The following is a 64911-nucleotide window of genomic DNA, read 5'->3' as shown; positions in this document are numbered from 1 at the left end:
ACTTATGTCAAAGTAATCCATTGAATTTCTTGCTAACTGGGAACTTACTTTTAAGAAATATTGTATAATACATGGCTTACTACTTACATGTGAGACGCAACAGGGAAAAGCCTGTTTTGCCACGTTCTTAAAAGCCTCTGAAAATAGAGTTCTGTAACTAGTTGCCTTTCTTAATTAGAGGAGAAATTGCTACTATTGTAACATTGCCTGTACTGGACCTCAGCAAGTTATGCCCTTTTCCCCAGACCCCTTGCTCCTTGTATGTTAGCTACATCAAAGAAAACAGGACAACAGTTTATAGTCCCATCTAAATCAGAAGTCAGTGGGAATGGAGAACAACTTACTAGGCAACACCTAATTCTCTCTGTGGAACAGGCATTATAGCTTTCTTTTGCTTTGCCCAAATACTTCTTTTGTTAAATATCATCATCCCATAATGTGAAGATTTGGTAATCCCCCCTTCCAAAAAAAAAAAAAAAAACCCAACACCAAAAAACAAACCCCAAACACCCCAGTATTTTTCTTGAACTTTGTCTCAGGGGAAGATAGAGAGTCTAAAACACACAGAGTGTTGTAGTTTGCCATTCAGGGGGAATTTGCTAACAGTTGTTAGTTTTGGACCTTTTCAGGCTTTGATGTTTCAACTCAAACCGGAAACTAGCAGTTATTTCCACTGAAGCAGCAGTGATAATACAGCACACTCTCAGGGCCCTGAGGATACTAACAGGCCTTACTGTCCCTGCCTGGCCTGACCCAGGGCCTCCCCCGACCTTGCCCATGGGCCAGGAGACCTACTTTTGCCGGTCCCAGGGCCATCAATCTGTGCCCTGGCGATGCCATAGGAGCGCTGGTCTCCAGCTCCACCACAGCCCTGCCTGGCCACTGGCCCAGCCTCACCCCCAGGGCCCTGCCTGGCCCCCCTGGCTCTGTGCCTGACTCTGCGTCCCCTCCCCAGGCCTGACCCTGACCCCCACGCCTGGGCTGCTGCCCCCCTGCCCGGCCTTGTCCCGGCCCCATCACCACAGGCCTGCCTGGCAACCAGGGGACTGACCCTGACCTGTGGGCTGACCTCCAGGCTTGACCTGCCTCATCACCACCAGCCTGCCTGATTATCCAGGCCTCTTGGCTGAACCTGGCCGTAATCTCTGTGCCTGCCCTGCTCACCTCACGGCGGTACCGTGGGACTGACAGACAAGCCCCTGCCCACAGCCCTGCTACCCCCCCGGGCTGCCAGCTCCTGGCCCCTTGGGGAGCAGCAGGCTCTCACCGCTCCCCGACACATTAAGAAAAAGGACGCCTACGTGCCAAAGGACGGACATCTCAAAGGAGATCAGCCCAGCTGCAGGAATAACATGCCACTCTCAGACTCAAAATACGTATTTCTTTTCTGCAGAAATCTCCACACAATACATTTCAACAAAAGTGTTTGTTTTCAGAAGTAATCTGAGAAGTCTAATTGCGCCCCTTTGCCAACTTGGTTAGGCAGAAATCCTAAGTGAAGGATGCAAAAAGATACACAGGTGGCAGGAAGCTGATGTTATTCAATATTTCAACTATCATAAGTGCTAATTACCACCCTATCTTTCAGCAGGGACATTTTAAAATATGGTCAGACTTCTGGCTTAGATTTGAGCAAGATGTCTACATCTTTCCATGTATCAATACTTCATGACAAGGTTTCTAAAGCAAGTAACAAACCAACCTCAAGAGGAGGTTCTTGATCACTTACAAGAAGAGGAAAGAGGCAGGACAGGAGATTCACCGCATTAAGGTTAGACCACGGGAGCGTACTCCAGTTATTTGTGTTGGTTTTGCTTTGCAGAAGTAGTGCAAATTCTTGCGAGGAAGAGTTACAACACTGGTAAGAATTTTGCCAAGATAAAAAGGCTCTCATTCAGGAAGCATCAGAATTGGAAATATTTAGGTCACATGAAACCTCTGATGTCATTTAGTCCAACCCCACCTGCACCTGCTGAAAGCAAGGACAACTTAATCAGGTTGCTCAGCACCTTGCCCAGTCAAATTTTGAATATTTCCAAGGGTTTCACACGATTTGTCAGTCCTACTGAGAAAGCAGGCCTCTTTTCTAAGAGGCCCAGAAAAGAAATCCTAGCTTGAGAATATTCACGGTGTCGAGCTTTGTTTTAGGCTCCTAAGTAGCCAAACAGCCCAGCTACTTTGCAGAGCTCAGCATACTAGATTTAAAAACTCTGCTTAATCTGCTGAGCACTCGTAAAAAAAACTGCCTGCAGCTGGCAGCACCTGGGATTTTGTGCAAGACCCACACACACGCAGAGTTTATCATTAATCCTACCAGACAGTGCAGAAACAGGGTAATTATCCTGTTACCAAAACTGGGAACTGGCCAGATAAGAAAGGCTTGCATTCAGTAGGTTGCATATGGGATCCATGCTTGTCCCCTAATAGCCAACAACTGCCACCAAGTTTTGCCTTTCTACAGAGCAATTTAAACAAGTGCCTGCTTAGGACTATTCCCCTAAACAGATACACTGTGGTCTGACAGACAGCTATGTTGGCAGTAACAACCTCTCGTGTTCAGAGCTATTTCCTCATCACTTAACACACGCTAACATTTCTGGATCAAGACTCCCATTAAAATTGTACTCCTATTAGTAACTATTCCAATTTCAATGCAAGCTTTCTGTTACCCCATTAAACACACCTGAAATATTGCTTTCCTAAACCCTTAGTCACCTTCTTAACAAGAGCCTGAAGCAAAATTCACAACTCAAGTATCACCTGCACAGAGAACCTCAGAGATGCGCTCTTCTTCTGACTCCAAACTTCAGGGCTTAACAATGAAGCATTGCATTACTGAGTAAAGGAATAATCATGTCAACCACACAATTCACTTGGAAGCTCTCCCGGTTCGGTGCCCACGCCACATACTTACTGCACGGTTCACACAGTAAAGCTCACATAAAGCCCTTTCAAGCACTAATTATACGCGTGTTTGATGCTTTTCATCAGCTTGCTCTGGCCTTAATGAAGAGGACCTAGATCAAGCAGAAGCACGGCAAAAGAACACTTTTAGATTTTGTCCTACAAAAAATAAGGCAGAGTGCTGTTCATGAAGACACATTTTAAAGGACAAGCCCCTAGCGACCGTGCAATATCGCGCGGGAGAGGAGCGGAGCAGCAGGCTGCCCGGGAGGGCTGGGCAGAGCCGCGCAGGCCCGGAGGGCAGCACCTCCCGCACGCCAGGCCCCTCAAGCGAGACAGGGCTGCCCTGGGGAGCCTTGTCGGGAGCGGGGGGGGAGCACAAATTAAAAACAACCTCCGGAGTCAGGCGGCACTCACCGAGCCGGCGAGCGCGGCAAACGCTCCCTCCCAGCCCGCTTCGCGCCTCGCCGAGGCCCAGCGCGGCGCCCACCGCGGCGCCCACCCCGGCGCCCAGCCCACGCCCCAGCCCCCCGCGCACGGGCGGCCGCTGCCCGCTGCCCAGAGGCGGCGCAGGGGCAACCTACCCGGGGCAACCTACCCGGGGCAACCCGGCGGTGCTGGAGCTCGCTGCCGCCCTTCGCGCTCCTCCCACGGAGAGACGATCCCGCACCGCTACCCCGGCCCGCAGCGGCAGCCGCGCCGCTCTCCTCAGGGCGGCCCCGCCCCCTTCCCGCCGCCCCGACCAATCCCCGCCGCGCTCCGCTCCGCTCCGCGCCGCCGCATTGGTGGAGCGCGCTCAAGCCATGGGCTGAGGAGACGGGGCGGGCGCGGCGGCGGCGGCGGGGGGCGCGCGAAGCGCGAAGCCCCCCCAGCCTCCCCGGCGGGAGCGGGAGCCCCTCGTCCCGTCGCGCCTCCGCGGGTCGGCTTGAGCCCGTGAAGTAACCCGAGGGGTGTATTGCACAGGGGGATTTTAGCTGCGATGCGGAGTACGGGGGTCGCGGCCGTTCCCGTGAGAGCCCCCAGTGAAGCGGTGGGGCAGCGGTGGGCTCGGAAGGCTCGGTTCAGCCACCGCGCAGGAGCCATCGCTAAAAAGAGCGAAGGTCAAAGAAAGGGAACTGGCGTCCAAGGAGGCGGTTTAGTACAGAATAAACCCAGAGTCCCATCTGTAAGGGGGTCGCGGCAGCCAAATACGCGCGGGTGCCCGGGGCAGGGGACGGGGCTCGGAAGAGCCCCGCTGCTTCGGGGCTCGCACCCTGGGAGCTGCTCTGCCGGCGCTGAAACGTCCGTAGCGCGCAACGCGGGACCGCTCCCGTTAGCGAAGGGCTAAGGCGGCATTCCCGCTATTCCGGGCCCTGGGGGCGCCCAGCCGCAGCCGGCGGGGAAGGGGTGCAGCAGCAAGGCCCCACCGGCGGAGCCGCACCGGGGGCTCGGCAGCGGCTCTCAGCGGGCGGGAGGCAGCGAGCCGCGGCGGGCGGAGCGAGGCCCTCGGCGCCGGGCGGAACGGGCCGCCGCGCCCCGGAAGCGGCGGGGCCGCCATGGGCAGGGCGGTGAGCGTGGCCACCTGCGCCCTCAACCAGTGGGCTCTGGATTTTGAGGGCAACCTGGAGAGGATTCTCAGAAGTGAGTGGGGCGGCGGGGCCTCCCGCGCCCTTCTCCGCACTCGGCCCGGGCGGCGGGGCCGCGGGCGGCGGCGGGGGAGCCCCGCGGCCGGGGGCGCCTGGGCCGGGCCCGGGCGGGCAGCTGGCCTTTAACCCGGCCCTCTTCCAGGTATCGGCGTCGCAAAGAGCCGGGGAGCCCGGTACCGCCTTGGCCCAGAGCTGGAAATCTGGTAAGGGCTGCGCTGGTTGTGGGTTCGCTGCGTTCCCGGCTGGTGACTGCAGAAGCGGCCCTGAGGAGATGCGGCCCTGAGGAGATGCGGCCCTGAGGAGATGCGGCCCTGAGGAGATGCGGCCCTGAGGAGATGCGGCCCTGAGGAGATGCGGCCCGCGGCGCTCGGTGCCGAGGGGAGCGCCGTGCTCGCAGGCACAACCCCGGTTCTCTTCTCTTGGAAACGGGGCCGGCGCCGACAGTTTTGACCTGTTTCAGAGAGTCTTCCTGCGCGGAAACCGCGGCGCTTTGCGTCCCGCCGAGGCCCAGGCCGCGGCTCCGGGCAGGAATATCCCCCCGCGCCGCGGAGGGGGAGCGCTGGCGGGGGCGGCGGGGGCCGCGCTGGTTCCGCGTGCTCTGCGCAGGGCGCCTGTGTGCATGAGCCGCGCCTTCCCTGCAGCACTTCTGGTGCTGATTTGGCTGAATAATTCTATTTCTGCTGTCTTCATATGCAGTGGTTACGGCTGCTCGGATCACTATTATGAGTCTGACACACTCCTGCATTCGTTTCAAGTTCTGGCAAAGCTTCTGGAGTCTCCAGCTGCTCAAGATATTATCTGCGATGTGGGAATGTAAGTTTTTTTGTGTGCCTGTGATTAAGGGGTAGGTCTTTAGGAATGCTGCCTCTGCTGTGTTCCCGGGTGGTGAGCGCTCTGCACCCAACTTTCAAACACATCTTAGGAATGCTCTGTCTTCCCTTTTAATGACCATGACTACGACTGCAACATGCGAAACGCTTTCTGAAAGATAATCCTTTCAAAGATTTCTGGTGGTTGAGCCCTTCAGGAGAGAAATAGGATAATTACAGTTATTTATTGGGAACCGTAATGGCTGGGCCCTATTGCCACGGGTAACCTTTTGCGTAAGACTTTGTATGATAAGTAACACAAAGGGCTTTATAAATTGATTCTTTCGGGGATGTCAGGGCTAATGTAACTTGCTTTGATGGGTGGACATCCTTATAAGCAACATACGTGTATGTCAAAATCACTGACACCGTTGTAGGTCACGTGCTGACAGTGATAAATTGTAACTGTAAAATGACCATGTATACTCCTGCTTGTTTTGGTACTGATATAAATGTGTAAAGCTAGCTTTATTTTGAACTAGCCTGGTAGTATCTTAGGGAGTCAGGTTTGATTAAATGAGTTAGCCCAGCCAGGAGGATTCTTCTGGCCTGCTTGTGTTTCTCAGGCATGCCAGTGATCCGGCAGTAGTTGATAACGTCTGAGACTGACAGACTGGTCAGTAACTCTGATTTTTGCAAACAATGATTTGAATTGAAAAATCAGAAGCTAAAACTTGATATATTGTTTTGTTTCATTCCCTTTAGGGATGCAGTGTAGAAGTGTTGTCTTAAAAAGAGTTTTTGTGTACTGACGTAGATTCTGTAGCTTTTTTTATTTCATCTAATGAGCTCAGCCACTGGTAACTCTACATCTTATTTTCACAGGCCTGTTCTGCACAGAAATGTTCGCTACAATTGTCGAGTGATCTTTTTAAATAAGTGAGTAGTTCTTCATGCGTTTTGTCAGACAGTGCATTAGTGTGTCCTTTCAGAGACCTGTTTGGCCTTCAAGAAAGATTCTTCTGTGCTATGTAGAGCGGTGGAGTTGTCTTCCTATCTACTAAACTTTAGAGAGACAACCAGTGTTCTCCATTGTCCCTCTTTCCTTTCTGAATTTGTAGAAACTAAATTTCCGCTGCTTTCTGAAAGACTCCAGAAAAAAACCCTTAAGTCTGCAAACAGAAACTTTAACAATTATTGTATGTAGTAGTTGTTTAATGTACATCGTAATAGAAAAAAAGAGTTGGTATTAATCAGTGTTCTTATTTAGTCTTGTTTGGCTGTATATCAGGTCTTAACTTGCCTGTTCTGGTTTTTTTTATGTTTTAAGGAAAATTCTTCTGATCAGACCAAAAATATCATTGGCAAATGCAGGAAACTACAGAGAACTTAGATGGTTTACCCCGTGGAACAAACCAAGGTAGGCTGGCTACTGTTAAAATTGTGTTTAAAAACACAGCTTGCCGTTTGCAGCCACGTCAGAAGGGTTGAAATCTCTACAGCAATCCATCAATCCTGCTACCGGGTGAGCAGCAAGACAGAGTCAGCTAAGCTATGTAATTGAAGCTTGGTTAGAAACCTTACTAAGTACAATCAGACTCTGAATTGCTGAGCTGGAAGGAAAAGTGTGGCTGAACGATCCTGCAAGCAGTGCAGTAGTGCTGTTTGCCTTGTGTCTGCTTTCTAACTATATGCAGTTCAGGATTGGAAGAGCCTGTGTTTATCTGCTCTTTTGCTGCATCCTGTTCAATGTTAAACTGGAAAACAATGTGAAATGGATGAGCTCTGTCAGAATTTTAGTGACTGCAGAGGATGAAAGCTACATACCGTATGATGCTGCAAAATGCGCTTGATGCTCACCTCTGATGCCGTGCACTCATCCTGTAGTCAGAGGATGGTTCCAACTCGATGGTCTCAGTAAAGTACTTCTGAGAGAGCTCCTGAGCATCTGTCCTCTTAACCCCAGTCAATTCCAGATGAGTTCTCAGTTACTTATGTAGTAACACTGCAAAAAGAGAAACTTTTGTTTGATATTTGAGTTGCATGGTGTGCTCTTTGTGAGGTCTAGTTTATAGCTAGGATGGAGCATTGTTTACCATGTGTTTCTGAAGCGAAGTGGGATGCTGCTAGCTTATAATCTTAACGTTTCTGATTAATTTCACAGAAAGTATGAAGGTCCTTTTTTTTTTGAACATACACAGCCCTGTACAACTGAAGTGCAATTTCTTTAATCAATGTTAGAAGGTGACAGAATGGGGAATTCAGAATCAGTTTTTATGCTGTGATTTACATAACGATGTATTCACAACCTATAAACCTGCTTTAGGCATGTGGAGGAGTATTTTCTACCCAGGATAATTCAGGAAGTGACTGGACAGGTAAGTCTGTAAAGGAATTTTGTCTTTTCTTTTTACCTTTAGCATCTTCCAGACTCAGCAATTTAAATGAATAGAATTTGTGGCATAAAGCTGTATTACACCAAATTCTGCTGTCAGTCATGTTGCAAATTCATAGGTTTCAGTGATAGTTCTCAGTTACATTAAATGAGGGCATAATTTAACCTTGTTTATGTTAGTATTTGGCAGCAAAACAAGTAAATTTTAAATTTGCCTCAGTTGTTATACAGGACTTTGAGATTGTCTTATTTTGCACAGTTCTGGTACTGAGTTTATCTGTGCTTGAGACTAGAAATGAGTAAAAATGAGGTAAAAAAATAAAATTTAACCTTCTTGATTAAGAAGGGTCTACAACTTAGGTTGTTTCCCACTAAAGCATGGACGTGATTCCTAGCAAAAGACAGTCTCTGTTTCGTAGATTGTTTAATTCAAAAGCAGTTGTCCTGTCCTGGAGCAAAGCACTGGATCTGAATACTACTGAAATTTCAACACAAAATTTCAGTACAATCCAGAGATTTGTACAATCCAGAGATTTGCAGTTTAGACTTTTTTTTTTTTTACTTAAACTTTGTATAAAATGAAGGAAGGTGTAATGTGATTGATACTGTGTCATTCATTTCACAGAAATGAGTATTCAATTTTATATTTTTCTTAGATTTGTAGTTAACTTTTTGAATGGGATAGATTCTTCTGTTACACGTGTTTAAGGATGTTCTTGTTTCTTCTCAGGAAACTGTTCCTTTTGGGGATGCAGTGCTAGCAACCAAAGATACCTGCCTAGGGGCAGAAATCTGCGAAGAACTCTGGGCACCAAACAGGTAAAGGAGAAGAAGAAATGAAAAGTAAACTAAAATATACCCTGGACCTGCCTGAAATAAATGTTTGAAAAAAATCTGCTTATTATTCTTCCAGGTAGTATATCTTTCAGAAAGTGCCAGTAAGCTAGAATATAATTAGGAGCAATAAATACATCACGGGAAAGATTTCACTAGGCTACATGCAGGATGGCAAAAGAAGCTTTAGGTACTTAAGCTAAATTCATTTGAAATAGAAGGTAGGAGAGAAATACAGAAAAGAAGCAGAATGAAAAAGGTGACCTGAGGAAATGAACGACAGGTAACGATAGTGCTCCCATTCCAGATGTTGTTCAGCTTTTAGTTAACCTGAGATTGAAATGGGCTCTCTGGATCCATCTCTGTAACTTGATCCAGAGTCAAAGTGACAGTTATTTTTTTTATCAATTTGTAGTAACAGTTTTGCCTAGCAATTATAATCCCGTATTATTCCCACTTACTGTGCCTAGCCTCAAAAATCTGAGAGTTCTAGTAGGTCTCTATTCTTTTTATCTTCGGCTTTGACCAACTCCTCCAAAGCATTCCACTTAACAGACAGACTGAGCTCCCTTATGTTTGACAAGCTAGAGCATAGGCTTCTAGGCAACATCACTCTGAGATGTATCACTTATTTTTTTTCTATTTAGCTGTTAGCTTAATCCTTCTGCTTTATTTTTTAACCAGCATCACACAATGCATAAAGACAATGCAGAAGGAAACAACAGGTCACTAAGGGAAAGCAAAGCCTAATTCCCTTAAGTAATATTTCCTGTTGTTATTATTTTAGTTCCTGACACAATTGAAAGCTCTTCCCAACCACAAAGAAGATCCCATACACAAAGGCCTGATGCGAGGTGGGGGTGGAGATATGATTGCATGAAAGCTGTTGTAGTTAACACAAAATAAAATGTACCCAATGTTTTTCCAAATCTCCCACTTACAGACATTCATTTTCTTGTCACTGCAGAAGGTGTGGTATGTTACAGGCAAAGATGTGATTTTTTTAGTATTTATTTCTTTTGACATTGGAAAAAGAAAAAAGCAGTAAAAGTTGTCTCCTTCTCGTGGTTCTGTTTGCTTATGCTTTTGGATTTACCAAGAGAGAAGGAAAATGGGACCGCTGACATTGCAAGAGTATCTCAATGTTGCCCTTTCGGACCAAGATTGCCTTATTCTCTCTTTCTTTGAGACCCAGGCCTCTATAGAGTAAAGTAGAGGGCATTTCATTTAGAACCGAATGAGCAAAAGCCCTTCTGCCCTCTGCAACCACTACTGGTCTTTGACAGAAGAGTCAGGCAATGCAAGAAAAACAGATGGTTTTGAGAGTCCTATCCTTGTTGAAGCTAAGACGTGCAGAAAACTGGCAATGACATAGATGTTTATTTGTCAGTGGTTTTAAATGATACCTGCAGTATTCCCAGCATAGTATTGCCAGCTGATCTTCCCTGCCCCGCCCACCCACCTTTTGCTTTTGACAGCCCTCATATTGAAATGGGACTTGATGGTGTGGAAATTTTCACTAACTCTTCAGGGAGTCACCATGTGCTGCGGAAGGCTCACACCCGCGTGGATTTGGTGAATTCTGCCACGGCAAAGGTATATGCCTTAAAAAAAAGAAAAATTAATTTTTTGGTTATGCACCTCATTTTTTTTTCAGAACAGTCTCCTCTCCTGTGACAGGCCATAGCATTTTCTTCCTATATAAGCATGGGGGCCTTGACAGTCCTTGTGGTTAGTTTCTTGTTTTCTTACCTGTAATTATCTTCCCTGGTTGAATCAGCTATAGGGGAAGAGCTCTCTGGCTGGGGGACTCTAGTTCTTTGGGGTGCCCTGCTCTCTATCATGCTCTAATGTGAAGCCCCGTAGCTTGTTTCCAGCTCTGTGACCCCAAATGCCAGAGGCTGTTTGATTGCAGGTCAGCTCTGTCTGGTCTGTGGAGCAGCGGATGGGGAGAGAGGCCATTTGTACTTGCATGGGAATCGGGGAGATACAAACCTACATCTGTGTGCACGGGGGGAACTCTCAGAAGAAACTTTGGTGGGAGCACATAGTTCTGCACTGGCATGCCAACTGTATAACCTATGTTTCACGCACATCTGTGGAGAAGAGTCAGAATACCTTAAAACAGTTTGGTAACTCCCAGCTCTGAAGACTTACGCTCCAAAAATGTATTTGATGGCCTTGATCTTAATTCCATTAAACACTGAAGAATAAAAATACTGCACTCGTATAATGGATAGGAAATAGTTATTCAGAGTAACTGACTTCTAGTAATTCGAAGTATGAAATGTTGAATCCACTGCATACAGAGAATAACCAGCTTGAAAGGGTGTTTTTGGATGCATATTCTGCATAAAGGGCAAACAGCCAGTGGCTGTGGTTGCTTCCCTTAGCTGTCTGTGCCTGAACAGCCTCCCTCCATATGCATTATGTACTGAATTGACAGCTCATTGCCAGCTTGTAATTCAGTCAACAGAGGGGGTTATTTTCCTGGCGTGTATAAAACCATCCAAAAGCCTCTTTCATTTCCTTAAAATGACAGTTTCTTTCTCAATTTTCATTCACATAGCAACATTGAATTGGAGAAATATCTGTAATGATATCAGGAAGGGGAGATAGAAATCAGTGTTTAAAGTCAGACTATTATTTTCCCCTGTTGTCGTCTTACTTAAGGTATATTTTTCTACTTGGAAAGCTCTGCTTATTTTAAAGAAGAGAAGACATTTAGTTATTAGACTGTAATCCTGTCTAACAGTGGTGAGGACAAATAGAAAGTAACGAACGTACATTACGCGGTGAAAAATGTTCCATTTGTACAGCTGCTTTGTCATTGTAATTTAACATGCTTTGGTTATGTTTAACAGTATATGCTCTGTCCTCAGATATCTAAACATGGCTTCCGTCGTCATCTTCCTGCTTTTCTCAATCTCTATTTGAACTTAGAATTTCAATCTAGAGGAGCAGCCCTCTCTATTTGGGCTAAGGGAATGACTCTTGCTAATAACGGAAGACTCCCGTCTTCCAACATTGTGAAAGGGATAGAGCTCATTTACTACACTTACTTATGTAATTACTTGTTTCTACTGTGTGTATCACATGCAAAGTACTTTTTCAAATGACGAGAGAGTCCCAGCTGCAAACTATTCACAATGTAAAGAGAAAGGGAGATTATAAGAAGGACAGGAACAGAGAAATAACATTTTGTCTTTTAACATTCTGTCAGGTGCTATATTCTGAAAAGCATTTTTTGTCTGTGTGTTTGTTTTCCTCCCAGAATGGTGGAATATATATTTTAGCTAACCAGAAGGGCTGTGACGGTGATCGTCTATATTATGATGGCTGTGCCATGATTTCGATGAATGGAGAAACAGTTGCACAAGGATCCCAGTTTTCACTCGATGATGTGGTAATATATTCAATCTATAGCTGCTAGTTACAGCTGAAATTAGTACGGCTTCATTTATGCTGAGCACTTTCTAGACGTTCCAGATACTAGGCCCATGTCTCTAGACTAAAAAGATACATTTTTACTATGCTGTTCAACTAGATCCAAGGTTTTTCCTAGTTAAATTGCACAGACCTGATCTACAGTAGCTCTCCTGCTTTTGCGAGCGAGGAAGAGCTGTCACAGTGGAGGAACTTCATGAAAATGTTAGCATATGCAATCACCATGTTTAGGACAGACCCTGTTAATTTGTATTCCCTTATCTAAGGAAAAAAGGACAAAGATTGCAGTGTTCTAATTACGACCCTGTTTGGTAGACAAAAGGTTTGATAGGTTGAGCTTTATTTCAAAAAGCCCTTTCTCAGTAGTTTTGTCATCAAAGCTGTAGGTTTCCTCACATTATGTGCCAAATTCATCTCTTTCCCCAGTATGCTCCTTGCCTTTTCCTCCTGTCCTTTGCCACAACTGATGGTGAACCTATTGTTCAGCCATCTGACAAGCGCTATAAATTTGTTGTGGTTTATGAGTGTCCTGGTGTACTCAGTGAAGCGAGTCAGTTGTGTTCGCTTTGTAATGTAAGTAATTCTACTGAGTCAGAAATGACTTGTGAAGTGAGCATAAAAATCTGTCTTGAAAAAAGTTGCATGCATTCTTCTTCCTTGACATTTTTTGTAGTTCAGGCCTGTCAAACAGTTTTTATCTGTTCGTGTAGAATCAATCTAATGTTGAAAGCCTTTCCACAGGAGGTGCTGGTTGCCACTCTGGACTTGGAAGATGTTCGAAGTTACAGAGCAGAGATTTCATCTCGTAACTTAGCGGTAAGAATAATTTACAGAAGTTATGTTTGTAAACTCTGCCAAGTTTGAGTAGCTATTGAAGTTAAAAAGTATTTGCATGTCTTGATTTTCACAGTATTCTGGAGATCTGATGTTTTCTAGGTATATGCTATATTAAAATTGATGTCTTCCCAATTGTTCTGTCCTATTGCTTAGGCAAGTAAAGTGAATCCTTATCCCAGGGTAAAAGTGAATTTTGCTCTGTCATGTTCTGACGATGTAGCCGTACCTACATGTATGCCAATCCAGTGGAGACATCATAGTCCTGAAGAGGAGATCAGGTAAGGACATACTGAATCTGTTGCTTGAATTTTTTTTTTTTTTTTTCATCAAAATAAGAGATAAACATAAGATCTTATTTATATTTAAGTAAAGAAAGTATCTCATTGGAAGAGCATGGTAAATATGTTGACTTGCTTATGTCTTATTCCATTAGCCTGTTAGAATGACCGTATTCTGTAATTTCAGCCTTGGTCCTGCATGTTGGCTTTGGGACTATTTAAGGCGCAGCAAACAGGTAAGAACAACTGCTTTTGTTCTTTGCCTTGGTATACACGTCGTCTTCTTTGCCATAGGGACAGTACGGATTGCCATCCTGTGCTGCTGTAAATGTAAAGTGATGTTAGTCCAAGGTGCAAGGTTTGAGTTTTTCACTGGTAGCTCATTCAGACTTAAAACCCATATGCAAAGTGTGACTTCAGTGTGCTGTTCAGACTTTTTCCTTAGTAGTCATGCTTTCTTTGAAAGCAACAGTCAAGCTTACCTAAAAAAGGGGATTTCTTTTTCTTTGAAACACTGTTTTTTCAGTAAGGAAAATATTTTAATGGTATGAGGGAGATGTTTAAAATAAGCCAAGTGACATGAGCTAGTAATTCAGTTCAACAGTGAAATACACATGAAAAAAGTAATCCTTTTTATTAGCTCCTCTGTCTTACTTAGAGGGTAAAGACATGCTGGAAGTTTTTCTAGCCAAAGGTTTTACACTGGCTCCTTGTTTGATTATCCAGTCAATAAGAGTGTAAGAGGGTTTACTAGGTCTGGTTTGTTTGTTTGCTTTTCCGCAACAGAATATAAGCAGACTTGAACAATTCACATGCAATTCTTTTACAAGAGTGTGTTTCTGAATGGTACAATACATATTTTTCTAACTTTGCTCTTTGGAATGTCTTCCTTGCTCTATTTTCAAGGCAGGATTTCTCCTACCTCTCAGTGGTGGAATTGACAGCTCTGCCACAGCTTGCATAGTATACTCTATGTGTCACCAGGTTTGCCTGGCAGTCAAGAATGGAAGTAAGTAGATATGCACGTCTGGCTAGCCATGCTTACTAATGGTTACAGACAAGTTAATATTAGCTGGGTGCAATAGATGCAAGAGGTCATTAATGGTAGACTCTTGCCCAGTTGTTCTAATGGAATCCCTTGTATCTCTTCAGAAATTCCAGCAAAAACGTGTGTCCAGATTCCAGGTTCTTTGAATTGGCCTAATAGTTTTCATTTGGGGTTTAAGAATTGGATGTGCAACTCAGACTAGTTTCTGTCTAAACTATTGTTCAGAATGTTGGCTGACGGAGTTTTGTGATTTCAGTTTATCATGAGAATTTTCTCCTATTAAATTCAGCACTACAAAACATGGTTAGGCATGGTTCAAAGTCTTAAACTGGCTTTAAGTAGACATATGCATTTAGCTAAGCCTTTGTGCATATTGGATTATATTTTCTATGAAGTTTCTTTAAGGCGCAGAACAGCAGGATTTAATATTTCCATGTTCAAAATTAGGAACAAAATCAGTAATTCTTTTATTTGATACATGAAAATATGTTTGGGTGATGATAGAGTAATCTTATTTGTGATGAGCAGTGTAAAGCTTAACTGGAATACAAGGAACATAGAAGATACTTCCATATCCTGGGTAGCAGGAGCACAACAATTTTCACTGTTGTTCTGTTTCTTTTGCTTTGTCCTCAGATGCAGATGTGCTGGCTGATGTGCGCAAGATTGTGAATGATGAGACCTATTGCCCTGAGGATCCTCGAGAATTTTGCAAGCGTATCTTTACCACTTGCTACATGGCTAGTGAGAACTCCTCCCAGGATACTTGCAACAGGGCTAAACTTCTGGCTGAGCAAATAGGCAGGTACAAATTGAGAAGTGCTAGGAAAAAAATCGTGTTCTGGCAAAGACTTTCATCTAAAGCTTTCAAACTCTAAAGTAGGAAAAAATGGGAGAGGAATAGTAGGTGTGTTAAGTAGGAGTATTACAGACATTGTTATTTAAGTCTGTAAATGTGAGGCAAACTTAGCAGCATTTGTTGAAGGACATGGAAATTTGGAAACAGACTCTGGAAAGTGTTATTCTTCATACGAGATCTGAGATGGTAGCAGCCTTAAGACATCATTTTATGGGTGGGTTTTTTGCTTTTTTTAATGCTGTTTTATATAGTCAGATTGTGCGAGTTGAGTCACTTCTGCTTGAATTCTTCTCAGCTACCACATCAATCTGAACATAGATGCGGCTGTGAAAGCTATAGTGGGAATTTTCAGCATGGTGACAGGTCGAACTCCCCGTTTTTCTGTCTACGGAGGGAGCAACAGAGAAAACCTGGCACTCCAGAATGTGCAGGTGTGTTTCATGTAGGCTGAATCAGGTCAGACCCTTTTTTTTTTTTTTTTCTCAAAAGAGTACAAAATGGTAAAGTAGCAAGGGGGCCCTTCATTTGCATTGCTGTGAAAACCTGAACTTGTGGTGGTGTGTCCCTGAAGATTTCTGGTCTTCCAATAAATGTTTGTCTGTAGCAGAAATCTACAGTCCCACATAACTCAGGAGAAGACCAAGATAATAACTGCTTGTGACTTTTAAAACCTGGTCAGGAGGAAATAGTACCTGCCTGTATCTCATCAACAGCATTGGTGTTTAGAAAAGCATCCCAACAGAAAATTGCCACGTCAGGAAAATAAGCAACAAAGTATTCTAATAGACAGGTCTGAGTCCAGTAGGATTGTGGCAGGTCAAGACGCAAAAATAGTGCCAATGTATACTAGACTTTCCTGTGGTGAATCTTAGCAGCCCTTAAAAGGCTCTGTGTGAGATGTCAAGCTTACCCATTCCAATTTCTAGATGTCTTCAGTTTTAGAAGGTAGAAGAGGATTTTTTTTTTTTTTGCATCAGAAGGTATTTAATCTTCAATAGGCTTATAAAATGCAGCTCAAATACACATTTCCAGTTATGCATTTCATTATGTCAGAACAGACTGGTACATATTGTATAGAATCACAGAAAACGTAGCTGCCTAGTGACTTCTAGTCCCTGGCTCCAGTTGTACCTTTTGTTGTCTTGATAGCTTTCTTCTTGGCCTATTCCTAAAAGCTTCCAACCTAACAAGCCACTCTGTTTTAATTCTGGCTAAATGTTGATTATCATGTTTGATAGTTTTTGTTAGCAGAGGACTTGATCTTTCTTCCCCTGTTATTACTGGAAAACTCCAGCTGTCTCCTCTGGAAGCAAACATTGAGTCCTTTATCAACTTTTTGGCAATGGGAAAGGCTTTAGTCACAGAGGAGTGTGGTGATTTGCACAACATCACACACAATTGTGACTAGAGCTGGAGGTTGAATCTCAGGTCTGTTTGGTGTTATTACCATCCTTAGAAAAATTAGAGTTAGGAATGGGGACAGAAGCAAAGAGAACTTTTTACAAATTTTATGTAAGTAAATCCCTTTAGTCTAATACTCCATAAAAGGGTGTGTTAGACAGATGGCTTATCTGCATACTTCATTCCTCAGGCATCCTTATTAGTGTTTGTAGGAGGTAGGAAATGGCAATTACTCCCCATTCTGCAATTCAGAGTAGAATAAACTTGCACAGTCATGTAAGTCTGTGGCAGTAGTGGATACCTACATGTGTTTGGCATCTCCTCCAGAAGACCATGCTTCTTGCATTAACATTTTACCCCTCTCCCATTTTGTTCTTTATGGGTTTGTTTAGGGAATCAGTTAATAAAAATGATGGGGGAGAAATTATTCTGCTTTGTAAATTTGCTTTATTTTTCATTTTGCTTTGCAGGCTAGGTTAAGAATGGTCCTTGCCTATCTGTTTGCTCAGCTGACACTTTGGACTCGGGGGAAGCCAGGGGGGCTTCTGGTGCTAGGATCAGCCAATGTGGATGAAAGGTTGGTTGAAACTTAGAAATCTAAAACCAGGTAAATTGGGAACAGGCCACTACTTTTCCTTGCAACTCTACCAAATCCTGGTGTAGATTATTGCTCAGAAGAACTAACAAGCTAAGGATACGCTGATAACAGTGAAATTAATGAAAATAGTTGAATCAGCCTGAATGGAAAATTGTGTATTTTGCAGAAGTTTAGCCAAAGTATTGTCATAGTTTTCCAATAGAATGCTGTTCATTCCTCAGCTGTTTTCAGCTGTTTTGTAGTAGCTGTGCAGTTACCAGGTGAACTTTCCAATCTGTTGTTTGTTGCATTTTCAATTACTGTATTAGGAATTAGGTTGTGGAGTTGAGAAAGAGATTTTAAAAATCTGGAGTACTGTTATCAGAACTGACTATTTGAAGATCAAAGCAATCCCCATAAGATTGTGAGATTGATAACCTCAAAAGCTGGGAGAGTACTGTGTGCTGATTCTATGGGTGTTTTGGGGTTTATTTTTTTTTAGTTGGTCAGGACAGTATTTTAATTGGTTTTCATCAAATATATTACCGTAGCATGGGCAATTTTGCAGTGCTTCGTAAGTGTTTAAAATGCCATCTTCCTCCTGGCAATTTCATGGCTTTGGGATAACCCTTTTGCAGCTGAACACCTGTTTGCCCCTTAGGTATAAATACATTAACAATATGCAGTCTGTTTCTCCCTGTCTTTATATGACATATATATTCCGTATAGTACAAACTATTATATATTATAGTAATGTTACATTATTCTTTACTATTACTATATAAAATTTCCTCTCTTGCTCAGTCTCCGAGGTTACCTGACGAAGTACGATTGCTCAAGTGCTGATATCAATCCCATTGGTGGAATCAGCAAGACCGATTTGAAGAACTTCATACAATATTGCATTGAAAATTTTCAGCTCACGGCCCTCAGAAGGTGAGTGGCGAAGCAGTGATGTTTGGTGACTGTATTTGTATGCAGCGTATTGCGGACTTCACGTTTTTTTTTTCTCTACTAACGGAGCTAAGCTGCAGTAATGTTGCAAATGCTAATAAAGAAAAGTCTTCTGCACATCTCTCTGTTTTTAAATGATTTTGTACGCTTACACAGTGTAACTGGCTGGGTGCTGAAAACGCCGCCAGTCTTAGGAGTTACTGTACGCAAGCATTTGTGTTGATAACTCCACCGAAGGAACTGTTCGAACCAGATGCTTTATGGTTTTTGGTATAAAGTATTGCTTTTGAAACCTGGAACAGCTTGCAAGTACCACTTAACCAGACTGTTAACTAGTAGTCATGAGACTGGATGGAATTCATGGGGTTTTTTTCTTGTCTTTTTCTTACAGTATCATGTCAGCTCCACCCACTGCGGAGTTAGAGCCTCTGGTGGACGGACAAGTGGCTCAAACTGACGAGGTAATGGGCAGGGACTTTAAAATGCTCTGGTGAGCCTTATCCCCCAATTTGGTTTTTGTCCAGTAACTATTGTTTGCTCCTGTATGTATCCATGCTTATTGACAAGCATGTTGTAAACAATCTTAAAGCCACTGACGAGGCATTAGTATCCCACACCAGCCTTATCTCTGTTGACAACAGTTTCCAAAACAGCGAATTAACTTTTTTTTTTGAAGGATTTTATATTTTGGGCACTTAGAAGGATGCGTGTTCTGAAATTCAGTTTGTTTTAAAGTTTCTTAATATCAAAAGAGAGACAGTCAGGGCCTTACTACTGCTAAAATGACTGGTGGCAAAGCCCTTCCTCTTCTCCCCCTGCTCTGCTCTTTGCTATCCACTTGGATAAGAGAGGACTGGCAAAGCTGAACAACTGCCTCTAAGGGCTGTTGGGTATTTAACTGCAGGATATTGTAAAATTCAGGGTTGCTGAATTGGAATTAGTGGTTTTCTTAATTTGGCCTTACCTTACTGATGTATACTACTACATTTAAGCTACCTAGAAGGGAAAATGAATGAATCTTTCTCAGGGAAGAAATGTTTTCACTGGCCGAATCAGATATATTCATGGAAGAATTTCAAATCTCCCATTTCAGAGAGATTCCAGGTTTTTTTTTTCTCTGCTCGTAGTATTACTATCTCTTTGTCTTCTTGATCATTGGCAATTTCATTTTGGTGTTTCCTTGATTAAACTGGGTTATTGTAATTGCTCCATAAAACTATTAATTACAATTTGCATAGTTAAGATTTTCAGTGACTTTCTGTGTGTGTCATTTCAGGCAGATATGGGGATGACATATGCAGAGCTCTCAATCTATGGCAAATTAAGAAAAATTGCAAAGGCTGGACCATACAGTATGTTCTGTAAGCTGATTAATATGTGGAAGGAAATCTGTACTCCAAGAGAGGTAATGTAAAAAAAAAAAAAAAAAAAATCATGTAATGGCTTTGCCAAAATAGAATATGTTTGGAGGAAGGTCAAGTACAGTTCCTTTTAACTGAAAGGGATAGTTTAATTATTCTAGGTGTAGAGATTATTCTACAGCTGTAGCAGAATATACTGGAAAAACTGGTATGCATCTCTTAAATTAACAGAGCTTGTTGTCTGTGTTGCAAATTGTTAGAACAGTAATTGGGTAGTTTGAAAACAATCACTTCAGAACTATACCTTCAGGGGAAAATTAGTCTCTGAAATATACGTGGCTAACTACTCTTGAAGCCTTTGGTTATGTGTTCTGAGAGAAAATGGCTCTTGCTTTGAAAGACTGTCTACGCTGAAGAGGTAGCTGATTTGCTGCTTTGCAGTTCTTCCTTTCTTGTGCATGAAGGAAAAAGTTTCAAGTTGTCACCTGAATTGCAGAGGCTTCTGCTTACTGTTCGATCTCTTACAAGGCACTTCCTTATTGGTAAATGGTAAATAATAGGTGCAGAGACCAAGGTGGTGTCTGAAAATAGTCTTAAGTGCCTCTTTTAGGTAGCGTCATCCACAGTGATTCATACTAGTAGTGGTAGATAATTTATGTAAATGTTAATGGAAGAAAATGGATGTGTAAAGCTAGAAGACATTCTCAGCTAAATTTTTAAATACTAAGAATCTTCACCTGATTAAAAGCTATATTCTTTGTACACCAGGTGGCATCAAAGGTTAAGCATTTCTTCAGGATGTATTCCATTAACAGACATAAAATGACCACCCTTACTCCTTCCTACCACGCTGAAAACTACAGTCCAGATGACAACCGGTTTGACCTGAGGCCCTTCCTTTATAACACCTCATGGTCCTGGCAATTTAGGTGTATAGATAAACAGGTAAATGCCCTCTACTTCTTGTATGGTTTTATATTTAAAGCCCTCACAATGGGACAAGCCCAGTTCCAGTGAATATTCAGCAAAAGATAGCTAGCATTTAGGATAATAGTTTAATACAGAAATAACTCTGATTGCTTTTTTCACATAACTGTGAGGCTAAGAATTCTCTGGTTTCAGTGTAGGCTGGGGTTTTTTTCATCGTTCAGTACAGCTTGTCATATTGCTAGGAAAGCAAGAAGAAGAAGAAAAAAAAAAAAAAAGAGAATGTATGTACTGAGGCCAGAAACTAATAGGTGTGCCCATGCTCGTGAAGTCTTGCGCTAATGCAGAGAACAAGCTTATGTGTTTCGGTTTCAGTTCAGGACCTGTCCGAAGGGATCTGTTTAATTGTGGGATTAAGGCTTGACCTACATCTGCGTGGGAAAAGCCAGTAAGAGGCAGCAATTCGCTGTGAATGCTTCTCCCACCAGCTCCTACAACACCACCTGTTTTGAACCTCAAGTCAGTTGACTCACAAATACGTGTTTGCTCAAATACAGCAACAGGAATGGTTCAGTGCTTAGTTTGAGCACTGTGAGGTGTGGAGGGGCTTGAGCACCTATCGGAACCGTGCTTAACTTTCTGTAGTTTTTAGTCACACCTTCGATGTTATTTTAATGTATTTTTTTATGGCAAAAGTGCTGGGCTGAAGAATTTTAGCACCTTGAAGTTTTTTCTGCCAGAGATTTTACACCTCAGTTGCTTTTAAGAATATGTTTATATATGTAATAAAATATTAATTCCCTCGTCTGTGAAATGCCAGACATGCTGTAATCATGTTTTATTACCTTGAAACCTAGGATAAAAGCTACCACGTGCAGCACATTTTGTAGGTCTGTATGGTGGTTTGGGTTTTTTTTCCATCGTTGTAGACTTTCTCCCACTGAAGTCCAGGACAAAAGTTCTTTTGGCCTCATTGGGAGTTGAGTAAAGTATTTTTGTAGGGTCTGGACCAAAATGTAATTATTTTACGCTTACAGTAAATGTGATCAAGATTTTTTAATGATCCAGGATATTGTTATGCTCTTTAACTAGATTTGTATGTAAAAGCAGTTGTGCTATGCAAGGGTACTGGCCATTGCAACTTATTCCTGAAAACTGGGAGTCAAGTTTGGGGAAGAATCTGTTACGCAGGCAGCAGTAATCTGAACTGGTAAAGTTCAGTGGTAACCTGAACTGATAACTCATTGTTATGGATAGCTTTTTGCAAGACTGGAAAATAATGACTTGCAATAATGTGAGTCAAATCTGCCCTATAGAAGAAAGGGAATACTGTAAGAGTTTCCGCTGATTGTGCATATTCAGCATGATTGTAATTCTGAAGAGAATCACTCTGTAGGACAATGTCTCACTGATAATTGTGCTCCCGGGACTTAATCTGCACTTAAGGTTTTTCTGGCATAATAACAGGACTGTGAAAATATGGCATAAACTCTAAATGACATAGTTTTGCCAAAAAACACCTTTAGTTAGGTAATGCCAGGTTTTCCTGTAGAAGAGTCATGTTACAGCTTGAGCTCATTTGTGAAGGGAAACGGTTTTGAGTGCTAATGATAGAGAAATCTGTTGGATTTGTGGAAAGTACTTTTCTACTTCGGATGTTTGTAGTGTAGTCAAAGCAATTTAGCTATCCACTCTTTTAAGTGCAAAATTCCCTCTGTATTTGCTGCAGAAGGAACAGGGGTAAGCAGAGGTTGAGATCATAGAGTTTGCTGGGAATTGCCAGGTTTGCCCTTGGAGTCTTAATGTCATTCAGCTCTACTTAGCTGAAAGGTTCCACCCGGGTGATGAAATTTCTGGTGGTTTAGAGCAACCCTAGGAACTCCAGTAGCACTGTCTGTAGTTTCTGCCTTTGAGTTAACGGCTGAGGTAAAGGATGAGCATGACTTTAACAATTTCTAGGTGCCAAAGTATCAATTGGGATTTTAATAGCTGGCATAACTTGAAGGAACTGTGACATAGCTCAGAAGAAAGCTGGCACACCTACCCCCAAGGATTAGGAATCTGCCGTTTGTCTTCTGCTTTTTCCAGTGCTTACAGGTAGTAGCTGCGTTTGGTCAAACCAAAAGATTTATCAACCTAAGTATCTTTGTGCATCTCTTTCACGACCAGTAGGAGATGTTGAAGGAAGAACGTAAGAACAGGGAATTTATAGTACAACCCTCTCTATATATCCCCATAGATTTCGGGAACGTAACTGAATTTTCCAGATTTAGACATAACGTGCAGAACATTGTGTTTAGTTTGTGCTCTTGGTCTATCGTCCATGAGTTTGCCAAGTCCTTTTTGAAACTATTTATATTGTTAGTCTTAACAACAGCTTAGCTTAATATAAGGTAATTCCTTTTCTTAAGAGCAGTGAGGGTCAGTTTTATAAAACCATGTGTGTGTGCATGAAACGCATTTCCTGTGTTCGTTTTAATTATTCCAGGCTCTCTGTTAAGGGCAGGGTTCCAGGTTACGGCCTGATCTGATCTGACAGCTGTCACCAAAAGGGGCAGTCTTGCCTCCCTTCCTGTCTCTCCTGGCTTCTGAGATGGCTTTGGTGCTTGTCTCATTCCTTGGTCAGCCCAATGAAGTCACCAAACTGACAAAAAACTAGGAACTGATGGGAGCATGCAGCCGGGGGGAGGTTAAGGGGGTGGGTGGGAAGTTTGACCTTCTCTTTTGACTGCAGCTAACATCCTGTTCAGCTCAGTTGTCCCCTAAAGCGTATCCCGCTGTCAGTTTCTGATAAATCTGGGCTCTACACTGTTTCGTGCTGGAAGTCGGAAAAGACGGGACATTAAATGCAAACTTATTTTTACTATTGAATCAGTTTCCTTTTAACTTGCAGGTATCCGAGCTAGAAAAAAAGGAAGGAGTTTCTCTAGTGGAAGATGTGGACTGATTTGCTGTCTTGTTTAACTGTGGTAATTAATTTGCTAAGCAGAATGTTCAAAACTGGAATATACTGTGATGATGAGCAGAGGTGATGCAAACAATTGCTGAGATGACCGTTGTAAATGGTATTTGTAATCAAGTTCTTTTTTTTTTGATTGACTCCCTGTTTTGTTCCCAATATACTTAAACCGTAGTTTGGCTAAGGAATCATTTATTAAGGATTTTCTTCAACTACTTGAGTTAATTGCCTTTAATTGAAAAGATTTGGATAAGCCCATCAATCATAAACAAATGCAGGGTAGTCTTTTGTGAAAGTGAATACACGTACAAATATTAAGTTTGGTTCTAATAATTTGGATATATTTTTGAGTAACATTCAGCTGCAAGTATAAAATTTTAATAGTTCTGGCATGTGCTGTTGAGGGGAAAAACTCATTTTACTTTGCAATAAACTTGTAATTTTATAATGCTAACTGACTCAGTTCTTATTTTACATGTTTCTTATTTATCTAGCATTGGCTATGTAGACTGGTCCAAGTGTTTTGAATGGCCACATAAGGTCTAATTCAGCAAGGTGCTGGAAGCATGTCCAACGTGAAGCAGATGGGTAATCTCCTCATTAGCGGGATCCGAATTAGAGTTCAGCTTCTTGTTTTGCATCTACTGGCTGTGTAACCTGTGACAATTAACTTTAAAATCTCTGACTTAATTTTCTCAGAGAGGAGTAATACCTACTTCATCAGGATGTTCAGGGATTGTTTAATTAAACAATTGCTTTCCAAGATCCTCAGCTGTATTTTAAGGGTTTTGAATAAAGTTGGCATGGTGTCTTTACCCTCCTGACATTTTTGATGCATGAGGGTAACTTGGTGTACCTGAAATAAGAAATATCTTCTGGTGCATGGTATCTTGAAGGGAGAGGACACAAGTTCGGTGTCCGTGCCACTGTTGTTGTTCCTATGTGCTCCAGTGCTGCCTGTCCAGGAGCTGACCATGCCATCAGTGAGTGGCTGGACTTGCCCACATAATCCTTTTACTGTTGGAATCAAACTCACTGGGTGTAAAACATCTGGAAATGGAGTGAATATTGCAGAATAAAGTATAAAGCCAGCTTCCTTTGAGCTCAATTAGTGTGTTACCCACCTTCCACCTACTGTTTGCAAAAAGTTATTTTAACTTAATGACTTCACTGATACTTTAAATGTGTCCAGTGCTGTGGAACAATAAAAAAGGTACAAGGATAGGCTTGTTCCTTCACTTGAGTCCCTTTTCTGCTCGTTCATGTAATGTTTGGCCATTTCCATTGCTTTTTTTAAATTTGATTTGAAAGGTGCGCTTTTAATAGGGGAAACTGGAATGCATTTTTGAGGTTCTGGGCAAACAATGCTATAACTGTGATGTCAGGGGAGCTTAGACCAAGTGAGACTTTTGTTAAAAAGGTTCTACATTGTGCTAATGGAAAATGTCTGCTAAAGGGCATGTTCTCCACATTTGTTTTCCACAATCCAGAAAGCCAGAGCTGATCCACTTAGAGTTAAAGATGCTGCATTGTTCTTTGTGGGTTTATTGTATGGTATTTGTTTAAATACATAGCTAGCTTACCTTAGCGGATGTTGTTGGTACTAAGGATGTTTACAGGATGTTTACATTTGTCTGTCGGAAAACCCCAGCTGAGATTTGCCTTCCTTCACCATCATTTGGGCACTTCTACTTCCTGTTCTGGCCAGAGGGAGTGGATGAATTTTGAACAGAAGTTCAGGAATCCGTTGTATATTTGAAGGCTTCTTACTTCTTTTTTTTCTTCCTGAAGTGACTGATTCTCTTTCTTGACAATCACAGAAGAGGAAAGAAGGAAACATTTACTTTCGTTCAAGTAAAAAATAATAGCAAAAATAATACAATGTTTACATGCGCTCCCTGTTACTGTGGTTACCCTGGATATTTCAGACACTTAGCAAAAGGACACTCATGTTTCTTAGCAATGGCACTTACTGCATGTGTGCAAATTGCATTTTATTTCTTACCTGCTAGTGCTGAATACAGATTCATAGAATCATAGAATGCTTTGGGTTGGAAGGGACCTTTAGAGCTCACCCAGCCCAACCCCCTGCAGTGAGCAGGGACAGCTTTAACCAGATCAGGGTGCTCAGAGCCCCGTCCAACCTGGCCTGCGATGTTGCCAGGGATGGGGCCTCCACCGCCTCTCTGGGCAACCTGTTCCAGGGTTTCACCACCCTCATTGTAAAAAATTTCTTTCTAATGTCTAGTCTAAATCTATTCTTCTTTAGTTTAAATCCATTATTCCTTGTCCTGTCACAACAGGCCTTGTTAAAAAGATTGTCCCCATCCTTCCTGTAGGCCCCCTTTAAGTACTGGAAGGCCACAATAAGGTCTCCCCGCAGCCTTCTCCTCTCCAGGCTGAACAATCCCAACTCCCTCACAGCCTGGCCTCGTAGGAGAGGTGCTCCAGCCCTCGGATCATTTTGGTGGCCCTCTTCTGGACCTGCTCCAGCAGGTCCATGTCCTTCTTGTGCTGAGGGCCCCAGAGCTGGACGCAGTACTCCAGGTGAGGTCTCACCAGAGCAGAGCAGAGGGGCAGAATCACCTCCCTCGACCTGCTGGCCACGCTGCTTTTGATGCAGCCCAGGATACAGTTGGCTTTCTGGGCTGCAAGCGCACATTGTCAGGTCATGTCCAGCTTTTCATCCACCAGTACCCCCAAGTCCTTCTCTGCAGGGCTGCTCTCAATCTCTTCCTTCCCCAACCTGTATTGATACCAGGGGTTGCCCCGTCCCAGGTGCAGGACCTTGCACTTGGCCTTGTTGAACCTCATGAGGTTCACACAGGCCCACCTCTCCAGCTTGTCCAGGTCCCTCTGGATGACATCTTGTCCTTCTGGTGTGTCAACCGCACCACTCAGCTTGATGTCATCTGCAAACTTGCTGAGGGCGCACTCAATCCCACTGTCTGTGTCATTGATGAAGATGTTAAATATGACCGGTCCCAGTACGGACCCCTTGAGGGACCCCACTTGTCACCAGTCTCCATGTGGACATCGAGCCATTGACCACGACTCTCTGGATGTGACCATCCAGCCAATTCCTTATCCATCGAACAGTCCACCCATCAAACCCATATCTCCCCAATTTAGAGAGAAGGATGTTGTGGGGGACTGTGTCGAACGCTTTACAGAAATCCAAGTAGATGACATCCATTGCTTTTCCCTTGTCCGCTACTTGGATTTCTGTAAAGCATTCGATTGTACAAGCCCACCCCTAGTTTCCTTTTAGGATCCTGAAATTTTCAATGTACCTGCTCCATCTGATGCCTCTAGTTCAACTGTTACCAGCAATAACTCCCATTTTACCAGTGCTTTGCTGTCTATTGAGAATGGGAAGTAACCGTAACGTGTAGCTGCTGACGTTCACTTTTTACGAGTGATGACTATTATGGTAAAGTTAATGTCCTGGAGTTTTCCTTTTTATCTTAGGTTCACCAAAAAGGCTGACTTGTTTAGAAGTCAGTGTGAAACAGTGATTTTTTTGGACCCATCATGCAGCTGAAGGCAAAAACTAGCCCGTTGCTAATTAAACAGTATAAGATGGACCTGCTTTTACGCCTCAGGCTGGAATACCGAAGAGATGGATTGATACGCTTTCCTCTTTATTGTTTATGCTGCCTTGGCTCCCAGTATGTGGCAGAAAATAGCATATAGTTGTCAAATTATCCTGAGATCTACCTATTAGAGCTATTGGAGCTTTATGAAGTTGAACGGTGAGAGCGTGTGTGAAGGGGACTGTGAGGAAAGGGGGAGCGGAGCCGAGTAAAGCAGCTATTAAAGCAGCGTGAGCTAAGTTCGTAGTTGCTTCTGGGACGCCTCGGTGACTACGTACAAATTAAATACCTTCTGCTAGGGCTGTAAGCGATTATTTAGGAACGTGAACGCACGCAGGAAGCGGTAATTTGTAAGCTCGCTGTTATTTTCTCAGTAAATGCTAAGCCCCAGCGCCGCAGGGCCGCAGCCGTTCCGCAGCTCCCCCTGAGGCGGTGCCGGGCTTGGCGGCACGCTCGGCCGAGGATGCCGGGTTCACGGCTTCCGTCAGCTAAAAAAGCTGCAGCCCCTCGGGGGGGATGCTCTGCTAAAAAGCGTGAAGGACGACCGGGATCTGCTCTCGAAGTTCCGGTGAAGAACCAGCACTTTTTACCAGAGACTTTACTGTCACGCCTTTCAGCGACCCCCGGCTGCTCACAAGCGCCGGTTCCTGAGGCGGCGGGGGCGGGGCCCTGTTTGCGCCAGAGGCCGAGCTCTGTCAGGGGGCAGCGCCGCGACCAGAGCCGGCCGGGGGGACGGGACGGGGCGGGCAGCGGCGGGAGGAGCCCCGGTGCCGCCCTCCCCCGGCCGCCGGTCACGTGCAGCGGGCGGGGCCGCCCGGGGCGCCGCAGCCCTCCCGCCCCGGCGCCTGCTCCCGGCCCGTCCCGGCGGCGGCGGCGGCGCGGAGGGAGCGCGGCGGTCGCTGCCGATGGAGGCGGGAGCCGGCGCTGAGGCGGAGCCGCTGTTGCCCCCGCGGAGCTGGCGAGCGAGGCGGGGGTTCTGGCGGGCCGGCGGCCGTGCCCGCGCCGCCGCTGGGGACGGTGAGTGCGGCGGGGCGGGCGGTGGCGGCGGCCGTGCCCGCCGGCCGGCGCTGAGGGAGCCGGCGCCTGGGGCGGTGAGGCGGCCGGCGCCGCCCTCGCCCGTCCCTCAGGGCTTGCCCCGTCCCGGGCGCGGGGAGCGGGGCGGCGGGCCGGGCGCCGCCGGAGCGCAGCCCTCAGGCTGCCGGCGGGCCGGGGCTGGGCGCGGGTCTCGCCCCGCCGGCGCCGCGCCTGGGCCGGCTCTGCGGGACCTGCTGCGGCCGCCCGGGCCGGTGGAGCGCAGCGAGCCGCCGCCGCTGACCTCAGGTGCAGACCGTGCGCGGCTTCAGCCCGAGGCGTGCTTTTTTCCTTTTTTTTTTTGTTCTTAAGGTGCTGACAAGTTTTTTTTCCTCTAACTCAGTCCGTGTTAGAGGTCTGACTTCTGAACTCCCCCTCCTTTGGAGACCTCGGGTTCTCTGTTTTCAGGGTCTCGCATCACTTCGGCGAACCTTCCCTTTTTGTTGCCTGTGTGTTCGGTGTCAGAAGTGCAGCGAGGTCTGAGGTGGGCCCTGCCCCTCCAAAGGGAGCCGGGCTTTACTCATCACTTGTGACTAAGTGTCACTCGCTGTGACTAAGAGTCGCAGAATAAATTGGGTATCCTCGGTAGCTTCCATAGAAAATGTGGGTGGTTTTCTTCTTTTTCTTTAAAAAAAAAAAAGAAAGAAACTGAAATTGGTGAAGTAACCATTTCTTGTTAATTTCCCTGTTTTAGTTTTATACTGAAGGCAGTTGCTTAGGTTCTGCCCTTCTAAAATAGTTGTGATGAACGCTAGGCTTGTGCTGCGTGCTTCAGGAGTCTAAAGCTTTTGCTTTCCTTGCCGTCCTTTTAACTAGTACTGTTCCTTTAATCAATTTTATTTTTATTTCACTGGTGTGTCATGTCTTGAAAAAGATAAGATCTTTATTGTATGAGCCTAGCTTGTCTCCTGTTTATGCTCGGTCTTTCTTGCACCAGGGTTCATATCAGAATCAGTACAAGACTGTGTTGTTTCTGCTGAGATAAGCGGTGAGATTTAAAAGCTGTTTGCAGTCTTTGTAGAATAATTGATGCTACTGAATCATGTGGAACATAAAATCGTCTGGGACTCAGATCGCTGGTGTTTCTGGCATTGCTTGGTGCCTGGAGAACGTTGTGCTAGCACTGGGACTGACTCTTTCTCATCGTATCCCAGGCTGTGATTGCTGTCTCTGGGGAGGAGATGGTATGAAGTGCTCCTTGGGCCTCTTCCCCTCTGTGGGAAGGTTGCACTAGCACGTATTTTTTGTATCTCTAGCCCCCTCGGCTTTCTTCCCCGCCCCCCCCCCCCCCCTTTTTTTTTTTACCTTAACTGTCTTTGTCTCTCTTTTTGGCTTAATTGCCAGGTTAGGTACTGAAAGATCCTAATTCAAGTGAATGCAAGTTCGCCCCTTTCTATGTCTTTAACTCTGATCTGTTTGATATGGATATAATAACACTCAGGACAAATTAAAAAAGGATGTAACTTTGTTCTCATCTGACTGGAGATTTCTGTTGGCTTTGGAGAGAGCAAGATCAATCTAAACCTCAGTACATTTATTAAACAAAAGTAAAAATACCTAGAATGCTAGTCTCTGATTTTTCCAGCTTCACCTCACTGTACGCTTTGTCAAAGAATAATTTGATTGAAGCTCTGTTACGATGCGTGTTACTTAGGACTTGCCTTGTTATAGAAACATTCCTGTCTTGTGATAGCTACTTAACTACTAGTGTAATCTAGCTACGTAAACTAAATGTAAGAGAGAACCTTTACACAAAATACAGAAAGATACATGATGTGTTTGGGATGATTATTTAATCTAGTGCACGGTGCTGCTGACGGAGCAAACATGCCAGGAGCTGGCTTTTTACTTCGTGCGTCTGTACGGTGCCCTTTGTCACAAGAACCATGGTTGTGGAGCTTCTGTTAAGTAGTAGCAAGGTGTAGGCTTTATCCAAAATACAGCAAGTGATTCTTACTTCTTTTTGACTTCATAGGTACTGGAGCTGATAATGACCTTCATGTAAACCAAGCCATAGTATTTATTGAAGATGCAATACAGGTAAATATAACTTGTTTGTTAGCCATTATGCTTCCCATGCTGGCTATTCGTCGCCCATTCTGCTAGCTTTTAAGTTTTTATGTGTTCAGGCAACCTCCGTGTAACATTGTCTTGATTTACAAAACAAAATCAGAATTCCAAATTCCTGTGGTATGCAAGTTTTACTGAACTTCTGCCTAGGAGAAACATGTTTTTCCACACAACAAAATAGTGTCTTCTCTTCAAGGCTATCAAAAGAGATGGTGGTTTTGGGTGTGGGTTTTTTTTTTTTTTTGCTTTTTTTTTTTTTTTTTTGAGAGTGACTGGCCTTACTGCTAAGAGAAAATATCTGAGCAAACCCTGTAATTTGCCTCTAAATCTGACTACTTGCATAGTTTAAGAGCTGGTAGAGTTTAAGGCTAGATTCAAGGGAGAAGCTAGAACTCTTTTGCTTCAGCTGAATTTAGTGCCTTTGGAAGTCTTCATTCTCTCTTTGTCTCTCCTTTGCTGGCTGTTACTGCAGATTCCTAGATCCTGTTATCTCCCAGTTATTAGCTGCAGGCAGCGGGAATGCTGAAGGGCAGTTCTTGAGCTCTCTTGCTGCATTCAGATAGCTTTTGGTTGGGAGATTTCTGGGGATCAGATAGGTTTAAGGTGCGCACACCTTTCTGGAAGTGGATACTTCTCAGCAGAGGTGGAGCAACAGCAGCCCAGGAGCAGCTGCTGAGGAGGGGCTGAGCAGATTTCAGCAAAAGCAGGCCCATTCTGAAGAATCACGGGTACCTCCTTGAACTTAAAGAATGTTTTATTTAAAGACAGATGTCGAGGTCTCTTATATTCAGAATTAAATTGTTTGCATCTTATGGTTCTTTGGAAGAGAAAGACAAAAGAAGATCCATGAATAGAACGAATGCTGGAAAGGTAAACTAAATGGGTGGACCCTTTGGGCGAGTAGATAGAATAGGCACTGAATTATTACAGATGCTGCTATTTGTAATGATGATAATGCTTGCTTCAGATGACTGCCACACAGTTGGGTTATCTGAGCATCTCTGTGGTCTTTAGATTAGGAAAAGTTCGTTACAATCTTTCCCATTGCACACATGTAGGCTGCAGCATAACTTGTACAATAATTTCTTTATCTTGTTATGAAACTGGAACTGTCTCAAGACTTGAGCTTTGTTGATTAGAACTTGGTTTATTTTGGTGACTTAATCTTTGTCTTTAAGACAGACTGAATGTAATGTTTGAATTATCCTTTTTGCTTTCTGCCTTCAGTATCGATCTATAAATCACCGTGTGGACTCCAAATCCCTGTGGCTTTATCGATGGTACTATTCAAGAACTTGCCAGTGGTAAGAACTCGGTATTCTTTTGGCTTTTTCGTTTAGGAGTAAGTCTTTATAAAAATAATTCTTCATCTTTCTTTTTTTTTTTTTTGTTAAATAATTAGATAATTTTGCTTTTATCCTTGTAAGAACTTGCTGTAGGAAGCAAGTGGATTGACTACATGTGAACATGATGGAAGTGGAAAGCAACAAGATATATGAAAGTGTAATTATGTAGGTGGCTCTTTGGAACAGTCATAGGACTGTTGTATGAATGGACTATTGGCATGATTTACAGCACTGCGTGCTAGAGTTTTCCAAGTGTCTATTTCTAAACAAATAGTAGCAAGATTGTTTGCTGATGTTAGTTTCAAAAGAACGCCACCTCAGGTTATTTGGTGGTCAGCAGTTACATTATTCTAATGCAGGCAACAGCAGGCTAATCAAGTGCTGCTTTGTGGTCTAACCCATTTGTGTTAAATATGATATTATAAAGCTTCATTTGCTTCCAACAGAATTGCTTTACTGTAAATATTTTGTTATTCTGTTGATTCATTTTGTGGATTTGGTGTTTTGGGGTGTTTGGTTGTTTGGGGGGGGGGGTTGGTTTGGGGTTTTGTTTGTTTGTTTGTTTAAATTTCATCTCTATCCAAACAGGATTTTGAGCTTAACCATTACTATAATCCTGGCTTTGGTTTTCATTGAAAAGCCTTCTTCGCTTACTATCACGTCAGATGTACGATACCGCCTTCCTGCATGGAATCCTCCGTGTGGCCTAACAGAAAGCATTGAGCTGCTTTGCTTTCTTGTGTTCATACTCGATGTGTCTGTGAAGGTGAGCATCACATTCACCTGGCATTGAATGAAATACTAGGCGTGTTGGCAGCTCAGTAGGTATAGTCAGTGTGGCTTTTCTCCATTTTATATTTTGTGAGAAATGTCTTGGAACCGTTATTCAAATCTTGGATTTGCATAGTGAGGTGGCTTTGCTGTATTAAAGCCTTACTTTCAGGAGAAATCAGAAAGTGCATATTTTCTGAATTAAAAAGTTCTTCCTTAATTTTTTTTTTTTCCAACCTAAGAAGTATACAGTCCTGTTTGTGTGGAATAAGTAAAATAAATTTTGCTACGAATACCATAATTTCAGCTTAGATGCTTGTATTAGGCTATAAAAATTGGGGTATATAATAATCAAATATATGCCAGTTCATTTAAACAAAGCAAAATAGAAATAATCAGAAACTGGAATTTTCTTTGGATATTTGTTTCTGGAAAAATCTCTTTTTATGATTATTAAATGGACATTTTCCTTGCATTCATAGGTTCCTCTCACACTGCCTGTGTGCGCCTCTCACTTCGACTGACCTTCATTTAGTTTTTGTAGAAAAAGTCTCTGATCAGTGTATTTTTGTTTGGATTTCAGGGAGCTCTTTATGAGCACTGATATAAAACTACAATACTTGGAAAACAATTGGTGCTGGCTTGTTAGCGTATTGGAATTTATTATTAAAGTCATAGAATCATATCATAGAATCATTTAGGTTGGAAAAGACCTTTAAGATCATCCAGTCCAACCATTAACCTAACATTACTGAGTCTACCACTAAACCAATTAAGGGTAGAGTAGCAATTTCATGTTTCCTGGCTTGGTGGCTGGGTTATTTATAATGAAAGTAAAAACTAGGAATCATTAAGGTTGGAAAGGACCTCTAAGATCATCAGTCCAATCATCAACCCAACACTGCCATGTCCACTAAACCACGTCCCAGAGTGCCATGTCTACACGTTTTTTGAACACTTCCAGGGATGGTGACTCCACCACCTCTCCGGGCAGCCTATTCCAATGCTTGACTACCCTTTCTGTGAAGAAATTTTTCCTAATACCCAACCTAAACCTTCCCTGGTGCAGCTTGAGTCCATTTCCTCTCATTCTATCACTAACTACTTGGGAGAAGAGACCAACACCCACCTCACTACAACCTCCTTTCAGGTAGTTGTAGAGAGCGATAAGGTTTCCCCTCAGCCTCCTCTTCTCCAGGCTAAACAACCCCAGTTCCCTCAGCCGCTCCTCATAAGGCCTGTGCTCCAGACCCTGCACCAGCTTTGGTGCCCTTCTCTGGACACGCTCCAGCACCTCAATGTCTTTCTTGTAGTGAGGGGCCCAAAACTGGACACAGTATTCCAGGTGCGGCCTCACCAGTGCCGAGTGCAGGGGGACAATCACCTCCCTGCTCCTGCTGGCCACACTATTCCTGATACAAGCCAGGATGCTGTTGGCCTTTTTGGCCACCTGGGCACACTGCTGGCTCATGTTCAGCCGGCTGTCGACCAGCACCCCCATGTCCTTTTCGGCCAGGCAGCTTTGCAGCCACTCTTCCCCAAGCCTGTAGCGTTGCATGGGGTTGTTGTGCCCGAAGTGCAGAACCCAGCACTTGGCCTTGTTAAACCTCATACAGTTGGCCTTGGCCCATCGGTCCAGCCTGTCCAGGTCCCTCTGCAGGGCCATCCTACCCTCCAGCAGATCAACACTCACACCCAATTTGGTGTTGTCTGCAAACTTACTGAGGGTGCACTCAATCCCCTCATCCAAATCGTTAATAAAGATATTAAACAAAGCTGGCCCCAAAACCGAGCCCTGGGTGACACTGCTTGTGACCAGCCACCAACTAGACTTAACTCCATTTACCACTACTCTCTGGGCTCGGCCACCCAACCAGTTCTTTACCCAGCAAAGACTACACCCGTCCAAGCCATGAGCTGCCAGCTTCCCAAGGAGAATATTATGGGAGACTGTGTCAAAAGCTTTGTTAAAGTCCAGGTAAATGACATCCACAGCCTTTCCATCGTCTACCAGGCGGGTCACCAGGTCATAAAAGGAGATCAGGTTGGTCAAGCAGGACCTGCCTTTCATGAACCCATGCTGGCTGGGCCTGATCCCCTGGTTGACCTGCACTTGCCTGTTGAGTTCACTCAATATGAACCTCTCCATAATCTTTCCCGGCACCGAGGTCAGGCTGACAGGCCTGTAGTTCCCCGGGTCCTCCTTCCGGCCCTTCTTGTAGATGGGCGTCACATTGGCAAGCCTCCAGTCATCAGGGACCTCCCCTGTTAACCAGGATTGCTGATAGCTGCTAAAAAAGTTGTTTTGTTTTGTTTTTTCCTCCCCAGAGTTATTTAATTGGATGGGAAGAATTTTGGAAAAATAAATGGCTGATGGCTTATATACTGACATTAATTGTTTCCCTTACTGATTGGATTGTATCACTGAGTCTTTTCTGCACAGAGGTAAGAACTGCTTTCTGCAGAAACAAGCAGCAGCTTAGAGGTGGAGAGTGGCAGAGGAGAAGAACCTGCAAAAGGATAGTCAGCAGGGCCTGTGTGATATATTGGAGAATTAAGGGTGGAGGGTGAGATAGTTCATTTTTGGTCTTGGATAGCTGGATAATACACTGAAACACAGAAGATGTTTGGTGTGATATAACTTCTCAAGGGATTCTGTTTGATTCTTAATATAAAATGTGAGTTCATCAGTAAAATTAAATAAAGCTTTGTTGTTATAGTCTGTCAACATTCAAAGAGTATAGAGGAAACTCTGGTTGCATAGCACTAATTTTGTCATACGGTTGGAGAATTTTATTCTTTGCTTGATTCAGTGGCGAAGTCTCTGTAGTGATGTTTAAGTAAAAGGTAATTGTGTAGTTTAAGTAAAAGGTAACTGTATAGTTTAAACAACTGCCATTACCTGTTGCCTTTAGATAAATTTCAAACGTATTTCATATTATTGTCTGTATTAGTCAGGATTAGGTTGGATGCAGTTGCTACTATTAGTAACCCACTGTTTAGTTGTTCATGCTTCAGTGGTTGTAGTTGACCACTGGTCACCATTGACCAGGATGTTACGTACCATGAAAGAGATGATCTTAAAATGTTGAAAGAACGTGTCACTTAAGCTTATAAGCATCTAACTCTAAGAAGAAATGCATATGTCCTTTTCATGTTCAAGCCAAATAAATATAATGCAGCTGAAAGAAGTTAATTATCTAGGATGAAGATTGTGCTTATAACATGGGGAATGTGCCTTGGAAAGAAGTGATTGTAAAATCTTTAGGTGTGGTAGTGGACAATTAGTTTTTAGTTTGAACAGGAGCCTCCCACACAAAGCAGTGGCAGAAGGAGTACTGTAACTGCTGGGATGTATGAACAAAGGAATAACGAGGAAGAAAGTAGCTGATAAGTCACAGGAATAACTTAAAGGCTGGCAAGTGTCTTGCATTCAAGAATCAAATAGCTTAATTGCTTTAGTATATGTTAAGGAAAATAAAGGCAATCACCTGTTTGAGTCTTGTCAGAGGCAGAAACTGCTGGATAATAAGCAGGCCCTTTAATTATTAAAAAAAAAAAGCTGAAAATTGAAATCAGGTGCTTATTTTCAAAATGTGTATCTGTTTTTATTGAAAGTAGCTTGCTATTAATTCCCTTCTTGAAATGGGCCTTGGCAGAAAATACGAAAATGCTGTCTCTTGGCCTGCTTGTTATGTCTACCCAGCAGTAAAGTTAGATTGCTTATAATTAGTGGCCTGATGAGGCTATTGAAATGTCAATGTGCATTTTCTAAGCAATCTCTCATTCTTTTAACGAGGCACCCATATGTATAAAATATCTTTTGCCTGTTCTGTGACTTCAGTGGGACGCATTTTGCTGCTGAGCACAGCCTTTTTATGTTACATGTGTCAACAAAGTCAACAGTGCATCAATGTTTTTTGACAAACTTGTATTAAAAATATTTGTGGCGCGAGTCTTATGGGAAGTCAGTGTCTGATCTGTTGTTTTTTTGCAGGATGTGAGAATAAGAAGAATTCTTCGTCCTTTCTTTCTTCTTCAGAATTCTTCTATGATGAAGAAAACATTAAAAAGTATCAACAGCACATTGCCTGAAATGGCAAGGTAGGCAATAGCATAGAAAACATCCTTTCACAGCAAGCGTGTAGTTACCCTTAGTATTCTGGAGTGTGACGTCTGAGTAGCTTCCTTCTGGATGGTCTAGCTAAGTGGTTGGTGAGATCAGGTAGTAATGGATGAAGTGTTGTGTTAACTTTTTGGTTCCTTTCGTCTGTAAAATTTCACTAGAACGCGTGTGACATGACTCTGTGTGTGACAGATAAGGTTTTTGATGCTAGTTGAGTGGGGTTTTTTAATTCTGTATATGTTACATACAGCCCCTTTGTAAGGGAAGAACTGAGGCATCGTCTGGGCAAAGGTCTATGCCGTGTTTCTCCGAGGTAGCCTCTCGGAGGTATGGGTAGACACACATGTACTCGTCTTCAGTCATGAGTGCCACACAACAAGATACCTCTTTCTTTACGTCTTCATAGTGCTTTCCTTCAGCTTTTTAATTTCTAAATGATTTTAGCAATACATTTATTAAATTTTACTGTCATTGAAAACTTTCAACTGGAAACCCCACTGGTGAAATCATAACCAGGCAGCATGATGCTTTTTGAAAGAGGACTGCTCTTGTGACATGTGTTGTGCATGTGTACAGCTTATAGAACTCACTGTCCTTGCCTGTTACTTTTTAACTAACAAGTGCCAGGAGAATCAAAAGTGAATGTAAGCCAAGATGTTGTATTTTGATTGGAGGGTATAAATATAGTCCTAACTCTAGAAAAACAAGTGTTAGAATCGCATTGACCTCACAACTGTCTAAGCGCATGCTGAGGAGGAGTCCTGAACGAGTGTGGTTCTTACTCTGAATCAAAACTTAGATCATCTTCTGTTATTTCTGTATAGCTTCTTAAAAATACTCCTGGTTTTCTTTGTGGCATCCTTTTGCATTTTTAGTGAAAGATATTAAGAATAAGATAAAGTTGGTATCAATGTGTATGATCTGTTTTCTTTCCAACAGTGTTGTTCTACTACTAGCTGTTCATCTGTCTCTCTTTACCATGTTTGCCATGCTGCTGTTTGCTCGAACAAAGGTAACCAATTATATTTATGCCTTGGTAGACCTCGGTGGGTTTTTTTGACTTGACTTGCATAGCTGCTGCATGTCTAGTTTTATAATCAAACTGGTGAAACTTGTTTCCCCTGAAAAGGTCGTGTTACCTTGTTAGACTTACTGGGATGAGTTTAAAGTTCATTTAGAGAGATTTAATGTGTGCATAGTATCCATGCAGAGTGCTGTTTATGTAAGTGTGCATTAGAAGGCGCCTCAGAATAGTGTTAGCATCTCTTCATCCTTTAGTGAAGACGTTTTTCCAGACTGCACTTTGTTTCTTAAGTGATAATGCTCCTTCCTACTCCACAACTGAAATCTTTCACTCTTGCTGTAAGCTGTGGCATATTATTTTATTAGTCTAGCTCAGCTGCTCAGAGTGAAGTTAGATGGTTCCGTTCTAAAATGTGGTTGACATCTTTATTTATGGTCCTTTGTATTACTGGTATTGATGCCATTATCACAGGTGAGAAATTTAAAGGCTGTTTATACAAGAGGCTTCCTTATACAGTTCTCCAGTTTGATGCTTCGAGTTACTTTCTCTGCTTTTGTTGAAACCTCCTATGCTGTTCTGTGTCCAAAGCTCTTAATCTTGTCACTTTTTTTGTTTATATTATCACTCACTTCTTTTCTCTTTTCCTTATCTAGCTTTTTGCTAAGTTTAGTTCCTTCTATGTTTTCTTATCTTCCAATACTGGTATCCCTGGTCATGCCTTGGTAGGTTTTTGCCTGGTTTTGCCTGCATTCCTCCAATATCTTGGTTTCTGATCTCTTTGTTTTTTTCCTCTGCTTTTCTCTTCCTGCTTCCGAAAAGCAAATTTGAAATTTTGTGGTTAAAATCACTTTTGTGTTCCAGTGCTCTTGGTATGTTCCCTCCCTCCTAAACTTCCTGTATCTTAATGTATCATGCTTAGATTTTTTTTTTTTTTTTTTTTGGTCCTTACTTTCTAAGGTCTTCCATAAATGTGTTCCTATGGTCAGAAAGATTTGTTGTGTACTTCTCCCAGTAATTTTAGTCCTTTTCTTAATCTCAGTTTTGCACCTTCAATCCTACTGCAATTTGCACTTGAACCTGCCTCTAGTCTTCCTTATGATCGGCAAATTCCTTGAATTCCTATGTTATAGAATTTCTGGAATTAGCAGCAGAGCTCTATTTTTCCCCTTTGTTTAGTTGCATGCTCTATCTTTGTATTATCTCTGTATGTCACATCTACATTCAGTTATGAGCTTTCCCAGCAGATGAGAATATAACTTGTTTACCTGAACCAGTCGATTTTGTATACATTTAGGTGAAAAATAACAGATTAGAGAGCAGTCTTTCTTTCCTTTTTTTATTTGCTAGTCTAATACCCATGCATACTAATTGTATCTAACAATGCAAAATACTGAAAGTGAGTTCTAAAAATACATTTAGTAATGAAACCCACAGCTCTAGATTTTTGCATTGTCTTGTGTATGTCCTCTAGAGGTACATTTTTCCAGTCTTTGCAGCAGATTCAAGGGCTGTTTGTTCTGTACTGCATGATTCATGTTTGTATTGTTCGCACTCTGCATCTTTTTTTAGCTGTCTCTACTTGAACTTGGGGAAAAAATAAATACGTGGAGGATCCGAGATCAGCCTCCAGTGTGTTTTTGCTGAACATTCGGATACCATCAGAGCTTTAGCAGATCATCTGATGTTTCCGCTGAGTCACAAAATAATTTTGATGACCTTAGTAAAATATTTTTCAGGTGCTGTAGCACTGATCTCTTCCCCGCCCTCCCCCCACCCAAGATGTTTAAGCTCTGTGATGTTTTCACTGATACTGTACATAGCATTTTGAATCTTCATCTTTTCAAAATAGAACAGTTGCGTGTTTTCCACCTGCCCAACAACTTTTGTAACATGCACTAATGCTGGTTATAGCATATTGCTTTGTATTGTGTGCCCTTTTTTGTGTAAATATTTATTGCCTCTGAAATAAGGTGAAGGACTATCCTTGCACTCATACTTTAAGTAAACCTTCACATATGTTCAATACAGAGACCTAAAACTTGTCTGGCTGTGTTCTGTATAGATCTCTCTGTAATTAAACAGAAGCCCCCGACTACGTAAGGGGATAACTGCAGGAAGAGTAAAACTTCTGTTCCAAGTAGTGGTAGTAACTTTTATGCAAATAACTAATTCAGAGGATGTTAGGTTTTCTATTTGGAAGTCAAAGGGGAAGTGAGGGACGTTTCACGCTCAGTGAGTATGCTAGCAGAGCTGCAGGCATTTGAGAGGAGCTCATAACCTGTAGGCAAGGATCTGTTGTAACATGATAGTTATTGAGGCAGCTCTTCATTACTGAGGAGGCTGCAGGGTCACCCAGGTGTTGCCATCCTTGTTTTGTGTCTGTTCTTTAGTATAGACAAGATCTATTTTAATATTGTCCTCAAATTGTATTCTGCTTTTGGACAAGTCCTGCAGTGTAGTCCTAGAGTATACAATCAGGGTGATTAGGTTTTCATCTATGCTGAGGTACAGTATGCTGTAGCAACAAAGCAAGTAGCTTCTACTCTGCACTAGTTTTTATAATGCAAGTTGAGACTGAAGATAATATTAGTCTGTGGTTGGGGTTTTTTGGGGGGGGGGTTTGGCTTTTTTTTTTTTTAATATAATCATGTTTAGGGAGTCCTTTTAGCTCCAATACACTAATACCTCCTGCAGGCTAAGAGGTGAGGCTTTCTATATCAATCAAGGGCGGCTTTGGATTCCTATATTGTCTGTTTGTGACACTATTGTTCTTCGTGGGGCTGAGGTGTTAGCTAGACATAAGTTCTATACGGAGCCTCCTGTGTCTGTTTTAGCGTGCTGTTCTTCCTTAAGTCTTTTAATGGCTGTTAATAAGTGAAGTGATTGTACTGTATTCCTACACATTGTCCTAGTTTTTATGCTTGTCTTGTGCTTTTTTCATGGGGTAGATTTGATTGTGTGTGTAAGAAATTGATTATTGACTGGTTTTTTTGTTTGTTTGTTTTTAATATTTTTTTCCCCGCCCTTGGTAAGACAGTCTTAGTGATTCTTCAGTGTTTCTCTAACAATGAACATCTCTTTGACTAGGATGGCCAGCAGGATAAGGAGTGGGTGCGGTATTTCCGGAATTTGCCAGATTCACTGACATCACTGCTGGTCCTGCTAACTACTGCAAATAATCCTGATGGTGAGCAATCTTTCAGAAATAACTCCTGTCTCTCTTTTCAAAGAATAAGAGATTAAGATTATCTTAAGATGACTATAACCATTGTTTCAGCTGACAGTTCTTAGTACAGCGAGAGGAAAGTTATGTAAAGATTTTTTTCATTCCTTTAGTAACTTGATTCTTGCCTTTCCTTTGGTGTAATTATATGTGCATCTCTGAAGTGGAGCTATATAAGAGCTTTTACCAATTGCCAAAAATTGAGAGAGGTCTCCAGTTTTCATCTTAAGCATTAAATTCTTTTTTCCTTTTTTGTTAAATCTGACACAGTGATGATTCCTGCATATTCTAAGAATCGAGCATACTCAATCTTCTTCATACTCTTCACTGTATTAGGTAAGTTACCTCTTGCCTTCAGTAATTTAAATGCACTTTGACTTTGACAGTTGTGCATACCAGTTACAGAGTGTTATATTTTTCTAGGAAAGTTTAATTATAAATTTCTCCTTTTTTGTGGTGGGTTTTTTTTTTTTTTTTTCCCCCAATTACTGTGTAGTATCTTGCAAGATAATTTTCATGGAAAGCACTTGTGAATGGTTTGGGTTTTTTCAGTAACATAGCATAGGGGAATGGATACATTACGGCACATTCAAACATTAAAAACACTTTGGAAATCAGAAGAAAGCTAATCCGTTTAAAATTTTACATCTGACTTACTACATACGTTGACACTTCTTTGAGAAACAGAAATATATTTCAATAGTTCTCACTGCCTCTTTTTCTCCAATAGGCAACTTGTTTTTGATGAACTTGCTTACAGCAATAATATACAACCAGTTTCGAGGATACCTTCTTGTGAGTAAAGTATTCCTAATTTCTATGTTCTACCATAACTGTAAAACTGTGAAGCCCTGAGTATTAAAGTTTCAACTGTGTATTAAAGCAGTATGCCCATCCTCGTTGTAGATACAGTTTTAAAATACTAAAGGTTCTTTGATGTAGATATTTTTCCCCTTATATGCTGTTGTAGCTTGATCCTCTTCCATGACAAAATTACCTGCTTGTATACTTCCATGTACACTGTGGATGTGCAACTATGATTATAACGGGAGGGAATCAAACTATTATAAAACTGAACAGGGACAAGTGAACAAGTAACTTAACCTTGGTCTCTGAAGAAAATCTGTTGTACTAGTTAAATAGCTGTTGTTGCAAATCCTAGCACTTAATTTCTCTGAGTAGCACAGCATTAGAAGCCTTCAATAAAAAAGAATCACTGACTAAAACATCTTCAAGTTTGGTACTTTTTACTTCATCCTTACCATGGTGGGTGGGTGGGTGTGATGTTAGAATGATTAGGGCAGTCTGCCGCCTCTAAAAGATGGACTTGAGCCTTGTGATTGACTTGTACCAGAAACAGTTGCCAGCAGATGTAGTAGTTAGTAGTTATTCTTGGTAGTATTCAGTCTCAAATAAAAAACCTGTGCTTACTCTCTGTTCAATGGCAGTCATCTGTATAATACTTTAATGTGCTTCTGGAAGATGCCCGATCATATGTGATTCTCTCCATTTTGTGGAATGTGAATCTGATGCATAGTGTAATGACCTCTTTTGACTCAGGTGTCTATAGTAGAGAAGTAACAGCTGACAAAGTAAGTGTACTTTTGCATGTTGTTCAAGGAGTGTGGAATCTGTGGTGACGATTAAACTCATCGCTAGAAGTTCTTCCTCCTTTATTAACAAGCTGTGCAATGTGCTTTGTTCCATTATGTACACCCGCTGTTTAGTCTCCAGCTGGGAGTGTAGTCAGGATTCCCTTAGCAGGAAAGAGTGTAAGTGCTTTTGTTTTCTGCATGAGATTGTTCAACTGCACTATCTGGGAGGAATTGTAATGAGCTGAGGCAAAAGTATTGTAGAAAGCAGGGACATTGCAAGTCAAATGAAGTACTTATTATTGGCAGTAACCAAGATGATCTTTCATCCAAGAGGTTAAATTTGTGCCTTTCCTATTGCTATTCCAAAAAACAAGTAACTGGCTGGACAGGTGGTGGAAGGAAGAGGCTCCATGGGTGCAGCTGGAGATCTCCAGAACTGGGTTTATCTCCAGCAATGAATACAGAGCATCCAAGGTGCACCACAGTTACTTAGCAGTTAACACATGTAGTAGATTCATAGAAATAATACAGTGCTAGGCTAAGTATTAGTGATTATCACATTGATGGCACGCAACTGAATCTTTGGTCAGGCAGTCATCAGTCAAAAGGGGAACTGTCAGTCTTTTGCTCCTCAGAACAGGCTGAGGCTTGATCTTGCTGAGGTGCCATCAAACTGAGATTTTTTTTTTTTTTTGAGCTTTGTAACTTTCATGGTGAAATTTTTCTCTCGAGTCTTGAGTTAGTTCTTCAACAGTTTAACTTCCACCTGTGGTTTTTTTTTTACTTTCCTCTTGCATATTTTATAAAACTTCACAGCTCAACAGCAATGTTTTTGGTAAAGCTGAGTCAGGTGCTATGCAAAAGCACTGGAGTCTGACAGTTAAACCTCTGGGCTGTAGGTTAAGCTTCTTCCCCTTTCTGCCAGTATGGTGATGGCCTCTGTAGCTTGGAGTGAACAGCGGTTCCTGATTGTGTACATTCCAACTGGTCTTTTCTCATGCACATAGCTTCCTTCAGGTTTGGTGGCAGGGGAAACTCAGTGACTTTGATTTTGGGTGTGATTTCCCCCTTACTTACTTATAGTCTTACAGTTGCTCCTCTTACTTACTTCCTTCTTTACTTACCTATAGTCTTATAGTTCTTTCCCCTTATTTACATAGCCTTATAGTTTAGTCAGCCCTTCAAAGGAGGAGTGGAGCTGAGGGCTTGGGGGGAAGAGTGAAATAATAGCTGCTCTAGGAGAGCTCCAGAGAGAAGGTAAAGCTTGTTGGATAGTAAGCTTTAGGCAATATTACACGGAATGAATCGCCCTCAAGCTCTTGTGGGAGAGGGGTGTTTAAACGTAGTATGTGCAAAGAAGAATTTTTGTAATCCTTTCCTCTTGCTCTGTTTCTTCCCTTCTTTCTCCATTTTCTTCTTTCTCATGTGAGAACGTGCCATAATCTGACTCCCAATAAAGTAGCTGAGTTTGAAAGTGCTTACTATGAAAAAAATGAAGCACAAAAAACTGTGGCTCTGGCTTCTTTTTGGTAAGAAGCTGCAGTTGGACAACCTGTCTAACTCTTCTCTTTGCACAGTAGTGTGAATTGCTGTGAGTACTTGAGCTTTGCTGTTGCCATTGTCTCCAGAAAGGCATGTGCCTATGCAATCCAGAATTAAAAATAAACCATGACCTGGATGTTTACTTGAACTCCAGAGACTTGTTTGCTTGCTTGCTTCCTTTCTTCTTGTACATGGAGTTCTTGAGGGGAGCGAGGCCTAGGGAAGTCGCCTATTCTGATCTTTAATCACAAATCTGGGGTGTGTGCCAGAAGATCAGTGTATTATCTGACCACAGGACATAGTACAGCAGGAGGAGCTGGGTAGCCCTGATCTTCCCCAAGTCCTTCTGGTAGAAATGGGCTTCACTGATTTAAGCCTATGACTCTTTGTGGTATTCCTTTTAAGCTGTGGAGTGTCAGTCTGGTTGGACCCAGTATCTGGACAACTAGATCAGTGGCTAATGATGGGGACTTTGGTGGTGGGAGAAAGAAGAGTATCTTGCCATCCTGAAAAATTATTTCAGTTGAACAGGTATGGCCCTTTCGGAGGATTGCAGTAGGTTCTGTCTAAGGGCTGGGCAAATAATTTACAGGTCTTATTTGTATCATCTAGTTGGATTTCCTTTAAACAAGTGTAAGTGAATTGTCTCCTCTGTGGTGTCATTACTGTCCAGAAATCGGTTCAGTCCTCCCTCATCAGGAGGCGACTGGGAATCCGGGCTGCGTTTGAAGTGCTTTCTTCCCCAAAAGAGACTCCTGCTGATGCACAACAGTAAGTGAAGAATGTTGAAACAGTAGATTATCTAGCAGAAAAGAGCAGATTTTTGGTCATCCGTTTTGTTTAGTGTATTTACTGAGGATCCCTCCTTGAAAAATGGCAGTTTGTTGCTCAACTCTTTTATTTTTTCTTTAACTGGGTGTTCATAATACACTGTTTGGGACTCTTATGGGCTCTGTTTCCTTTTTTTTCTACTTCTAATTTTATCTGCTTTTCAAAAAAAGAAAGAGACAGGAATGCATTTGGAACAGCTATTTTTGCCATCAAGACAGTTACCTGTTTCAGGGCCCATCCTATTTTAAATAGGTCCTATGTCAGCGTTGGGGACTTACTACGAGTGCTGCAGAAAGTTGAAATGGATTCTCGCTGCAAGCAAGCCATCATGAGAGTAAGAACTGTGTTTTCTTCGTCTATGTTGGTGACAATCAAACCCTGTGATGGGACGGAGGGCCAAGTTGCCTTAATCACACCATTGATCTAGGAGGAGTAGCTTTCAGCTCAGCTTTCTTTATGCTGCTTTCTTTAAGACTGTGAAGAGAGGCCCAGCTCAGTGTCTGTTTACATTTTGGTCCTCAGAACAAAAACAGTCTCTAGGCAATGATTTCACCTTAAGTTGCTATTTCTTTGGTTGGTGTGATGAGGAATGCATTCACCTGTAGAGACGCGTAGAGTAATGAAAACTCTTTTTCACAAGCTACCTTTTTCATTTGCTTTACTTTCTCTCTGGAAATAAAGCACTTCTCACTGTGGTCTAGAGCTGCTGTCTATAGCAGCTTCCCTCTACTATTTGAAAACATCTTTTTTTCATTGGATTTTAGCTGTGCTGCTCCCTTAATGCTTGTATCAGGCTACAAGGAGAGTGGTTTTGCTTAACTAGAGACTTAATTAACGTTGCAGTTCATGCCACGGTTTTCAGAGATTAGGGAAATTATTTAGCTCTAATAGGAGATGTGGAGATTATTGGTGTGGTTTCAGAAAAATGATCTAAAAGTAATGTTGCTTTTTAAGAACAACGTTGCAGCAGGATTTGGAAGTCCATATTGTAAGATCTTCTGCCAAAAGGAAGTGACAGTTCAGAGCTGATGATTAGAGCATCAGCAGTTGGCTGGCTCCAGTGTGAAGGTTGGAAGTGGAATGAAGACATTTACATTTTTTTGTTCCTGTTGTTGTCTGGGATAGGGGTTGTGTAAGCAGAGTTGCCTGAAAATAAACACCCTGCTGTGTAATCATGCTGAGCTGTCCATTGCATTGTCAGTTAGGTACGCAAATCCAAGTTTTAGTTTTATTTCTTGTTGCTGGTGGGCTTTTTCCATTTCTTTTGTTGCTATGTGTGCTACAGTTGCAGTTAGTGTTTAGCATGCTATGGAAGTGTCTTCACTGTGTTACAATTTGTAAAATAATTCCATCCTTCCAGGTGGTAACTTCTGCAAAACAGTGGTACTGACATAGTATTTTCACTCCTTGGGTCATAACATAATAATGGCAAAATTAGATGAGACTAAAAATTCAAATATGTCAAAAGAACATATTCCTTCTAAGCAGCATGTGATCCCAGAGAGGGGAAATAGAAAAGGTGAGGCAAATCCCACAGTCATGTGGCGGTTTTGTGTTAAAGCAAAGCAATACTGAAGCTCACTCATAAGGTCAAGACCTTGGCGTAGGTTGTATTGCATCTCTATTCCTAGACTTTTAAGGTAGTCGGACGGTGTTGGCACTGTTTGAAGACTCACCTATTGCAGGTGTTGATCTGAATGTTTCTCTTTCATGTGAAGTCACTCAAAATGTGCTCCTGTGACCAGCTGTCAGCTGCCCAGTTTCAGAAGCTCTTTGAAGAACTAGACAAAGATGCCATTAAGCAAGTATGTATCTGACAATCATTTATAAAGTGTCATAAGTTGAGTGTGGTCTTGCATAAAAGTAAGCCATAGCATTCTGCTATAAAGCTTATAAACAAACTTCACAACTTGTTGAATGTGAGGCATGATCAAGTGTCATTGATTTTTAAGTTGTTCGTGGATTGCTCTTATAGTCACAAATGGCATTGCTTCGTGGGCTTTTACAGCATCAGTTTGGGATTGCCAGGTAGTGTTAGATACACAAAATGCACGGTTGTTTATTTTGTTAGCATTTTTAAGCAGCTTGGCCAGACAAAAATAGATGAGGGCTTTGTGTGTGTATTCTGTTTAATAGGAAGATTCATTACAAGGAATAGGAGTTAGACTTATAGCACAGACTTTCTGAAAAGTGCTGTGGAGAAATGAGTACCTCTGTAGTAAATTGTTTTTGATGAAATGCGAGTGGTATGTCTTGTCATGACAGCTGTATATTAAAGCAATACATCTCCACTATATATTAGTCTTTGCAGGGTAACACTTAACTATACTCAGGCAAAGTCTTTTCTCCAGTCCCTGAATGAAGAATGCAATGTGGATTTTTTAAGTGTTCAGATGAAGATGGGCAGAAAGCAGTGTTCTCCACTTGGAGAAAGAAGGGAAAAAGAAAAATCAAACTTTTCAAGGGTTAGGAAATGTTTTTTTCTATGTTTGTGTGTAACTAAGACCTCTGAATCTTTTAAGGGAGATTAAATGTTGGGAAATGGGGAAGGAATGTATATAATTAGTAGCTTGGTGTTTAGTTTACCTGCTTGGGGCATTGGAGAGAGGTTGGATTATCTCCCTTCTTTGCCATTATCTTGTGTTGTGCCATAATAGTCAACCCATTTGCTAATCAGAAATGATCTCTTGCTGCTAAAAGCCAGAGCTTGAAAACACCCACCTACTGAAATGTCAAAATTAGCATGCAGCCTTGAAGTTTTAGTTTGAAAATCTCTGTCTCTCAAATCTGAGACTGGGTGTGTTTTTCCTGCATCATTATTAAAATGCCTATGCTTTGTGTCTCAGCAAATCCTTGGTGTTCTTTTCAGCATCCTCCCAGTCCAGAGTACCAATCCCATTTTCTGCAGAAAATACAGATTGCCTTTGGCCATCCCTACTTTGGCTACTTGGGGAATGTTGTAGCCCTTGCAAACATTATATCTATCTGTGTAAGTAAAAGGTTTTTGGTTTGGTTTTTGGTTTTGTTTTTTGTTGGGTCCCTGTCCCCATGTGTCGTTTCCTCCCCCGCCTCTGCTACAAGCTTCAGTTCTGGTTTTGTTCTTTAGTGTCTGTTCTGATAACCACTTTTTGTAGCAGATGTTCATTTTTGGCATGCTTTAGTCATGCAAAATCTTAGGAGGCAGTAACTTCAGTTAAAAAATAAATTCTGAGCTGCTTGAAAAGGTCTGTGCAAAGCATGAAAGACTGTGTTTTGTTCTTTGCTTAAAAATCTGCTTTATGCAGCAGTAAAGCAGTGGATTCATAAAATATTTCTTGTTGTTTAAGGTGGTTTTGGTGATGGATGCAGATAAGCAGCCATCTGAAAGAGATGACTTCTTCCTGGGGGTAAGATGCAACAGTATTCCTACAGTTATTGCTGTTCCCCAAGGTGTCAATCATTCTAATAATTATTTTTATTTTTGGGGGTGAAGGCTATCAACTGCTTCTTCATCCTATACTATCTGCTGGAAATGTTGCTGAAAATCTTAGCAATGGGCTTGAAAAGATACTTGTCATACCCAAGCAATAGATTTGATGGACTTCTGACTGTAATTTTGCTGGTAAGCTTTTTGTTAACTTCTATATTCCTGGATTTGTGGACTAAGATGATTAGGAACTGCAAAAGCTAGTGGAATTGCTTTTTATTCAGCACTAATATGTTGAGTTAAATAGCATGAGCCAGTGTGGTGTTTTCAGTGGCTTGAACATTTTGGTGGCCAATGTTTCTCTTAGGATCTCCTTTCTGGAGGTAGGCTTTTTTAAATTGATGGAAAAGGTGAAGTTTCTCATAAGCAGCCTTTTTAATATTATTTGGAAACATTTGGCTCTTGGAGTAATTACATAAATTACATAGCTAAAAATCACTTTGCTTTTTGAATTAAAAAAAAAAAAAAAGCGGCAGAAGGTTCTTATCATTATTTGATAAAAGCCTGAAACCCATATGGCAAATGAGGCCAAATTCATGGTTAATGTAATTCATTGTATATCCTTATATGTGTCATCACTGGATTATGTGTGTATGCTGGAATAATTTGGGCAATACCTAGCCAAATATGGCAGTTTCAGAGCTTTAAAGTGAGTCAAATTAGCAGCTTAAAGCCCTTGAAAATGTTTCCTGTCAAGAAACTTACGTAATTTTTGAAACTCAGAATTACAAAGTAAGGCTTTGGCTTTTTTTTTTTTTTTCCTTCCCTAACTAAAGGTTTTGGAGATTGCAACGTTTTCTGTGTACGGATTTCCTCACCCTGGTTGGTACGTAATCTCTCTGAACTGTTGCACTTTGCTCAGTGTCTGGGGTGGGTCAGGGGTATGTACGCACATGTTCATACACCCTTACGTCATTATGCTGTCAGCCCAGTCCATAATTTAGCAAACTTAGTAGAATTTCTTACCCTTGTAGTCACTTGAGGCCAGGCAGTACAGATAGGTGAAAGAAAATTATTCATTTTTTTCATAGAATTTAGAGTCCTGTTTAGCTGTTCTGAGAAGGATGCATTTTTATTACTTGTAATCTGATGTAAAATAGTATTTCAGCAGACCTACGCTTACTGAAGGTGCAGGAAGGAATGTGGTACAACATACACAACCAGCTACTAACCTAGTATGTTTCAGTATCAGATTGTCCATAAGCCCAATTATATGAATTCATAAACAGCTGGCAAAGCCCCTTCAACCCTGTATGTAGATTGAAGTCTGAGTTTTGTTTTGTGCTAGTAGAAAAATTCTCATGGACTTAAACTGTGTATCTATACTGGAATAGCAAGCAGTTGTATTTTGATATTTTTCTTAAGTTCAAGCAGTTCTTGGATAACTATCTTGATCTTTTTTCATTACTAAAAGCATAAAAATCATTGTTTCATCTCTTAAAATTTGAAAACTGCCACCACAACAAAAGAGGAAAGCAAAGGACTTCTAGAAGATTTCGTGAATCTTACTTCCAGGGGTGATTTAGAACACATTCTGATACTTTGTTTCTTTATACAAGCTCAGTCTTAAGACATTGACTGTCCCTAATTTTTCAGGATATTTGTTATGTTGCAATCAAGAAGTTGTCTTAAGTTACACTAGTATCTGTAAAGAGACCTGGGAGATGTTACAGCTTGAAATGGGTTTATTTTTTAACACTTCTTGCAGTCCTATCATGCAAAAGTGATAGTTTCCATAAGGATATTAACTGCTAACAATCCAATGGCATTAACTGTTGATCTAACTTACAATGGGTTGTATTTGGGTTTGATTTTTTTGCCCCTTGATTCTTGAATGTAGACGATTGTTTGCACTACAGTAGTATCTTGAAGCACCAGTAATAGGTGTTAGATCTTTGTGTCAGTCACTACAGACCAATTATAACCCAGATGAGTTGTTCTGAATCCTGACGTTGCTTGTGGTGTGTGCTGCTGGCGATTTGGTTCATCTGTAGATGTAACATCTTCAGGACAGGACGAAGATGTGACTATTATTCTAGAATATGTGTTCTATGTAGTGTTGTCTTAAATGATTTATTTTATTATTAGAGTTCAATATATTGGTGATGCAAATCATGATTTAACATCGATGTTACCGAGGAGTTTTTTCATTAACATCTTCTCCTCCCTTCCCCTTACCCTTCCCCCCCTTTTCCCAACAAAGCAGCAGCCAGCATGCTGATGTAAAAGTCAACTAAAACTCAGGCTGATATTTGAAGTGTATGTGTATCACCTGTGGAATACGTGTATAAGGAAGAAGGTTGGCAAGGCAGTCTGTTAGCTTAGTGCTCTCTTTGAAGTGTAACTTCAGCCAAGCACACCCTGAAGGATTAATGCACTTTGTGCAAGTTCCTGAAGTATCTTGCTATAGTAGTATATACTACTGCAGCAGAAGGAAGGCTGCTTACTTGGGTGTTTTAGTGCAAACGTGCTTTAAAGAGCACTATATGCATATTTAAGAGCCCAGGCTAAATGGATCGCTTCCTTCATCAGTTATTAGTTTACTGTAGCTGAGATACCTGCTGAGTAAATTAATGTACTTCCTTTTACAGTTTATAGAATTTTATATAGGATAATTCAGGCTGGAAGGGACCTCAGGAGGTCTGTAGTCCAGCCTCCTGCTCAAAGCAAGGCTGGACCAAGTTACTCAAAGCTTTTTCCGGTTGGAACTTGAAAACCACCAATGCCAGAGATCTGCACAACCTCTCTGGGTAACTTGTGCCTCTTTTTTACTGCCCTTATGGTTGACAAGTTCGTCAATTCTTCCGTACTCCTAGTGTGAACCTCCACTGTTGCAGCTTAGACTTACTGTCCCTTGCCCTCCTACTATGCACCACCAAACAGCCTTGCTTCTGTCTTCTTGAGCACTACTGTGTAAGTATTTAGGCTATTGCTAAATCCTCCTGAAGCAGGGTTCTGCAGGCTGAGCAAGCCCGGGTCCTGCAGCTTCTATTTGTAGGGCAGGTGCATCAGCCCCTGACTGTCTTGTTGGCTCGCTGCTGATTTTGCTGCAGTCTGTTCCTTTCTTCTGTTGGGGATTCCAAAAGTGGATGCAGTGTTCTAGTCAGTCATAGGTTGTAAAGAGTGGTTACATGAGGAAATAAAACTCCTATTTTTTTTTTTTCTCCCCAAATTTTTTAATAGGCCATGGATGTTAACTGAAAGTTGTGGGGAATTTGTGCAGCCCAGTAGATTTAACTGTGTCTTTCTGTCACGGGCTGTTTCCCCAATTTGTTAATTTTCTTCCATCTTTCCTAGGAGACCTGAGTTCATGGGCTTGTTATCCCTGTGGGATATGGTGCGACTGGTGAACATGTTAATTGTGTTCAGGTTCCTGCGGATTATTCCTAATATGAAGGTGTTTATTTATCCCTCCACACTTCTGATTTCTTTGTTGGTCAAATTATAAATTTTGTTAAAGCCTTTTAGAATAATGTGTAGTAGATTGCAATTCTTTTGCACCTGAGTGGGATTATAACTCAGCTCTAACTGTCCAGACTATTGCACAGCACCTCACAAGCTGGTTTTCTCTGAGGTGGCAGGGAAGTTTTGTTGGTGTCACTGCAATTGATGCTGGTATTATAAAGTGGGCAAATGTGTCAGGAAAAACTTGTGCAACTTGGCATAGTGCTTTGGTCTTAATTAGATGAGTGGATATGATATCCTTGAAGAACCTGGGACTCAGGAGATGTTTTCACTAGATACTACCAGTCATTTTGGTCATACAAAGGATTATTTGGAATGAATCCCTCTTTTGACTTTTATCTTCACCAAAATACTTGTATCTGAATCTGAAATCACTTTGAGTTGTTTGACTGTGTTATAATCCTGCCTTTAGACTTGCTTGACAGCTAAGCCCAAATTAATGTCAGGTGCAGGACTTGCATCTTAGTTCAATAAGCCATAAATATCAGCCTGATGTAATTGGAGATCATAATGTCCTTGGAAAGTCTAAGCTAGAAATGATGTGGATCAAATATGAAGCAGTCAATCTGGAGCTGTGGGGCATTTGTCATTATTTCCCTCCTCCCCTTCCCCTTTTCTGGTCTTATTAGGCATATAGCCCTTTAAGTCACAGTGCCTGTGTATATTTAAAACTTATCATAATAATGTCTGTGTGTGGAAAGGACTACAGCATTGTTCATTCATCTTAAGTCCCTCATGGAAATATCACTGTATAAAAGATGACCTGCATTTAGATGTAGCTCACTTTCCTGGTTGGTAATTCTTTGTCCTTTTAGTAAAAATAATTTGATATGGATTGGAAGGGCAATGAATGTCATGCATATAAAAATCTGCTTTGTTTTAGTTCATGGCTTTGGTTGTTACTACATTGCTGGATCTGGTAAAAAACTTGAGAGCCTTTGCAGGAATCCTTGTGGTAAGTCATGATGCAAGACTGTAATTTCCTTTCTTATAGTTAGCAGTATAATAAGGGTATGTCTTCAGCAAAGTAAACCAGGTTCTTTGACAACCACCATGAACAGTAACATTTCACCTTAATCGGCCAGTTCTTCTCCAGGACATGTCTTGCAAAGCTGCAACAAACTACAGGTTTGTTACGGGCTGCCCACAGTGATAGTACCTCATTATCAGTTTCCTTTCAGAGTGTCTTTAGAAGATTATTTAAAACTTCCTCAGAGTGCTTGCCTCAGGCTGGATACTCTACTATTGAATAAAAATTCATCTGATGCTAAAAGTAGCCTAGTTTTCCTTACCCTGGCTTGATTATGTTAAATTAAATAGCAAAACAACTTGAAAATTGTTTTAGTTGAGAAGGTCTTGAGATGGCATGTTTGGACATGATTTTTAAAAGCCTCTGCCATCCTGTTCTAGGTGTGTCTGTGTAGAGCATATACTCTGTAAACATGTGATTAAAGGGTGGATCACAATGTGTGATGGCCATTACATAAATCCTCCATTTCCCAACTCTCGAGTTTCTGGCTTGCAATGATGTCTTCCTGGTAGAGCAAAGAAACGCCTGGGTATTTTTTTTTTATATTTGGTGGTTTGTTGGTGGGTTGGTTTTGGTTTTTTTTTAATGATAGCTTAATTTACGGTAATGCTTAGAGACCAAGGATTTGCGTGTATTAGTTATTGTCTAAAAAGTTGTTCTAGTCTATATGCTTAGCATGTAATTTACCCAGAATATCTGGTTTTGTCATTACTAATTTCTGCTTTTATCTGTAGGGGCAGGGCCTTAAGTTGCAGTCTGGAAAGGTTTATGTTGCAATTTGAAATAAAGATACTGGTTTGGGCAAAGCTAAGTTGGTAACAACTGTTGTGCTGTACAAGTCACACTTGCCACTGGAAGCTACTCTTGAAACAGAGAAATACCTTGGGAGTGCATGAACTGGGAAGTTAGCCTTTGCAGGTGGAAGTACATCTTAGGAGACTAAATGCCAGTCTTGCATGTGATAGGAATAGGAGCAGCTTTAGTATAATGAAAAACTTTTCATGACTCTGTTTGTTACTCGGTGTAATAAGCTGTCTAAAGGCTGACTGCAGTCTAGCCATTTTTGCCAGTTCCTGGCTAAGTACATACACCGTGCCAAAGGAGCACACGTTTGCTTGGCACCCCTGTCAGAGGCCGGCAGGGTTGTGCTGTGGATAGGTGCGGGAGGCAGCGACTGACACTGCTGCTGCTGGGTCTGATGGAGCCCCTGTGTCACAGCCTTGGGAGAGAGCGATTATGGGGTGAGCTGTTTTGTGCTTCCCGCTAGGACCCCAAAGCTGTGTTGCTACTGGCATGGCTGCACCTGGGCTGTAGCGTTCTGCTGGCAGCTCTTTTTGTTCCAGAAAGATATAGCTAACGTGGCAGGAGCCAGTAGTAATATGCTTGATTTTATTTTTAGGAATTATGCGTTAGTGTTTCAGTGTGGTGTCCCTACCCATATATGTAAGACATAATGCTCCTGGAGTGGTTTAAGTATCTGCTGCTGATTGTCCTTAGTGCCAGGAGTGTGAATTGTGGTTTTGCACCAATTATGAGGCAAGTCTGCCATGGTGTTTGCTGCTTCCATATTAATTTAATTTGCTCTTACTTGTGGCTACATAGAAGCTGTTACTGAGCTTCTACCGTAGTGAAGTCTGACTCCATTACCAGTTGATGCAAAACATCTTTCCTAATGTTAGCCTGGAACACATGTTAATAAAGTAATGTAACTGAGTAGCTAATTTATCAGGCAGTACATGTTTTGGGTGTAAGAATAAAATTAACTTTATTATTGCTAAGCCAGATACTCCATCTTCTGGCAGGCTGTGGAATGTCAACTTCAGCTTATTCCGGTAGTGTTCGAAGTGCTGTGGTTTATAGGTCAGAGCAGTCTCTCTTCTACTCTTTCCAGACATCTCTCTTGGGTCTGTTTTCTAGCATAATACAGAAATATGACTAGTGACTTTTTCATTTGAATATTCAGCTTGTTTCAAGCCATCCTAGGACAAATGGCTCTTTACGCAGAGGAGTGAAGTTGTAGGTTATTTCTAGAACAATCTTTTTAGGGTAAAAGTGGTAAAATCACCTAGGCACCTGCTGAAGACTGTGAAAGGTATCTCTTTAAAAGAGGTTTGCGTTTCTAACAAGTAAAAGACAGAAGTTCCAAAATCCTTTGTGTTATTGAAACCTTTATTTTTAGGCTAATACAACATTTTTAAAGAAGTTGCTGATGTAATATGAAATAATGACTTGTTTTTGTCCTTCAGTGAGGTTTAGTAAAAGCTCATTTTCACTGCATCTAACAGAAAGGTCCCCAGATATTTATATTTTCCTTGTAAATACAGGTATTGTTTTTCATTTTTAAGTTGCTATTCATAGAATCATAGAATTGTTTAGGTTGGAAAAGACCTTTAAGATCATCCAGTCCAACCATTAACCTACACTACCAAGTCCACACTAAACCAATCAAGGGTAGACTAGACTAAACCATGTCCCGAAGTGCCACATCTACCTGTTTTTTGAACACTTCCAGGGATGGGGACTCCACCACCTCTCTGGGCAGCCTCTTCCAATGCTTGACTACCCTTTCCGTGAAGAAATTTTTCCTAATATCCAATCTAAACCTCCCCTGACGCAGCTTGAGCCCATTTCCTCTCGTCCTATCGCTAACTACATGGGAGAAGAGACCAACACCCACTTCACTACAACCTCCTTTCAGGTAGTTGTAGAGAGCGATAAGGTCACCTGTCAGCCTCCTCTTCTCTAAGCTAAACAGTCCCAGGTCCCTCAGCCGCTCCTCGGCAATGTTAATAGTTAAATAGCAGCATTCTGAGACACCAAAAAGTAAAACAGATCATAAAGTAAGATGATTTAATGCAGTTTAACAACTGAAAGTTAACTAGGATATTAAAAAGTAAGAGCAAACAGTTAAGTAATACAGACATTGAGAAGTATTTTCACTTTAATAGCTTCAGGCATTGTTCTTGACCAAATTAATTTAACTGTGGTAGTAATAGGAATTCCATGTTAATTGCATTGTTTTCTTGTTTAGTGACAGAAATATTCCAAACTAATGCTTGCTTATATTCCTTCCAGGTGGTTTTCTATACATTTGCTATAACTGGCATAATGCTATTTAAAGGTGCTGTTGTTCCCTTGGGAAATACCAGGTAACATTCTAAACATCACTACTCAGAATCTGTTTTTCAAAAGCATCTGCAGCTCAGTACCTCTGAGTTGTTTGTGGTTGAGTGTTTTTTTTTTTCTTTTTATTCTTGGAGCCACCCTTCTTTTAATGTTAAATCACACAGACTTTTTCTGTCTGTTACTCCTTCTGTTTCTGCTTGCTGTATTGAAATTGCAGGAACAGTTATCTGTAGCTTGAAACTTTATCTTGCTGTAGCTTAAATACTTCTTTTAACTACTTCCATTGTTTTCTGCCCATATGAGGTACTTAGCTTTCTAGAAGGCACTCAAAGAGTCTTGTTTTTAAGGTATTGTATGTAGAAAGCTATGCTCACATCAGCCTGTAATTCTCTTACAGTGCTGTCAATACAACATATGATAATGGCACTCTGCAGTGTGGGACCTATGAACAGTTGGAATATTGGCCAAACAACTTTGATGACTTTGCTGTGAGTCTGATCATTGATGGAATCCGTCCGTCTTTCCCTCTCCGCTTGTCTCTTCCCCTCATTTTCTGAGGCTTAAGTGTGTGATATAGCTGCTCAACCTCTGGTTTACTCATGTTATTTAGGCAGCAGTGGTGACCCTCTGGGATGTGATGGTGGTGAACAACTGGCAAGTCTTTTTGGAAGCATTTTCAAGATATTCAAGTCCGTAAGTAGCAGTAATAATACTGGGAAAAGTCCCATATAAATCTATTTTGTAAGGTAACTGAGTAGACTTTATACACATAGCACAGTTCCTACCATCTGGGAAGAGGGGTGCTGCTTACCTATATAGGAAATAGACTTAATACTTCATGGTTGTTCTTTAATTTGTGTAACTTGATGGTTGGTCTAGTACTTGATGGATGCCACGAAATCCGTGGTCACATTTAGAGGGGACTAGAAACTGGCTTGGCAGTCATCTTGTTCCAAAAAAGAGTGAATGACTTAAGTGGATTATAAACAGCCTTGCAACATGTGTTGGGTGGGTGGCTGGCTTTCGCTGCAGAGCCAATCTCACAGAAGTGAGAGATTAGTGAATCACTGTAATTAATTTTGGGCTGCTTCTGTATTTTCCCTGTGGGTGAACTTAAAACCTTGGACATATCTTTCATTTGTATTTAATTACTTTATGGGAATGTTTGAATGAACTGGATGGCCTCTGGGTTGAGCTATTCTAGTGATCCTTGGCTGGTGAACCCAGCATGTAGTTAAGTTGTGGAATGCTCTTCTGTAGGCTGTTGTGTGTGATAAATGTTGAATGTGGTCTGGTGAAGACTGGACAAGTCGTGAAAGAGAAATCCATTGGGATTTGCAATGAATGGAAGCTAGCTCAAGAAATCTCTGAACTGCAAATGGTTGGAGATTGGGAGAGCATTTAGAGTGTAGCATCATAGGTATTTTGCCATGTTTTTGCACTCTTTCCTCTGCTTCTGCTTTTGACTGCTCAGAGGATACTAGCCTAGATGGACCTTTTGCTGTGATCCAGTACAACTTCTACTAGGCTGCTTTTCTGTCCCTTCAGAGTAAAGTTAGGTATGTTAAGTGGGGGGAGTGAGTCTGTTTGCCTAACTTCATGAAAGGCTAAACTTTTTTTGTTGTTGTTCCAGATGTCCTTTTACATTAAGAAAGTAGAAGTGTTATATTTCAAGGAAAAATGTGATTTCATGGCTCTCTCTGGTCACTTTCAGGCTGAGATTATTTACTGCCTACTTTACTTACTGTCTGTTAATCTGATCTGCAGGTGGGCAAAGATCTATTTTGTAGCCTGGTGGTTGATCTCCTCTGTCATCTGGGTTAATCTCTTCGTAGCTTTACTTCTAGAGGTAAGGAAGTGTGTTTATTTGGTATTAGATCCTGAGGAGAGGTTCTAATTTGTGTGGGAAATGAAAAGAACCCAAACGACTTTTTGGGAAAAGTATGGCTGTTTTATGCATGTGCGTACTTAATCTTTCTCCTTGCTGCCCTTCCCCCAAGATGTTGAGGAACCATTTTCTTTTTCCTAAATAATTGTATGTTTTATTTGCAACTTTGTCACAAATCTGGTTGCATTTCATTGGGTGTGTACATTTGTCATTATAGCTCACTTTCTATAAAGATGAAAAATATTTTATGTATTATAAAACTGCTTGTCTCTTGTACATTAACTTCAGCATTAGTTATTCAAGCTGCAGGCTTTTTGCGTTTCAGTTTGTCAGCAGATGAAGTTAGCGCTTTAAATTTTACTTTTTTATTTTATTTGGTTGTCCTGCGTTTCTTCCCACCCCAATTTGAATTGCTACCCTTATTCAGTTCTGCACTAGAAGAGTGGAACAGATTACTTACTCTGAAGAGATCATTCTCTAGAGGTTTTTTAAAGAAGCTGTGGAAATGTAGGTACCTAAGCACTGCCACGAGGAACGTATAGTTCCGCTGGTTTCTCATGTATGTGTACTTCTCTGCAAATCCAAATACCTTTTGAATTTTTGATGGTGAAGGGAATGTTAATCACAGCCATCTGCTCCAGGCTAATCATTGTAGACTTTTCTTATAAGGAATGAAAGAAATTGAGTACCTGTAGAGGGCACTTCACCCCATCTTAAAGCCTATGAAAACTTCTTTTGGAGGTGCTCTTGTTGTTGTTGTTGACTGCATTGAGAACCAAAACTTAGTACTTTAGGCAGAATGGCAAACTTTTAGATAGAAATTTAGGTATGAGTCTCATGCTGAGCCTCAGTCTTGCCCATGAGCGTTTCAGAAAAAACTTCCTGTTCTAGCTGGAGGCTAATCCTATGAAGCCTTCTACCTGCTTACTTCCACAGGGCTGTGGCCAAAGTTTGCTGTAAGAGCCAAGATGTAACATTCTGTAGCAGGAGAGCAGGATGTCATTATTTCTGCCCCCCCCCCCTTTTTTTTTTTTTTTGTTGTTGTGCCTGAGCTGTCGGTCTGCTCCCTAGGTATTGATTTGTCAGAGGAATTCAAAATGGATACGGGAACATGACAAAACCAGAAACTGAGTTTAAGCTGCGATGCCTGGAGTAGGAGTATGTTTATATATTGCTAGATTTTTAAAGAGGAAGAAATTCAAAGCAAGTGAACTCTTGTGGGTAGTTCACACAATTATCTTGGGGAGGCAGTCCTTGCTAAGAGTAGAAGGCAGCAGGGTCCTCTTCTGCTCTACTGTTCTTTCAGTGTGTGATGAGAAAGCTATTTCATTCCTGAACAACAGGCTGGAATAAAGTAGTGACCTGCAGCCAATAAATATGCTGATACCTAAATAAATCACTGCTCTGACACTCTGTGTTAAAAACAAACCTCACCCCTGTCCCAAACCTTGCGCACAAACATACTGACCTGATATAACCTCTCCTCTGATGTCACCAGAAGTAGTGTTTAGTTTTTTTCCTGGTCCTTTTACTTTTCAGAACTTCATTCACAAGTGGGACCGGCGCTGTCATCGAGAGCCTCTTTCAGATATTGAATACCAGAGGACAGTTGAACTAATGTTCAGGTGAGTTGAACTGGTCTTGATAATAGATCTAGTTTTTTATGTTCATCTGTTTTAAAGAACGTGTGCTGGCTGCAAGAGGTTAAAAGGCTTGTCTTCTATTTCCTCCCTCTGAAGCAAACTGTTTCATCTGTTAGTTTGGAAAAAGTCAGCACGTGTTTTAATTAGGCCTGCTTTAAGCTGACTCGATAGCCTAACCTTTATATGCTTTCTGCCCACAGCATGATGGGAGAAGAAGTGTTGGGGATGGCGGGGGGGGCTGTGCTGAGAGGGAGAAGAAAAGGGAAGATGAGGAAAGTGATGCACGTTCTTGGCTTATTATGAAATTGTGGGTGGTGAGTTGATATTTGATGATCATGCACAAGTGGAACTTCTGGTGCACATTGGATATCCAATAGTAGCATTGGGAACATGTTCTCATTTGGGAGTTTTTTCAGGAAAACAAATCTACTGACCTTCAGTTGTATTGTACTGTGTGCAGGAAATTGCTTCCCTGCTTCTTATGGGAAAACAGCTGCTGGTTTCCATGACACATCTGTAAAGGATGGATCACTTGCAAGTAGATGCATCTTTAGGGAGCATCAACTTATTGTAACTTTAATTCCTTGTTTCGTTTTTGAAACAAGCACACGTTACATCTCGGTATGCGCATTGCAAAAACAAATGCTGAGAAGTTCCCTTTGCTGCTCCTAACAACTCATGCTTTTTCTTTGTAGAGATGTTTTGGAAGAACCTACAGAGGAAGAGTTGATGGAAAAACTGCACCAGCATCCACACCTGCAGTTATGTAGGTGACTGGTGGGAAGGACTGACTTACTTAGACCTCTGTTTTCTTGAGGTTGTCAGCTGGAAGAAACAGAATGGATTTTCTGTGAGGTGCTGTTAGGAGAGAGGCTTGTAGGACAGTATGTGAGGTTTTGCTTGGCAATTTTCTGCAGAAAGAGGTTTTTTATTTTTGGTTCATATCTTTTTTTTTTTTGAAAAAGATTTGAATCTTGCCAATTTGACTTGATTTTAAGTTTCACTTTTAGAGGAATATTGCAGCTGTTATTTTTATAAACTGTTGATACCAGAATGTTTAATTTTCTTTTTTTAAGAAGGGAAAGTGTGTTTAAAATGGTAGTGCACTTTAAAACATGAACTTTGTAACCACTAAGCCTGCTACTTTTTTCAGCATGAGAAAAAGGAACTGCCTTTTCTGGTAGGCGAGTGTGGCAAGGGCTGTGCCCTGCAATTCATGAATGGATTAGGCAGGACCAGAAAAAAGTCCTTAATCTTTTTGTAGTGAGAGTTGAAACACTATTTTTATTGCAGTGTGACACCAGCATATCTTACCAAATTGTCAGGAGCTAATCACATCAGAACACAATCAATTTCAACTTAGTAACAGGGACTGCCTACTTCCCACACCCTCTCTTTTTCTTTGTTTTTGATCTAAGGTTTGTGCTGGTTGCATCATGCTGGTAACTTTGGAAGGAGTTATAACTTTGAATGGAGCAATTGCACTTGTGGTTTTCAGTGTGGTAAAATTGAGCTCTCCTTTGGAGTAAATATTCTCACGTTGCTTTTTAGTGAACCTCCTCCTTTTACTTTCTTCCAAGTCCTGTTCTACACTGTATCATATTCCATGAAAAAGCTGCGGGGAATGAACTTTGGCCGGAATGTAGCACTGTGATCACTGCGAGCCTCCCACTTAAAGGGGGGGAGAAAGAAAGGTTGAATGGGATAATCAAAGAGCTTAGCAGTTCAAATTTTCATTCGAGTCTGTGGGAATTGAAAGTGCTCAACCAGTATTGCAAGATCACATTCTTTTATGGCTTAATGACCACATGCTGTATACCACTAACTTTCACCTGGGTAGTACTTTTTGGGTAAATAACTTTGTCAACAAATATAAAGCAGAGAATTAACAGTAAGCCATGTTCACATGCTTTTCATTATCCCTTAGTATTCCTCTAAAAAAAGGTGGTTTTGTTTGAATCTTTGTCACGTAACTAGTAAATCACTATGAAGAATAGAATCAATCCCAGCTACTATTTTTGTGTGTAAAAATGAAACTGCCCTTTGGGCTGCTGCCTTGTCATTGAGACACTTGTCACCACAATAGACATTATTGTGATCATCTCTGCATTGACAAAGGCTTGGGGAAGGTAATTGGGCATAAAACACTGCTACTATTTATATGTCATTTGATCCTTTTTAGATAAGAAAGCATTTTTCAAAAGTACCAAACAGTCATCCTGTATACTTTCACCCCTCTTTTTTCATCATTCGTCTTTTCTCTCTTTCCTGCATAAAGGAGAGGAAAATATTTGGGATGATGGTGCATTTGAGCTCAAAAGCATATTTCTGCCTTGTCATCTCGCTGGTCAGAAGTTGCGTACTGATTCTTGTCTGTTTCTTTGCCTTCTGCTTATATTTTCCTTGTGCTGTGGAACAAAATATGTGTTGTAGCTTGCATCTGTGTAGAACAAATCTGAACTGAGCTCTGAGCTACTCCTGCAATCTTTCTTTACTTTTGTAATCTTGCCTCTTAAGCCATGTTCTCGTCTGTGTTCAGTCTCTTGTCTCTGTTCCAGAATAATCCACCCAATAACTCACTTGCTCTGGTTTCAGTGGCATTACTGTACTTATTTTCAGCCATGAACTTAGAACACACATCATGGCAAGTAGACAAAGGCATCAGCACACAGTCTTTCTAGATTTGAGTTTGGTTTTTTCAGTATGGCTTTGTAAGGATGGTTTCTGCTCCTTCTAGCATGATGTAATCACTGCCACCAATTTATTGGCACTTATTGACAGAAGTTAAATAGTCTATTTTACCTTTTTACTGAAAAAAAAAAAAATTTTGTTTTCCACTTTTCTGAATACTTGAAGTAGCTTTTGCCTTGCCAAAAATGGAAGTGGTCGGTTCTTATCAGCCTGCAAGTTCAATTTCTTTTTCAGTTTCTCTTAAGGTTGTTTGAGTTTGGTTGGTTGGTGGTTTTTTTTCTGTTTCCCCATTACATTCCACTACAATCTACCAAAGCAAATTGGTATGGTATTATCATAAACATCACAAATGTCTCCATTATGCAATCTTGCATCTGGACAAATGTGAAGAAAGCTTTCTGAAGGGAATAGTCTTAGTCTTGTTCTTGTTTCACATTTGTGTAATTGACATAAAGTGTAACTGGAATTAAATAAAAAATTGTGGTACCTAATGTCACTTGTATTGGAAGATGTAAACGACCACAAGTCTTACGCAATAATTGTATAAATCATGAAAATGAATGTATGTAACTGCATAAAATTTGAGGTCTGCATTATTAAAAAAAAGCTGCTTCTTAAAATATGAAAATAATTGGGGTGTCAGAATGATTCTTGTGGTTTGTTTTTGCCTTTCCCCCTGCTACTGATTTCTGTTGTGCTCAGCATCTGTGCTCCCATTATCTTCACTAGTTCACGGCTGGTCCCATGGAAGAGGTTGCATGCAAGTGGGACATAACTGCCTGGTTTCAAAATACAGGACCTAAAGTGTGCTGCTCTGTTATTCTCCAGTTCTAGAGGCACATAACATCCTCTGTAGGTACTTGATATGCTTAATTTTTAAGGTGAAACTTCAGTGGAGCTGAGTGTTGAGGGTGTTGAGCAGCTTGCTTTCCATTTGTGTTTCAGTCTTTGCATCTGCAAACTAGGTATTCCTTCATCTTTTTTTCCTGAAAAGATAGTGCAATAAGCATTCCCATAGCATTTCAACTGGGACGGATTTTGCACATAATTTAGCAGAGTCTGTGGCATCCTTTTGAAACAGGTTTTGGTTTAGAAGATGTATATTTTTTTTTTTTTTAAGAACAGAACAAAATCAATTCTGAGTCAGGCTAAAGGATTAAGTTTGCTGATGTCTCTGACAGTGGCTGTTGCGGATGCTTAGGTGAAGCATGGAAAGCCAAAGCAAACAGATCATCTTGCATTATTAAATCAGGCTCAGATTTTTCTAGCTTCTGAAGGAGGGCCTTAATCACCAGACTCTTGGCTAATTTGAGATTCCTCAGATTTTTTTTTTTTTCCTTCCTGATTTGCTATGAATTTGTATTACTTAAAGATTTAGGAGTGGAGGGAGAGGATGGACACAGTTGAAGTGTTCTTGATTCTTTCAGTAGAAATACAGTTGTAAACCTCACGAGCACACTTAGCTATGAAGAAACTTAAAAAGCTTCTATTGGTCAGAGCTGCAAGTAGGGCAACTAGAATAACCTAGTAACTGTGTAGAGATTACAGGCGAAGGAAGAACTACTGTCTTAGGTGTCAAGGGTTTATGTAAATAAAGTGCATGAGGTGTGCTTTCTTGGGCTCTCTTTGTTGTGGTGATATTGTACATCTCTTGACACATTTTAGGGAACATTGCTTTTTCATCCTTCCAGTGCTTTTTAATGTGCACAAAAATACAGGGACATACAAAGTCGTAAGAAAAAACGGGGCCTGTAGGAAACTGATGCAGGGTATAGATTAGTTATCTCTGAAATGTGAGGTAAAGATATCTCTTATCTTGTTAGATGGTTTATCTTTTCACCTGTCTGTATATTACAAGCAGTACGTAGTGTTACCAGGGCTTCTGCTATTGTTTAATATTGTGCTTTAGTCAGATGAATTCATTTCAGTACTCCATCTTGGGTTTTTATTGAAAGTAAAATAAAAACAGGGGTCTGCCTGCTTTTTTATGTAGGTGTTGATGATTTCCCCCCCCCACACACTAGATTTTTGTCTAATTAAAAGCCCATTCATCTGATGGGAGTTTTCCATGAATCAAATGGTTTTGACTTAGATCTGCAGTCTTTATAAACATTCAGAGCCATCTCTTATGTGAACTCTGGGTAGAAACAATTTGGTGGTGGGTGGAGGGGTAAGATTTGGTTTGTATTCCAACTGTCAGCACTTTGCTATATAGGACACTGTTTCAAAATGACCTTGATAAACTAGAGGACATTGCCGAAATTACTGAAGTAAAATTTAAGAGATAAGATATGGACTGTTACTGTTTAGAAGCACAAAATGTAGAAGTACATAGCAGGGAGTAAGTGGTATTAGAAGACAAATATTATAGAGCTTATAGTGTACTATGAGTTAAATGAGCTAATGGCATCTGAAAGAGATCAAAAGAAAATTGCTTTGCAGTAATTTGTAATATTACTTCCCTTTAGGTCCCACCAGTCCCATTTTGGGCCCTGCATTTTAAAATAAACAGGTGAGGGGAAGCATTTGTTATAGGACAGTAATACAGTTCTTAAGAAATTTGGAAGGTGTGAGTTGGGAAGAACTTTGAAGGAAATAATTTGTTCAGGCAAATATTTTTTTTTTAAACAATATTCAAGTATGTAAATGTTTGAGAGGAGCAAACTGTTGATGTTTTGTAATCTCTGTGGGACAATTGTAGGACAAGTTGTAGTTTGGATTCCGGCAAAAAGAGTTGCTAGATATGAGGGATGTTTCCTAAGTCTGAGCTCTGTACTCTGGGAGGTCACAGACTCCCCTTCGCTTGAGTGCCCTAACCCCTAAAAGGAAGGGTTTGGCAGTCACCTGCTACAGCTTTGTCTGGATGTTTGTGAACCTGCCCCTGCTTGGTGATGCCTCAGCTGGTCCCTGAGATCCTGTCCCGCCTACCTCTCTGTGGTTTCGCTGGAAAGAATTCCCATGGCTGTAACAAACCTCGCTTTTGTTGTTACAGCATGTGCTGTTGGTTCTAGCTAATGGCTTACAAATGTTTACAGCGTGCAAGTATTTCAGAAGTAGGGATAGCAAAATAAAAAAAAAAAATGCTCCTTCAGCTTCCCATTATAAACAGGAAGATGAGATTTAATTGTATGTGCTCTGTTGCTAATACTCAACCAGCGTCCCCTGGTCCCTGCACTATCTCCCCATGGTTCT

General features: G+C 41.6%; 1 protein-coding gene across 3 annotated transcripts; it reads left to right on the top strand.

The window, feature by feature from the left end:
- The first annotated feature begins 4439 nt into the window (after positions 1-4439).
- LOC104028518 (glutamine-dependent NAD(+) synthetase) lies at positions 4440-62320 on the top strand. Of its 3 annotated transcripts, XM_009482062.2 has the most exons (25): positions 29055-29066; positions 29858-29922; positions 31180-31256; positions 31887-32064; positions 34398-34514; positions 36067-36173; positions 37135-37207; positions 40307-40406; positions 40713-40778; positions 41173-41237; positions 44253-44350; positions 44663-44744; positions 46129-46215; positions 47280-47399; positions 47737-47796; positions 47883-48011; positions 48653-48702; positions 51174-51273; positions 52225-52296; positions 55447-55520; positions 55895-55985; positions 56108-56190; positions 57265-57346; positions 58925-59010; positions 59724-62320. In XM_009482062.2, the coding sequence occupies exons 5-25, from the start codon at positions 34443-34445 to the stop codon at positions 59800-59802; spliced, it is 1776 nt and encodes a 591-aa protein (XP_009480337.2). In that variant the 5' UTR covers positions 29055-29066; positions 29858-29922; positions 31180-31256; positions 31887-32064; positions 34398-34442; the 3' UTR covers positions 59803-62320. The 3 variants fall into 3 exon arrangements, with proteins under 3 accessions (XP_075567894.1, XP_075567893.1, XP_009480337.2); XM_075711779.1 differs by lacking the exons at positions 29055-29066; positions 31180-31256; positions 31887-32064; ... (19 more) ...; positions 58925-59010; positions 59724-62320 and adding exons at positions 4440-4524; positions 4672-4732; positions 5226-5342; ... (15 more) ...; positions 19245-19373; positions 20098-20274 and having other exon boundaries at positions 29858-29916; XM_075711778.1 differs by lacking the exons at positions 29055-29066; positions 29858-29922; positions 31180-31256; ... (20 more) ...; positions 58925-59010; positions 59724-62320 and adding exons at positions 4440-4524; positions 4672-4732; positions 5226-5342; ... (16 more) ...; positions 20098-20274; positions 23150-23646.
- The last annotated feature ends 2591 nt before the right edge of the window (positions 62321-64911 follow it).

Source organism: Pelecanus crispus, chromosome 6 (assembly GCF_030463565.1).
Source record: "Pelecanus crispus isolate bPelCri1 chromosome 6, bPelCri1.pri, whole genome shotgun sequence".
Classification (NCBI taxonomy): domain Eukaryota; kingdom Metazoa; phylum Chordata; class Aves; order Pelecaniformes; family Pelecanidae; genus Pelecanus; species Pelecanus crispus.
Note: the sequence above shows the minus strand (reverse complement) of the source record. Positions and strands in the feature narration are given on the sequence as shown.

Bases quoted from the DNA above. Each gene is read 5' to 3' on its own strand.
- LOC104028518 (XM_075711778.1), top strand. From the start codon at position 4,440: ATGGGCAGGGCGGTGAGCGTGGCCACCTGCGCCCTCAACCAGTGGGCT. The intron at 7,717-8,463 runs GTAAGTCTGTAA...GTTTCTTCTCAG, and splicing joins TTCAGGAAGTGACTGGACAG to GAAACTGTTCCTTTTGGGGA. The intron at 12,831-13,004 runs GTAAGAATAATT...CCTATTGCTTAG, and splicing joins TTTCATCTCGTAACTTAGCG to GCAAGTAAAGTGAATCCTTA.